Source organism: Daphnia pulicaria, chromosome 6, assembly GCF_021234035.1.
Source record: "Daphnia pulicaria isolate SC F1-1A chromosome 6, SC_F0-13Bv2, whole genome shotgun sequence".
Classification (NCBI taxonomy): Eukaryota; Metazoa; Arthropoda; class Branchiopoda; order Diplostraca; family Daphniidae; genus Daphnia; species Daphnia pulicaria.
The window spans coordinates 18,051,766-18,121,983 of NC_060918.1; the positions used below are offsets into that span (position 1 = coordinate 18,051,766).

A 70,218-nucleotide genomic window follows, 5' to 3' on the forward strand; every position below is an offset into this window, starting at 1 on the left:
AAATATGAAGTTCGGGTTCATTTTTATAGGTCTAAAATGAAAGCCAATAGATAAAAGCTTCTGCTGGCATACTGAACGGAAAAACAGCTTTTTAGCAGTCTAGACTGCCTCGTTTCAAGGTGAGATGTAGCATAGGGTGCATACAATGCGTATTGTTCCGATTTTCACAAAATTTCTTTTTTTCTTGCTCCGGAAAATTCATTCGGTTTTTCAACCAACAGCCTTTTTCTAAAAAAAAATCTGAATTTATCTGACCAGCCACTAGGTGGTTTAGGACAGAAAAATAGCTGTCCGAGTTTTCGCAGATACATCTCTCGGAAAGTGGGTAACGGGTGAAGAAAAATTAATTTTCATTTAGGAAAATCGAAATGTGTTTTCGTAACCCTCGATTTTCCCTTTTATCACGCTAGAAGTACCCTTTTTGCCCAATTTTAAAACTTTATTTAAGTAAAACTTTTAAGTAATAACCAGTGGGAACTATTCTTTATTTCGAAATAAAAACGATTTTTAATAAAAATTCCGTGCCACGACCGAACGTCTGACTCATGTATCCGTAGCTTGTAGCTATAACAACTATACCAACTTTTATAATTTATTATATCCATTTTCCCAATTGTTGAGTCCCCATCATCTATCAGACAATCTAAAAACATTAAACCTACTATAAATTTCCCCAAACTAAAAATACTTTCAATGTCCCATTTTATTTCAAGTCCTTGTCCTTAAATTTCTAAAGTATTTGACAGGTTCTCGTTTTTCGAATGTAAAAACAGGCAAACAATGAAATCTTCGTTTTCCGTCACAAAACCTATTTTATAATCAACAAAACATACTTTTTTATGGCATCTTGGTAACATTCGCCTTCGGCGAATACAAACCTCATTTTAAAAAAATGGCACCTTTCCAATTTCTGGTAGTACAAACATATACATTATACATAATATCGAGACCTTTTCTACTGTAAAACAATGTCACACACTCATTCTGTTAAGGTTCTCGAAACGCACCGAAGCTCAGTGCCAAATGCGTCAACACTCGAATGCGATTGATAATAGCTCGAAACTCGAGTAATAGTTGTTCGATTACCCATACTCGAACCGTTCGAGTTAGTAATTTTGATACAAAAACGCATTTCAGAAGTGAAAGAATTCAGAAAAGAATTAACTTAGATTCTATCAGATTGTTTCATTTCGTGAGCTTTCACTGCTTTTTCGCGACCAATTCAATAGGGGTCATTTTTTTCACGAGAAAAAGAGTTATAAAATAAAAAGAAGTGTGTGGAAATTTAGCTCCTAGGGTAAAACTATAACTGTTAACTTTCTCTGTAAACAAAAACCGACGGTGCAGCTTTCTTATAAGGCGCAAACGTTAACGTACTACGAAAGCGTAGTAACTAAAAAATAGAAACGAAAACAAAATAAAAAAGAGACCAGAAATTAACGAACAAGGGAAAAAAATATAACATTAATTTTTATATTGCCACGGTTTTTATATGTAGAGCTGTTTGGCATCTTTTTTTACATTTGAATAGATCGTGCTGCTGAGCAGTTGAAGTAACTTTTTGCCTGCAAGTAGAGCTTCAGGCATTGCCCCTCGCTTTGTCGGACTTTGCCGGACCCATCCGATCTAGTGATGTCGAGTACTCGTCGTCTCTATTCGATATCGATTACTACCCATTTACCTAAGTGCAACTCAAGTAGATCGAGTATATGTTAAATAATTGAAAAAAAGGTAATTTTTGATGCAACAACAAAATAAAATAAAGAAAAAAAAATTTACATAAAGAAACGAAAATAAAAGTAACTTTAAATACCAATACAAGAATTTCGTCATGCCGCGGCAATAGTATTCAGCAGTTTTAACCTAAAAAATTGCGGGAATTATACTCGGGGCCTGGGAGTTGCCTTGCTGCCTTGCGTAAAAGTGTTTGAAAAGTCTGCTTCCTTGACAAAAGACATCATGTCGTCTGTCCAACGTGACTCGTTTTGTTGCGTTGTGTGGTGTGGAATTTCCCACCCTATATATGTTAATAAGCAGAAAACAACTGTCAAAACAAAATGTGATGACAACCGACTTAAAAACAGAAGTCCCCAGGCCATTAATTTTATCCCAATGGCAACCCCGGGCCCCAAGTATAATTTTCTCAAACCTGGCAACTTTTTAGAAGGGGGTGACGCTGTCAGTTGTTTTTAATAAGGCATTGTCTCTCTTTCATCTATGTCCGTGGTTCCACCAACACGAGTGAAAGTATGAATCATTGGATATTACAATTTTGATTGTGAGGTTAGCCATCAGCCAAACCGACACAAGCCTAAATTCGTGAAAAAGGGGTCTCTGCTTAACATTCGAGTTTTTTTTATTATTTAAGAAACAACGAGGGCAACATTCAAAGTCAAAATAATTTATTATTACTTCGTTAGGCTTGGTGAAGCGTAAGTCTAGGCTGTAGCGGCGGCTGGTCTGGGGTTGATTGAGATCCGGTCCGGCTGGGACGAGTGCTGACTTGGGGCTTGCTGAGTTCGTGTGTTGCCTGGTGTGACGATGAGGGATGACGTCGGGCGGTGCCGGTCGTGACGTCAGGGAGTGATGTCCTTGGTGGCGGCCATCCTGAAGTGGTTGGGGCTACCGCCGGGGCATAAGATAAAATGTGAAATAAGTAATTGAAAAAAAAATTGCAACTTAAAAAAAAAATTTGTGAGCTTGAGGCGCGCTAACTCTGAGGGACTGAGTGGAAAGCTCAGATCGCGCTCGCGTTTGGTGGTGAGTGATGCCCGACTCTTGCAGTGGCTGCAGCTGACTTCCTATTGTCAGTCTCCATGCATGCTCCCAAAACAATTTTATTAAATTTATTCACTTGGTCGGCATAAACGTGATGGCCGATGCCACCAATTACCTGAATGAAGACCTCTTTATTTAAAAATTGAACTGAAAAAAATAAAAACAGACGCTTACATGGAGGTTGACAGTGGATCCATTTCTTCTCTCCTTCACAATCCAGAATCCCGGCTCCCTTACAATCCACGAGTTCGCTCCGTAGATGAAAGTTATCGGAATTCCTGGCTCTAGTGCTGGAAGGCGGTTCTCCATGGGATGTTTGGCACATTGAAAACCACTTCCCATCTATGCATCGAATAATAAATAAAAGTTTTTATTAGAAAAGAAATCTTAATGTTAACACGAACTACTAACTATTGTATGAATGAAGCACGTTTCTCCCGTGAAATTGAAAATATTAATTCAAAGAAAACTTTTTAGCCAATTGTTGAATGAAATTATTTTAATTTTAAACGTTCTTACGTTGGACTTTGTGCGTTGCAACAATAAAGATATTGAGAAATGTTCTCATGAGCATCTTCGACTGCTCCAGAAAATTTCTGAGAGAGGTATTTAGAACTTTTACATGATAGTTTTGGCCCTGTTTAGAAGATAAAAGTTGATTATAAGTAAGATAAACATAAGCTGAATTACACAAGTCTACTAGCTATGTGAACCAACCTAAGCGTTCAGACAATCGGAGAACCGACATGGGGGTAAAAAGTCCTGTGAGAAATTTCTTCTCGTCATTCAGCTTCAACCAAAATGGAATGTTTCCGTTGGTCTTTTCAGTAGGAAACCCCCAATGGTCTACCAGCACAAGGTGTGAAACTCGTTAGGGATGCTGTAGGGCGTAAGCCGAAACGATAACACCTCGCATGCTAGTGAAATACAGTTATTACATTACCATTCGAATTACTGCATCAATATTGCATTATACCTGTGTCCAACAAGAACGAAATCTTTGGATCCCAACACCTTCGTTACCCAAGCCTCAATGGATTTAACCATTTGCCTTTAGGCTTCTACAGCATCACTGCTGAACGTGCAGCAGGAATTATTTGTTTGGCAAATAGTGTTTGAGCGAACTCGACGAATGCAAGATTTCTTGCTTCCTTTTTCTTTTCTGCCAGTTTGTGGACGCATGTCTTATCTGAAATGTTAAAAGAAAATTAGAAAACAATTTTTTTTAAATATTTAAACATTTTCTTACTTTGCCCATATATTGGGTACTGCAGTGTGCATTGGTAACGTCTAGGTGTACCAGTTTGCAGGAATAGAACGACCTCCTTGGTCGTCCACTGGATCCAAAACCTGGAATAATATTGCACCGTATGAAACAATTATAATCTAAAACAAAGATGTAACAATATTTACCCAAAAGATCAATTGCGTAAACTGGCCTGTTTTTAGCAAGTTCATCTAGGTTCAGGACCCATAATCCCAATGCAGAGAGGAATCCATGGATTAACACCACTGGTGTTCCTTTTCCATGTTTGTTAGCCGTTAAGGTTCAAATAAGGTTATCTGCATTATCTTCAACGCATCTCCCAATGTTAACATAGTTAATGTCATACTCAGATATTATGCCTAAAAGACATAAAGATAATTGAATAGTTAAATTGTGAATAACTGTAAAGTGTCATCTTTATCTTGCAGAATTTTATTTTCAAAAACTCTAAGGTTATCCATTGATGAAATCAAAAGATTCTTAGTTGTGAAATCAATCAAAATTGAAGAAAAATCAAGAAGACGAGCATCGACAAAACCTATAAGTTGAATTTGAATTATAATTCAGAACCGTTTCGCTATCTATAGTATAAGGATGGAATCAAATTCAATGTAGTTTCTTGAAAAAATCCCAGTTTTGAAGAAAAAGTTTCATTATTATTCATTGCTACCTGAACTAGCAAAAAATCAAATTTTCAGTTGACAAGAGAAGTTGTGAGTAAATATAGCCCAGTTTTTTCCTACATGTTCCATGTTTGCCAGAGATAAAAGTGGAGATGAAAATCTTTGAGAATGTTTTCACTGACCTGCTGAATAAGATACATGATACGGTAATTTAAAAAATTGCCCATTTTCTAGACTTTTGCGATTTTGAATTATGTGTACATCATAAAGTTAGAGAAATATTTATTAAGTATTGTAATAGAATTCCTTATTGCTCTTCTTACTAAGAAGAGCAATGCTAAGAAGTTTTCTTCTAGACTCCTTTGAGAGGAACCTTTGGGTTATAACGAACGCGAGCAAAAAAAACGGTTCATTGCGAGACGGATCTTTGTCGAATAAAATTGACGACCAGGAAGGATGAGACAATGGCGATGAAACGATTACGGTTGAGAACCCAAAAACCTGGTATTGCTTGGGCAGTCCCATCAGTTCGAGAAGTGAATTGCAATTTTGGCCAAAATGAATTTGAAAAATTATTAGTCAAGAGAAAAATACAATCTGAGGCAGATGGCTCCCATTTAGATCACGAGGGACACAGGTGCGTATAAAAATAATTCGTTTTATCATAAAGCACGCTAATTATTCTTTATTCTCAAGGCAACGCGTCGAGCCTGAACCCAAAATTGTTTATTCCTTGGATCGCAAAAGATCCAAACCAGATTCATTGCTCAGTTGATGACATGTTGAAGCTTTCCGTATTGAAAAATCTTCAATCGTATAGACGCCTGCGTTATTCAAGAGAACGTTGATATTGATTTCATAAATTGGAAACTGACTTTGGCTGATAAAAAAACGCGTTACGTTGGAACAAGCACGGATGCATCGACTGTCGTAAAACGTGATGATGACCAAATGCGTTTAAAACAGAAAATGCGCCCATACTCTATGATGTCTACATGATTAAAAACGATAACGGACTGCCTTTCGTCCATTTCGATTACAAATTGAAGCGTTTAGCCCGAAGTTGAAGGAAAAGAAGACTGGGTGTGTCTCCTGCTGCAATGTATCTACGAGTTAAAACAAGCGCCGAGGGTCTGGAATGACAAGTTAAACCAATTTCTCTTAAAATTCGGACTTACACGATGTGAAGCAGATCCTTGTGTGTATCATCGTCCACAATAAAATGAACTTCTTATTGTCGCCATCTTCATGATGATGGTTTCTCGTTGCGGGCACCAACCAAACTCTCATCCAAAGTGTTATCGACTTCCAATCCCAAGAATTTGATATGCGAAGCCTTCCTGCAACTCGCTTACTTGGACTCTCCATTCATCTTGATCGAAGCAGAAAACAGCTGTTCATCAACCAGTCAAACTTCGTAAAGAAAATCCTTGCCAAGTTCAATATGGATACTTGCAATGCAATTACCACTCCAGCTGACCCCTGCTCCCGTATTTCGGCACAAATGTTACCATCAACCGAAGAGGAGAAGCTAGATATGTCAAATTTGCCATACCGAGAAGCCGTCGGTTGCCTGCTGTATTTGTCCATCACTTGCAGACCTGACATTTCTTTCGTCGTCAGTCAAGTGGCCAAGTTTTGCCAAAACCCTGGACGTGCTCACTGGATTGCGGTAAAACGTGTCTTATCCCATCTAGCTAGAACAGACCAATTCGGTGTCTACTTCGGCCCCTCAACTGCTGAACCACGTCTAGTTGGCTACACGGACGCCGATTATGATGGAGATTTAGACTCACGGTGCTCCACCTCAGGCTTTGCCTTCTTCGTTAGAGGAATCCTTGTATCTTGGTCCAGTAGGAGACAAAATTGCGTGTCGCAATCTACCACAGAAATCAAATCGATCCACAACCCGGAATTTCACCAACGCACGAAGCACATAGACGTCAGATACCACTTTATCCGTCAGCTACAAGAAGACGGAATCATTGATGCAACTTACGTCCCCTCAAAGGAGCAAAAGGCAGATATTTTCACAAAACCACTGCCAAAGTCGGATTTCAAACGAATGCGCAAGGAGCTAGGTGTGGACGGACCTCTTGCCAAAAATAGGACGGACTAAGCGTGAGAAAACATCATTTAATACTTTCTATTTATATTCTCTCCTTTTTTTTCAAACAAAGCTAATATTACGTTTATTGAAAGTCAAGCAGATTCCCGTTGGCTTGAGAGGATATGTTGAAACTAGGCAACCCAATGGAAATCTGCTGTTGCTGAAACCAAGGAAAACAGAAGATGCTGTTTAGTATCATCCTCTCCTTGTCTTCTGGTTCACATGTCATTCTGACTTTGTCTTCTTCTCTCTCCCAGCTTTGACAAGAGTTGTTCTCAGGTTCTATTCTATCCTTACTCTAATTAAGTATATTACTGATATTGAAGAGGACCTGAATCCCCTCTGTTCGCACTGCTAAGTTCCTGTTTCCCTTCACACTGTTTTGTCTCATGGTAAAGCAAATGCAAATGAAAGTTGTGCCATTGTGTGTTGAATAAAGTAACACAGCTGCTCTATATTGTTCTAATTATTTATTTTCATTAAAATCTTCGAATTTTTTATAAGAAAACTTGTGTGTTCCACATACATTATTTCTAATTAGTTTAGTATGGGTATAGTAAAAGAAACATTCCATGTTTATTAGTAGTTAGTTTAGGGTAGGCCTATTTAAGTTTTACAATTACAAAAAAGTAAGGGTATGTTAGGTTAGCTGACTAGTAGTTAGTTTAGTACTTAGTTTAGTAGTTAGTGGTTGTTTCAAAGGGGCGTTTTAATTTGGTGAATATGCCTACAAATGTTCAGTTCTGTTGAATATTTTTCGCCTGTAGGTTGTGTTTTGTGTTCTGCGCTTCTGTGAACGTAATTCAATGTCAAAATTAATTGCTTTCTTCAATTCATCTTCCAGTGCAATAATTAAGGGATATGATATTCCTTTAAAAGAATATTATTGTAAGTTGAGGAAAAATATGTCTAGTGAAAAAATGGTGATAGGATTTGACATGCAATTTTGGACAGCGTTTAAAATTAGTATGGTTTTTTACGTGTTATCTTCGATGGATTTGTAGAAATTTTTTTTAGAAATATGATTCATAGTTAATGAAAAATAAGCTAAATGCAATTTTTGTTCTGGAGACCTAAGTCTGGTATGTAATTCAGTAAAAAAAAGTTATTTAAAATTCATAAGAAAGTAATTAATATCAATGCAGATGTTATGTGAAGATGCGATTGATGGAATAAAGTTTGAGTGTAACAATTCCATCCCTTTTTCGGGCAGCAAACTTAAAAGGAAAATTTGTGGTCGAAAATTCTCTATCCGAAGAAAATCGTGGTTTTTCAAGTAGTATCTTAAAATTGCAGCAATCTTGACTCCCACTTATTATTGGTTGAATTGCTGAAAGCTGTATTTATCGAAAAAGAAATGGAGCATGGTACATATATCGATCATTTACTGATACTTTACTTTACTAATACTTAACTTTTAATTTTACTTATACTGAACTTTACTTAACAATATTCATTATTTACTCATTATTAGCTCATGCCACACCTAGAGATTGGGGAAGTTTTTGTCGTGAGGTAGCCGAGGACATGATGATTGACAATTCAGAGAAAATTGGGGGATATGGTGTAACTATAGAAATAGATGAATCAAAATTTGGACGAAGTAATTTATAAGTTGTCATTTTTTATTATTCTTTTCAAACAAATCTCAATAATATTTATTATTTATTTGCATGGTGAGCAAGTTTCGATTCTTACGTGTCTAAGACTTCGTCATCTTCGAGGCGTATGTGAATTGCAGGTAATATTGTAGAACTAATTTCACGTTATGTGGCTATAAAGCCATCAAAGTTAAAGGTCTGGGAGTTAAAGTTTTATGCCTCTTTAATAGACATTTCATCAAAAACGACCGATCCTATTCTTTGTATGTCCACGAGGCCTGATAGAGTTCGCTTAATTTCCTGAAAGTCTGAAACGCAAATTTGTTTAAACCAAAATGAGTGGACATTCCCCTAAAAAGTATTTTCAAAGTATTGACATGAGGGACTGGAATCATTTTTGACGTCACCAATTGATCATACGCTTTTTTGCTCTTCAAGCGAAGGATAAGGCAATCTAATAGCCAATCGGCATCGTACTGCATACTTTTCTTGTTCATGCATTTAGCCTTCTTCAAACCATGAATATTGTTCTCTTATCCTATAACATTCAATATCAGTAGGGAAATACTTCAGATTTGTAATAAACGAAAATAAATGGTCGGTGCATATTGTGGGTGTATAGTAGTAGATCACATCGTCCAAACAGATGCGCTTCGCATGTTCAAAAGCGCTTGTTGTTGGTTTACACATCGACTACATCGATATTACAAAAAGAAACTCACTTCTGATGGATTGAGAGCCTTTGGATTGTAGGGATTTGCGTCGTTAAGGCCGCCGAATGTTATCACTGTGGGATCAAGCGGTATGCATATGCGTCTATCACAAGAACGTCAAATTAAGATTGGCTGCAATTCACATAACCGTTGAGCGATACTACTTTATAGACAAATTGGTGTGCAACGTTTACAATAAGTTTTATAAATTGTTTTTTAAATTATTTTTTTCAAAGTTCTATATTTTTTTCTAATAGCACTGTAGCTATGATGACACGTTGCGCATCTTGTCCTGGGACAAAAATTTTGCGCCAATTTCTCAGTGACTTAGCAGATGAATAAGAAGAACAAATTACATATAAGAAATGGACAAAGAGAGCAAACTTGAAACGATCACAGAAGAAAAAGAAGAATTCATTGAATCACTCGTTCAATTAATTAGTAATTTAACAAAGCATCACTATATCATACGCTCTCAGAGCGCTTTTTACGCTGAGAGCAAGGCAAACGTCGGCATCGATTCCTGCGTATTTTTAAGTGATTTTTCGGAAAATTTCCCATTTATAATTCAAGAAGCTATTCAGGGCTATTATTGGATGAACGATAGCGCAACTTTACTGCCGTTTATGGCATACATGAAAAATGAAAATGGTTCCGCTTTTAACGTGCCTCTTCACATAATAATTGAACGCATGACAAGCTTGCCGTTCACGCAATTCTGCGACCGGTTCTGACTCAATAGAAATCAATCAATCTTCTATTGAAAAAAGAGATTTACTTCACCGGTGGAGAAGCCAGTCAATTCAAAAACAAAAATAATTTTGCTAATTTGTTTAGCCATGAAGCATATTTCGGTTTGATGGCCGAATGGCGTTGTTGGCGTCATGTCATGGAAAAAATGCAAGTGATTGGGGGCACATTGAAACTTTTAGCAAGATTAGCTAGCCTGCAACGACACAGCAAAAATTTCCCCTCAGCAACTTTTTAATTGGGCAAGGGAGGATGTCGATATAAAGACCCTATATGTGAGTTCGATGCCGTTCCAAATAATTCGGCTTCAATTGAAAGGAAGATGAGCAAGCTTCCGTAGTTCAGGGAACCGGAACCCGTTCTCTTCATTGCTATGTCCAACTTAAATCCTTCCAGCTTAAAGCTTCTCCTCTTTCTGGAATAGAGTCGGACTTTAAAGTATGTGATGTACTGCCTGATCAAAGCACTTTTACATTTGAAACATGTCATGTTAATGATTTTATTGCTTGTATATATGAAGATAACGGTATATGGTATATTGCACAAATCTGTACAGTTAATGAAGTAAACCAAGAATTTAAATTTAAATTCATGTCCCCTGATGGTGAGTCAGGCTTCATGAGAGGGTACAAACTAACGAAAAATTTTCCATGGTGTCCCTCCATACCCGTGTCACTCCTAATTTTTGTTAAATACACAAACCGCATGGCGGATGCATTTTAAGACAAATGTTTTTGCGTTTAATCACTCATATAGTCACCACAGCTGATTCAAACCTCGCGCGCGGTTATTGAAAGTCTCTAGAGACGACCCTATGACAATGAACAGGTTCTCTGTGTAAGAGATAGGGCGAATAATGAAAAATTGAAAATTTGTAATAAATACACGGGAAACGGGTGAGACTCCAAGTTTGTACAGGATATGTGCACACTCAAGATCTATCGATGAGTGAAAAAAAATAAAATCGAAGCTGATTTATTTTCACTGGGTTCATTTTTTTTTTAAAGTTTAAACTTCGGTTACATAACTTTATAATAAAAAAATTTCCAATCCAAATAGATCATTTAAAAAAATTCGCTTTCTTTTCACTACTTTTTAATCCTGTAGCGAAAACTAAAGAGGTCAAAATTGAAATTTTAAGAAAAAAAACATAGTTTAAAATTTAAAAAACCAAACAAATCTTTAAGATTTTTTATTTTAAATTCGGTAAACGGGAAAATGTTTTTCCGTTACAGAGAATATCATACCAACACAATTAATACACTGTAAAAAAAACTAAAACAAGTCGGTGGTGTCGAGCGCTAGAATTAATTCGATTTCAGCGGAATGACCCTATCATCAAGCTTCTTCTTAATTAAATCTCGAAGCTTAAATGGCAAACGTCTTAAGGGCGCGAACAACTGGCACGTAATTTTCTTTGGGTTTGATACTATGCTCCTTGCAATTTGCTTATACCAGTGAACATATTTTTATACAATTGAAATTCACTAGGCACGGTGGCCTCCACTCCGACTCCGTCTCCAATTGCGTCTACTTGTTGCCGTGCAGGTATTTGTACAAGGCCTAGTTCACGGCAGCAATTCTTCATCAATTACTATGATCCGAAGAGTATATCACTTTTTTTAAACAGACGGTGAAGTCTTGTTATCCAAGGACGTTTAATGATTGACCACTATACGTACGTACTTGTGGACCTGGCTTCAGCTGAGACTTTGAGCGATTCATTTTTTCAAACCAATGACGAGACCACACATTACACGAAGCACCTGTGTCCACTTTGAAAGTGAATGGATTGTCATTGACCACAATTTCAACATTCCACTGTGAGTCTGGTCGATCATTCAACGAGTGAATTACGAACTTGTCAAAACTAGCAACGCTTTCGTCGTTGCTGCAAACTTTCTCAAAATAGTTGGGCTTGCCACTTTTTGTGCACTGTTTCCCGTAAGCTGGACAATGACGCATGACTGCAACCGCACAATTTGTGATCTGTACGACACTCTTTCGATGTTCAGACTTGTCTGCTAAGCCACGTCGATCCGACTGGCCATGCCTCGAGGTTAGACTGTTTAAATTTTTTAAAGGGTAATCTGTTAACCGACTCTAATGCCATTTTTTCGGCTATCGATGATGACGTTTCACACGCTGGAATAATTTCAATGGCCTTAACCAACGTTAGTTGAGTGTCGAAAAACTATTTCTCGAGAGTTTTAATGTCTTCTACATCGATAACAATTTGATCACGCAGAACAGAGTATCTTTGCGTATCATATTCACACGTTGAGATGAGGGACTGAAGTTCCAACAAAACGATTCACATGACTCACCATCACGTTGTTGACGAGTGATAAACTTGTAGAGCTCAAAAGTTTTACTTTCCGGGGTTGAAAATGGGCATCAGATTTAGCTAAGACTGGAGCTATCTTGTTTTCATTACCAGCTGGTATCCACGTGAATTTCTCGTATATTCTAAATCCTTCGTGGCATAGCAAAGTGAGCAATACGCCCACTTAAACATCTTCATCGTCTTTGTTTTTCTTTGTGTCCTTTAACTCGTGGTACTCTTATAACCAAGACTAGCAGGCACAGCAACAATAAAGAGAGTCCCTTATACTTCGGGAGCGACCACCTCCTGGTTATCACTACCCTTAACGCCACCACGCCACACCAAAAAGATAAGTGGCCACCCACTCACATGGATCCTCAACACAAAAAAAAGGGTGGCATGGATTCAAGAAATCGCAGCTTTCCTAGAAAAGTAGAAATTCACCACAAGGACGAACACATAAGAGGCGATGATAACCTTCATGGAAGACCTAGAAGCGGCGAACGGAAAAAACTGAAAAAAGGCAACCTAGAAGGAGCAGACAGACTGGACTCCTGTCACAGGAGCCACGAAAACCTTGTTATAACGAGAACTGCGAAGATCCGTTGAAAAATAAGAAAAAAATATTCAAAGTATGGATCAAATCACCCCTTTACGCATGAGCAATGGTCGAATGGAACAAAGCGGAGGCAAAAAAAAGGGAAGAAATTTAGGCAGCCAAGAAACAAGCATAAACCAACTTCGGAGATCAAACGAAAATGTTGTCCTTTGTCAAGAGCATGACAGGAAAATGATTGTTCCTCTCCCTGGACGGGAAACCAATCAAAAATAATGGAATAACCACCAACAACCCTAGCGAAAAGGCCGAAGTAGAATACTATAATCATGCTCTCTCATCGGACAGGCCAAACACCCTAAACAACCCAATAAAAATTGAAGAAATCGAGGGAAAAGGGGCCTACCCAGGTAAAAAAGAAATGCAGTAGGAACGGACCTGATCCACAACAAAATGTTAAAACTATCATCAACCAACAAGAAATCAATCCTACACTTCATAAACGTGCTACTTACAGAGAAAAATTCTCTTCGAAGATGACATGATCCTCATGGAAACGAAAATACCCAACGAAAGCAGAAACGACAAAAACCGTCAATAGACGACGCCCAACACTGGGACAGAGAAAAAGCAGTTTTAAAAAGTTGATTTTAACAAGCGATCCGCCACTCAAAGATACCGTTTGGGGGGTTTTCAACCATTTGTTCTTTTCAACCATCATGTTTTTTTCGATGCTCGGCTCAGAAGCCGAGATATTAACGATTGAAATTTTGGAAAAAATTCCTAAAAATTTCTTCGTTTTTCGGCCTCATCCTATAAGCCACCTAGCGCTCGCGAAAGCAAAATTTCCCCCTCTTTGTCTTTAGGGTCTGTTGGGGTGATCACCCCCTCTCGATAGGTGTAGGCTGACGTTATGAGGGAGACCAAACATGCCAAAAAACTTGTATTTAGGCAATGCACAAAACCGGACAAACGAATTACTCCACTACAAGAATAGAGTGATTACGGTTATACCGACTAAGGACAGGACACAACTACCTCAACTCCTTCAATCATAAAGTGGATAAAAGAGGCGGACCTAGCTGTAGGAAGAGAAGTATCATCTGTAGAAGAGGCCATCAAAAAAGCCAAGTCCGTCCTAATTCACCGCCCAGCACCAGAAATTCACTGCCAAAAAATACCACAGTTGCTAGCTAATCTTAATGTACGAAAACGTGGAAACATTACTTGACTAAACCAGGCTCTAGGAGCAGAAAAACAATATATTATGATAACTGCCGTAAGGAAAACCGTAGTAGCCGTAGTAACGACGGCCGTACATTTTGTCGGCTTCCTGGTCGGCAGAAACTTCAACGGCCGCGGCCGCTTCTTCCCGTTTGCTGGTCTCCTCGGCGGATCGACGTCCTCTCCAATATCCACCGTGTCCACCGAAATATCCGTAGTGACGCCACTCGGCGACGTCCTGATCGGCAGGGGAGACTTGAATGTCCTCATTTTCAGCTTTTGGTTTGTCCTCGGAAGCGGCCAAAGCCAAGAGAAGCAAAGGCAATAAAGGCAATACAACATGTCACATTTAATATAACACAATTGAATATGAATTAGAAAAGTTAACTTACAGTCAATTTCATTTTTGGGCTCGTGAAAGAGATGTTGGTCAATTGGCAAACTGACGCCGATTGCTTTTTTGGCTGCGCTATTTATACGCCATTGTCCAATGCCAAACAAATTGTTAGTTAAGGAGAAATCAATTAAACGCCGCATTAACTTCACAAGCTTAACCTTGAAATCAATTTATTTGCAGTATTTATGTTCAAATGAGCGTATATCATTGCTTCTCGTCACAGATATATGCATTATCAAAGTTATACCAAAATTAGTTATACCTTTTGAAACTCTGTAAATTATTTTAATTTAGTATCAATAAAGATGTCCGGAAACAGATTGGAAATGCTGAACCCCAGAAGGATTGGACTCAATCCGCATGCACGACGTGTTCCGAATGTACCAGATCGATTCGTGTCCGTCAAAAGTCAAACTTACTGTACAATATAGGCTTAGACTTGAATGTTATATAATCTGTAAGGTTATTTGTTCTTTCTTTAAAATGAAATAAAACGACAGGAAAATCAGTCGAGTCGGGGGTTTCGCTCAATTCATTTCCGCAATCCCATTTCCATATGAGAAGTAATACAGCCAAAAATTCCTTTTTAAAAATTACAAATAAGGTGAAGATCAAGTGATTTTCACTCTTCAGATGACGAGTGTTTGAGAGAATGACGACTTCCTCGTTGTCTGTCCGATTCCGCTTGGACAATCGTCATGTTTCGGTCCTTATCCAGACTCAACAGCCCCTATACAACATTTTATAATTGAGGTAGGACAGAAAAATAGTCGGGTCGTTATTGCTGAACTCAACATTGGAACTAATATAAGGATCGACAACAACAACGTACTTGGAAGAGTTCTTTGACTTTGTAGTTGGTTTTGGCCGACGTTTCCATGAAGTGGGAGGACCATTGCCTGGCCTGTTCTTCTCCTTCCTTGGCCGTCAGTTCCCTGGCGTCCGTCTCGTCGCATTTGTTGCCCACCAACATCAGAGGCACATTCTCCATCGAACCCTTTTGGAACCAAATTGAAATAAAAATTGAAATCAACTGTGTTATTCCATCGGCAGATCAAATCAATAAGTCTATAGAGGGAAGAAATGAACGAACTTTGATTTCTAGGATGTTTTCCCAGGTGGGTCTGAGCTCCTCGAGGGATTGCCTGGACGTGACCGAATAGACCATGATGAAGGCGTGGGCCTTTGAAATGTTGAGCCGTAACATGGCCGGGAACTGATAAGAGCCTGTCGTGTCGACGATCTGCAGGTTGCAGACGGAATTCTTGTTGCACGAGACCACCTCCCCGTCGAGTTGATGGGAAACCAAATTCACGTTCTACCGAATAATGCAAAGGAATCTATTAGGAAATGGACAGCATCAATCAAAAGGCCTAAATCGAAACACCACTCGCATGTCACCTCCCACGAATAGAAAAGTCAAACGATTCATTCCTATACAGACCTTAATTCCAAGAATCATTGTGTAACAAACTATTGTGACGTAAGAAGAGTTAAGCAACACTCTTTGTTGAGGAAAAGTGTAGTCTAGCACTTTTGTTCAAGACTTTATTCTAACTAAACCTCTTGTCTGCTGAACACGGACTGTGCAGTTTTCTCTGTTTTCAAAAAGTTGATTCAATCAAAAGTTTGTATATGAAACCTTGTTTAGACGAGTTGGAAAATGACGACTAACCTCATTATTTCTTACCATACTAGCCTCAACCTGGAATACATTTCAGTCACAATGAGGTATTCTCGAAACCATTCTTTATTACGTAACCTAACTGCAATACAAATAAATGACCCCCCGAAATGATTCGACACTTTTTACGTCACCATAGAACTAACAGGAAATCACATTTTAATCGGCATAGGCGGATACAGGTAACTTTTGCGCTTGATTATTTCGCTGTGAACTTATTAGTCCAAATCCCTGGTAGCACGCCTCTATCTATAGGATATACGTCGCCCATCTTTTCAGCCGAGTGAGATAGCTTAACCCGACGTTCCTAGGATTGCCCATGTCTATACTAATGTCGCGCTGTAAGACATCCAAATGGGTACGGCTTACAGCCGTCTTCAAAATACTTAGATTTAAGCAAAAAGAAAAAAAGAAACGTTCCTCGATGGGCGCGAAACCACGTTCTTTGGAGTGGACTCCATTGCTCTACCCACTACACCACTCTCTATTACTTTACAATTGTATTTGGTTCAACCAGTCTAAATTAATATTAGCAGTTAAAATTATGAAAATTTAAAGTCCTTGTCTTCCTCATCTATCCCGTGGACAGATAATTTGGACATCTCACAGACGTCATGTTACGTCTGTCTGTTAAGCGTCTGATTTCTAGTACAAATGGATGTCCGTGATCGTATGAGAAACGTACATCTATGGTACATCTATACGAAGATAGCATAAGGCCGTAGTAAATTGAGTATCCATGTGATATCCAATTTAGGTTGTAGCTAGAACAGATTTGATTTAGACATTAAGACATCTATATGATAGACGATGGATGTCAGTGTGCTACCAGGGTAAATGAGAAGCCAATTAACAAGCTTTTAGACCTCCGGGAGAGAAGTTAATTACATCAAGAATTTCAATTTTCATCCAAGACCTTTTTTTTGCATTAGACTGTACTATTAAAATTTTTTTTTTACTTGGCAATAAACGTCTTCGACGGTTGGAATGTGACGCTCGTTGAAGGTGTCCCTGACGAATCGGAGGACGAGCGACGATTTGCCGGTCGCTGCGCCACCCACTACGACGACCCGGTAATCGTTGGTCTGTTCCACTTCATGCCGGAACCGAAAAAACGGACGATAAATGTTCTGCTTCACCAAATCGTTCAACGAACAAAAATCCATTTCAATGCAGAAGAGCTGAGGATGATGGAGGGAGAAAAAGTTGTGATCAAATGACGTAATGTCAATCAAAGTACTCGTACTCTAAGGAGACGACAACTTGTCGATCGTGCGATTCTCTGAGATGCTAACGAATAATGTCACAGGAAAGAACCCGGTCACTATAAATCCTTATTAAGGAGCAGGAAACTGGAAATGGGTCACGATTACATCAAATGTGCAGTTAATCTCAAACGTCAAAATCCAACGGGAATTTTACAGGAAATATGAAAACCCACAGAAGTGGGTAATATGTTGTACTACTTAAAGGCCATCACTTTTCTATCTAAATCATATCGTCAATTTTCCTATGTTGAAACAATAACGACGCAACGTCCGGATCGTTTCTTTTTGGAATTACCGAAAAGGTGTGAAATTGTCGAATTTTTTCATGAGAAAAGTGTTAAAGAAATTTTTAATTAAACACAGGCTGTTGAAATCGACTTGCATTTTCGATCTCTATGGACTAACGAGGAGGGGTTCCCGGGTCCCGTTATACAATTTTCTAGTTAAGTGTTAAAAAATTAAAATATTTTCGAATTCAATTGTTTACCCACAGACAAGGTTGTGAGGTACAAAGACAAGCCTGAACTGCAGTATTTCCACATATTATAAGCTATTTAATGAACCCTGATTGAGTCAACAAAAAAGGCAAAAGAAAACAGTTCCAGTCAAAACCGCCTAACTCTGGAATAGTCGTACTCCTACTATTTTACTATTCAAAAGCAACGGGAAGGATATCAGATAAATATAAAATATCTTTAAGCCTGGGACAATACGGTTAAGCATACATCCGGGCTTCATCCATCCGCTGACGGAAAAGTTGAATCCAGCAGGCGGGATAGGAAAAAGGGCGTCCTCCTGAATACACTCACACTCAAATGGGTGTAAACGAGGACATTAAACTCGGGTGACATTGGTAGTTTCTCCAATCCAACTGGATACTGTTTATCTAAATAATAAAAATAGAAAAAAAAATGGGTTACGAAAAACAATCACAGAAACAACAAGTAAGGAAAAGTTGAAAATGAGACTGTGCAGAACTAAACCCTAATGGTTAATAAACAGGAAAATTAAAAGTTTCCACGCTCCATGTCATGTCACACACTGCATTTATGCAAGTCTTGCTTCATCATTAAAATATCTTAGCAGGTCTCAGGAATAAAAGCAACGAAAATCATTACTCATGTGATGATACTGTGATTGTCGCTGGTGACAGATCAATACTAGCACAAATAAAACTTGAATATAATTATAATCTTGTGGTTAATATGATGACTGGCCATGGCCTCAAATCTGCACAGGTTACATTGTGCATGGAAACTGCCGTGAATCGACAGCTGGGGCTTACACAATAATGGCTGGTCAGGAACTGACATACACAGACCAATTAAACTTCAAAGAAACAACAACCACATTTCTGTAATTTTGTTTATTAATCTGCTGTTTGTACAGACACGTACAGTGGGTACCGAAAGTATCCCTACGGCTGAGAGGATCAGTAGGGAAAACACGTTTTTCAAAACGCTCCCAAAAATAAGATTCTCGGTGGAATTCAATAAAAAAAATTTCAAAGGTTAATATTAGGGCGGGGGGTCCCGGACATTCAGGCCAGTGACATTCAGGCCAGCGACATTCAGGCCAGTGGCCTGAAAGTCCCCGCCACTGGCCTGAATATCCAGATCCTTTCAGGCCAGTGGCGGCAGTAGGTAAATTTTCATTTTCAAAGTCTTGAGTCTCTACATACCGTGTTTTGGCGTTTTAGAAATATTTTTAGAAGTTGGGAAGGGGTCAGTTTCGTGTCGTCAGAAGAAGTCAGTTTTAGCATAAATTTAGGGAAGTTTTTCTTTACAAGTCCCAACAAAACAATTTTGAGCAGAAAATACCAAAAACAAAAGAAAATCGTTACAAAAACAAAAAAAAAATAGATACAAAGTAACGTTGGGGTTGTTGATTGGAAGAATAGGTAGTAAGCGAGTCTTCAATGTTCAATTCACATGAAGCTTTTAAATTTTATCTGAGACGACATCTTATCTCTGAAAGAGCGAGGGGTTGTCAACTCGATCCGAAGGTGTACGGATCTTAAATCCAAAAATCATTTTTTCAGATTTTTGGGATTTTTTCAGATTTTTTCAGATTTTTTCAGATTTTTTCAGATTGCTATAAAGTCTTATTTTACCAGATGGAACACCCATTGATTGACATGGCTTTACTTTACAGGTAATTGTCCAGCGCTGGACAATTTCTTTGCAAACCTCTGACAAAATTTGGAATGTAACTTTGTGCCCAGGTGAAAGTTTGAACTTGGACGGGCACCGTGAAAAGATAGATCCAAATATTTGTAGTTTTTCTTCTTTAGTCATAATTTCGAGAACATCAGGATCACCAAGTACATCTCGGATGTACTCTTCAATCATGACACTTGACTCATTTACTTTAGCCAACGCACGAATTCCACTAAAATTGAGATCGTTAAGTATTTTTTTAATACTTTCAGGTACAATGACCTTGTTTTCTTTTAACAATTCCCATGTATCGTCATCCTCTCTAGAAATACCAGAATTTATAGAAGTCATTTTTTCCCATCAAAAATTCCTAGCATGGCACTGACAGCAGACAGACCAAGAGACAGACAGAAGCCCAAGGGGAATTATTAACACAGTAAGGGGAATTAGAATCGATAACGAAAAAAATCGATTCTTGTAAAATTTTGTCGATTTATTAAACCAAAATTCTTGGAATTTTGGGATTTTTGGGATTTTTTGATTTTTTTGATTTTTGGGATTTTTTAGGGATTTTTTTGAAAAAATCCGAGGGTGTACGAGGATTTTTTTGAGTTGACAACCCCTCGTGAAAGAGTTCCCGAGTTAAAATTTCTCACTGACATGCGAAATTGAACGTAAATTTGATGAGGATAAAAAAATCCGACAGATAAAGATTTACATTACAGAACCGTCGTGTGTTTGTAAAGTTCAAGTATTTTATAGTAATGGAGGTAATGGTTTAAAAAGTTCATGATACACTTCCTAACTTGCCATTCAACTAAAATTTAAAAAAAACTATTTCAATAAAATTCGCTGCCTTTTTTCTTTAGTGTAGGAGGGTGATTCATTTAAGGCTAGAGTTATTATTATGGCAAAGGGGTTGGCTATATCTTACTGGCCTGAAAGTCCCCTGGCACTGGCCTGAATGTCTCCCGTTCAGGCCAGTGGCCTGAATGTCGCTGGCCTGAACGTCGCTGGCCTGAACGTCACACATCCTAGGGCGGGGTATCATGTGATTTTTTTTTGAATTTTTCAACAACGCGATATGTGTTTTTTATCGCGTTGCGTAAGGTTCCGTACGGCCGAGAGGACTAGTAGGGAATGGGCTTACTTTGGAGGCCTATCATTCGGTATCTACGTAATATTATAGGGTGGGAAAGTTCTTAAAAAAAAGAGCTGCATTAGCTCTATGTTTGGTCATAAGATCACATTTTTCAAGTTTCATTTATAGTAATGAAATCGAAATTGAAAACACGAATTATAAGTTTTCCGTTTATTTCCCCTCGATTCCCCCTCACCAGTGTTGCCATATCTCAAAATCTCTTTCTTCCCTTGAACGGAAGCAACTTGGTCTCAACACGCCGCGGCGGTACTTACCGCCGCCTGACGGGACAACCACCGCGGCGGTACGTACTGCCGCGGCAAATAATTTCCCCAAGATCACAGCGCCACTCGGTGGCGGCAGGCCGGTAGCTTTTCTTAAAGGTAAACAATAAGTATTGTCTGCTAATTGCTAAAGCTTTGACAAATTAAGCAATATTTCGTACGGTCTTATTGAAACTTAAGTAAGTGCTCTGAAAATGGATCAACCTCCTGAAGACCCAGGTATTTTTCTTACATTTTTTCGAAACGTTATCTGTAAGATGTTTTCAAATTCTTCTGTTCAAACAGATTTAAATGAGTCGAAAAAGAAAGATGAAAAGAACGCCAAAAAGATATTGCAGCGGTTGGGTGAGCCTAATAGAGGTTCAAACCTCAGACAACAATCAAATCTTTCATTTTTCAAGCCCAAAGCTTCTCCCTGTTCTAAAACCCACAAGCCAAACTCTAGTTCATGTAGGTAGATGGCATCAAATCAAATAACAACGTACCTAACAAGATGATTTTCCACCTGCGGATGTAGAAGCTGCTGGTCATCCAGCAGCTGCACCGCTGGAAGGCTTGGACTTGTTTCAGAATGTTACGAATCCAACTGAAACTACTGTTGATGTTGATGAGATGAGTAAGTGTTTCCCAAACTTACTCCTTCCTTATTTAATGCATGTTATTTTCTATTACTATTTGTTTCAGGGTAAAAAATAATGGAAAATGTGATGATTGACATTCAAAAAGCAGCAGACATACAAAATGATGCTTTTACTAAAGTGGTAGAAAAGGAAAGGGAACTCAGGAAAGAAAGACTGAAAGGCAAAGAATGGCAGTCAAGAAATGAAGCTCTTCATGGAGCTTGGACAACAGAAATACGGACTATTTTCGTTAATGCCCAACTCAAGAGGAGAAGTCAGTTTCATAGTGTGTGCACTGTGTGCAAGAAAAGTGGCCGAATCCTCGTATGCTGTTATGATTGTAAGCAACATTTATGCTGGGAATGTGATTATGCATTCCATTTTTTCAATCCACTTCATGCCAGAGTTTATAAAACAAGTAAAAACTACTCAACTGAGCAACTATTACCAACCGAGTTTATGAACGAGTTTGGTCAAAAAATTGAGAAAGGTACTGATATTGTTTGGCCATTTTTGAATTCAGCATTTGTTGTGACTACACTATTTCTTATTTATAGACGTTCCTGTAACTTGCTTCCCTCCTTCCAGGTGTTGGAGTTGTAGCTGGACACTTGTGTATTAAATACCGGAACCAACGATGTTATACTGTTATCACAGTTAAAAAGGTATATACGGACCCATTAAGAAATCATGATTTCTGCGTGCACATGTTGTGCACATACATTTATTGTCAATCGAAAGTCTTTACAAATATCTGCATTTTCTTAGGAAGGTTCGATTTAAAGTCTGCCAGTTTCAGCTGCACTTCTTGCGTGTAGGGAGGCCCTCGATGAAGAGTACGTTTATTCAGAATGGCTACCAGGCAAACCAGGAAAGGATAAGGAAGAACCTGCTAATCTCTTTTTTGATGAACATCTTTTGGATACCTGTACGAAATTCAAAACAATACTCCTGGAACATCACAAGAAATGTTTCTGAGAAGTCTTTCTCAAATGTCTACTCAAAATGGCCAGGTAATCTTAAATTTAACTGAACTGATTTAGCAAACAATAACCTTAATATATGATTTTTTATCCTTGTCAGCCAAGTTACATCAATCCAATTCTGTTTTTTAAAGCCTATGATGAGAATAATCTAATGAAGTGCATTCATCTCGTTCAGTTCTTACAATAATAAATCAGTGAACAATTCTTATGGTTTAAATTTTGTCTATTTTTTAACAAGTAATCACACCTTGGTTGTCTCTTAACATGAAAACTGCTTTCATTAAGTGAAAAAGTTATATATTTTGATTTATCAAGTCAGCAATGTTTTAGGAAAGGGTAAAAATATGTAAGACTATCATACTACTTCAGAACTGTGCCTCTGAGGAAGGAATTCTGCTTGTATAAGATGCATATCTTGTAACTTACAAAAGTTGTTTAGAAAGATAAGAACCATTCTTCAAGCGTATAATCTAGCTTGAACTGCCATGCAACAGGAGAAAAGTGTCTGTCGAATGACCATGAGGTGTGCTGACTTGAGCGAAGATGGATGAGGATGGAATAGTCTGGTCTCTTAGCTGTAGGATTATAACTTTCCAATGCCTAATAATTATAAGAAAATACATATATATTACATCTGCTTCTGTTATGTTAATATTTTCAATGTTGACTGGCTTTATCTTTATTGACCTGACTATAAAAGCAGGTTTCAATCAGTCTCAGCAGATTGAAAATTAGCAAAATTTAAAAGTTATCTAATACATTAGAGAATTAAATATTCCTGACCTTGTATAATTACCTGTTACTTTGTATTCTTCCTAATAGTTAACGTTGAACTTACGGTATGCTACAAATCATACTCAAAATGAAAATGAAAACAAAAAAAAATCACATAATAACACTCCAAAAAAATATGTCTTTATTGTTATGGTACGTCAAGTAGGATTTCCCGATTTCCCATCTAGCCATAAACAAAAAAAATGAAAATGAAAGTATCCCTAAACACACCGGAGAGGAGGGAAAATCATCGGCTTAACACGAGCCGAAGTCCGGCTGAGTGTCGACTACCATCCGTAAGGGGAGTACGAGTGTTTTTCTTCACAGGAAAGGCGAAAAAACTTTATCGCAGTTTTCTGCCCGAGGCACATTTTTTACGCGCATAATTTCATTTTTATATTTTTTGAGAGATAATTACACGCCAATTCATTTTCTGAACACAGAATTTTTCTATCTTTAATCGATCACATGCAATTAATTTCGCAAGATTTTACCACCTGGTACGAACTCATGCGCTAAACAGCCCTGACTGTGGGCCCACGGCCGCCGCCATCGTTGAATGAAAGCCGTTGGGGACGGAATTTTTTTTCAGTTTTTTCTTAATAATTATAACTTTAAACATGTTTAGATACAAAAATACGAAGACCAAAACTCGCTAAGAAGAACGGTTTTCAAGATATGACGTAAATTTGGGATTTTTTTTTGTACGGCACTTGCCATTAAAGACCGGCGGGGGGAATGGGGCTTCGTCCCGACTACCTGAGTCCCGACGACCGTACTAGCTTATACACTAATTTATCAGTGTTTATAATATCTTAACGGAAAATTATGTAGATTTATATAAAAATAGACGAGTCAGGATATAGCGTGTAAAAGCAATGCAATGAAAGAGAAATATTGGACAAATCTTTTTTATTGTATTCAAAATTCAAATAAACACGTACGTGACCAGCGAGAATTTCAATTTCAAAACAATACAATTGTGACGCTACACAAAAGTGTGAGGCATGGCCAAGATCGTCTTGACTTAATTGAGCACCAAAATATTTGAAACGCAAGAGTACAGCTTAGTGAAACCCATCAACGAGTGCCATTTTACCCTAAGTAAAATGTGTTTTATTATAAATTTTAAATGGGAAGTTTAATCAATTCAGAACCGACAGAACATGAGCTTTTTTTTCATGACATGAGACTTGGTGCTCTGGCTTCTGTGTGGGCAGGACAAATCTACTCTTATGGCCACTGAAGGAATAATTATGCTCATTGGAGTACATCACGATACCATCTGATGTAAATAGAAATGATACAAATACATTAGTACTTTGAAGTCTGAATGATGAGTCACAATTCAAAACCTATTTAGTTGCACCATTCCCAAGATTCCAGTTATTTTCCTGACAAGGACGTTGTAAAAATGAAATGCTATTCACAACAAACGCTTCAGCTGCAGGATCAGTATACTGAAACAATTTTACCTGAGAAGTAAAAAGAAACAAAGAGAAATTAAATTCTTAAGTTTATCACAAAATAAAACTGCTGTTATATTGTTCCCAAATAAGTGAGGGCAGTCATAAATGTCAACCATAAAATGTCTTTGCAATTTCCAATGCCTACTTTGTCTCGTGTTCTGGTTTAGCAGCTGGAAGGGAATAGACTTTGGGTCTACAGCTTGGTCAAAGCAAACTTCATATTCATTGATCCCTTTGCCACAAAAAATGTAAACTCTGACTTAATTTGCAGTCATGTCAATTCTAAACATAAGAAAGAGATCAGCAAAATCAGCATGAAAGGATTTCTGAAAAGTTTACTTGCCTGCTTCTCCCATGTTCACAACTGGTGGTATACTTCTTGTGCATCAATACAAGAGCAATCAATAATGTTTAACTATTTGAGCCTTCCCTATTTGAATTGAATGAGGCTGAGCCATGTCTTGGCATGCACCTTTCTCTTTGCTGGGACAATCTGTTAAATTTATTAAATACTAAATTTACTATGTTTAACATGACTAGATCCGTGGTGTCATCCATGATTGATAGAGGAAATAAAAATAAAAATTTTGAAGTGATTCACAGTGGAATTTTTGAGATGAGTCAGTGGAATGAGTGGATGCAGTGGATGGAATCAAGAGCCATGACATCACGGCCAATCGCCCAATCGGCCATGCTTTGCTTTCATGCATTTCAACATAAACACAAGCGAAAGTGCTGCCATCTACATTAATATCAGTAAACTGAATACCGCCAATGTTATTATATTACAGAATTATTAATAAATCTTGTTAAAATGGTTGGTTCGAAAGGAATTTTTTCATGATAGAACATTACATAATTTAGTAAATTCTCTTCTGCGTGTTTTTTTGTCCTAAACCTAATTCATAATAATTCAAATTACTTTGTTCTGGGGGCTGGTTGCTGGAAGTTTGTGGCCCGTGATGTTTTGCACTGCAAGCCCTATTAACACCTTATTTCGTCCAAATTTAAAAGATAAAATGATTTCTTAATTGTGTACAAATGCTTCTCAACAACGTAAAAGGTGTTACGTTATAATACATATGATTGATTGATTACGTTATATGTATTACATATTATACATACCGTTATGCGGTATCTTCTGTTCGTCGTGTGTATTGCCCTTGCCCCACATCGCCACCGAGTGGCGCTGTGATCTTGGGGAAATTATTTGCCGCGGCAGTACGTACCGCCGCGGTGGTTGTCCCGTCAGGCGGCGGTAAGTACCGCCGCGGCGTGTTGAGACCAAGTTGAACGGAAGAGGGAGAAAGACAAAGGGTAAATATTTTGGGATATGGCAACACTGGTGAGGGGGAATCGAGGGGAAATAAACGGAAAACTTATAGTTCGTGTTTTCAATTTCGATTTCATTACTATAAATGAAACTTGAAAAATGTGATCTTATGACCACACATAGAGCTAATGCAGCTCTTTTTTTAAGAACTTTCCCACCCTATAATATTACGTAGATACCGAATGACAGGCCTCCAAAGTAAGCCCATTCCCTACTAGTCCTCTCGGCCGTACAGATACTTACGAAACGCGATAAAAAACACATATCGTGTTGTTGAAAAATTCCCCAAAAAAATCACATGATACCCCGCCCTAATATTAACCTTTGAAAAAAAATTATTGAATTCCACCGAGAATTCTATTTTTGGGAGCGTTTTGAAAAACGCGTTTCCCCTACTGATCCTCTCAGCCGTAGGGATACTTTCGGTACCCACTGTACGTTTCCAAAAATATAGTGATCGTTTCATTTTCTTTGTAATCTTTGCCTTATTTTCGAAACTTGAAACAAGCAAGCTTGAAGCTGACGACACTAATATTCTAATTAGATTAAGATATCGATACTTTATTAAATGATTAAAAATCAATCCGTTCAAAAACGATTAAAACGAACAAAGTAGTTTTCTCACCCGCTTTCGCTAAACGGATGGGAATTATTCAAATATTAATTAGTTCGTCTCCCCCTACCACAGACAAAAGATAAAAGTAACAAATTTAATCCATTATTTCTCTATTTGTTTTCCAATCCCAAAGTTTCCGAACAATTTTTAGACGTAAACAAAGAGTCAAAGAGTGTGTATTATTGTTTGCAACAACGTCAAAACGGTGTATTACATTTCACGCAAAAGTAAACCAATGAATAAGTCAAAGCAGTAAGACGCGGTCCAAAAGTCCAAGTGTTGCACCCCAAAAATGTCAAAGAAAAGTATTGGTGAAACCTCCTTGTCGTGAGTTGCAGGTTCTTATTCAGTGACGGTAGGAATAAGAATAAGACGATGGTGAAAAGTGGCCATGGTAATAAGAATGCTGGCGATAAGGATATCCACCGTAGTTGTTTCCACGATGAGATCCCCACCCGGGGTAATAGGTTTCCTGCGTCGCCTGGTCTTGGCTGGCGTCACGACGTCCACGATGGTGCCCGTAGTGGTGACGATAATAAGATGGGCGTGGATAACGACCATAGTAGCCACGATTGTGCCATTCGTTGACATCCTGATCAGCATCACCAATTTTGGCAGCTCCTTCCGTTTTCTTTTCATCGATGGATCGTCGTCCACGCCAGTATCCGTGTCCATAGTAGCCATAAGGGTTGTAATAGTGGCCGTAGTAAGTACGGCGATTCCATTCGGCGACGCTCTGGTCAGGAAGAACTTTGACGTTGGTGCTGAGATCCGCTTCCGGTTGCTCGGCGGCGGCCAGAGCCAACAGAGAGGCCAATAACAGGATCTATAAACCAAGCAGATATCAAGTCAATTCAAGTGAAAATATAATCAAGAAATATTGAAAAAAACTCACCAAGAATTTCATTTTCGATCGCGGAAAATGGATGAGCCTGGCAAGCTGCTGGTCAGTTGAGGAACTGATGCTGCTGGATCGATTCGCTGGACTATTTATACAAAATGCTGCGCCTTGAAACGGAAACTAAACGAAATCAATTGAAAAACCTCACACGATAAACCTTGAAATTGGAGTTGACTGCCATTTGTCGGGACTCTGCCAGAACGAAATGAGAGTCGATGAAAACATTTCGGGTTAACGTGCGTGTAAAAGATTGTCCAGTGAAAATGAAACGAGTATTACTTACATAACAATATTGACGTGGTCTTTGACTCGGCTAAACAAAGTCATTGTCGGCAGTCGCCCTTCACGGATGGTGGTCGTCGTTTCTGCTCATTAAATAAAGACAAGTCGCAGGAGTCACACGACAATTGCCGGCGTTCATTCATCCGTGTCTTGGCAAATAACTCGGTTCCTCCTCCAGCAGCAAGTGTGTAAGACTTGGTAAAGTTTCCCACTAAAACAAATGAAACCGAATGTTTTCTTTTCAGGTGTTTAGTCTTCTAAATAAAGCAATTAAGATGGAATCAGAAGTTGTATCATATACAGGTTGGATAGCCGAATCACTAAAGGCGCCGAGTTCCACGGAATTGTGACGGTGTTCGAATCTGATTGCGATCGATACAAGCGATGATGTGAAATTGTTAGATGAAGGTCTATGCTTACACCAAAAAATATAACCAACTGTACGAACCACTGAGCTTGAATCAAAACCTAATTTTACAAAAATTAAATTAGAAGAAAAAGAAAATAATTTTTCAGGTTAAAAAGTTGGGCCGGGAGAGGTTTGGCAAGTAAAAGATTACACAACAGGGTCAGTCGTGTAATGAAGATTTTCAATAAATGTCATGTACAATGGCGGATGCGATGTTCAGCAGTTCAAATGTTAAGAAATCAATACAGGACGAGCAAAAGTGAGAAACGAGCAAAAGGAGTCCGACAGGAAGAGTCGAATGAAAGTCCTGGGTCAGAGTAAGGGAGGAGAAGAAGATTGAATTAATGAAATGGGATTATGTGTGTGCTCCTGAGTTAAAATAATAATTAAAAAAAAAGATATTTCAGCTAAAATCCTGGTTTTAGCAAGCGAACGATTCAGATTACATGCGCAACTCTAAAATAAATCGAATAAAACCTGTAAATTAATTTTGATTCATTTAGGAAAGATGTAATACAACTCACCCTGAATGGCATTGAGCAATATTTTGCGAGCCCCGAACGAAGTGACGCCGATGCTGAAGAGGTCCTCATCCTTTAAAGTTGTAAACATCGCCATGTCGATTTCATTTCTCAAAAAGAGATCTGTAAAAAAATACAAAATGAGAAATGCAATTATTCAATTAAAAAGAAAAGAATGAAAATTAAATTTCTTACCCGAGTAGTGAGATAAACCGACAGTCCCCAAAAAGTCGGAGAGGTGACGCGACGAGTTCGGGTCGAATCTTGCGGCTGTTAGCGATGCGGGAATGCACGACTCGTTCGAAGCACCTGCCAGGTACAAGCGTGAATAAACAAATTCCAAGACAAATAACTAATTAAAGGAAGAAACTCACAGGGTGAAGAGACGCTTGCGGAAGAGAGGCTGCAATCTGCGGTGCTGATTGGCGATTGCGGATTTCCCACTACGATTCCGTTCAGCTGCAGAGGAGGACTGGTGCTACGCTGGACTTGTACAAATGACAACTCTTGTAACAGTTTCTTTGTAGTCGGAACTAGAAGATACAATTAACAATTAAGATCAATTTTTAAGTTAAATAAATCCATGGGCAAATTTACGGAAGGTATTGTGAACTAAATCTGCACGATGAAACCAAATGGGAGGCAAATTTGGCACGACGGCGTGGCTGACGGGCAGATCTAGGCAGCGTCTCAACATCTCGTACAAATTACCTTATCAAAAAAGCCTTTTTAATCACAATTAATTAAAATGTATTGGCATGACTTACGTGCATTCAATTCGTACGAAGTGAGTCGGACCGTCAGTAGGGAACCCACGGCGGAACGTTCGACGTGAAACAAAACATCCATTTCTTGAGCTTCAGTCAGGAGGCAAGGATTGATACGATCCGACGATAATTGGACCATCAATTGCATCGGCAAAAGTCCCTTCCCAACCAGTAGAAAATTGATCAGAAAAATGTTGCAACAATTTAAGAAAAGATTGAAAACGACTTACAGTGAGAAAAGTACTGGCGGCGTAAACGGAATCGACACTAGGGCCACGGATCCAGATGCAATACTTTTTCGGCAGCTCCTTCAAGTTGGAAATATCCGGGATTCGAATTCCGGTTCCGGTTTCGGCAGCGATTTTGTCAATGTGGTCGTGAATAAGCCACACGTGGTCAAACGACGTTTCGATTTTCATCCCCATCGATTCCTGCCATTAATCGGATTATTTCAAGGAAATAACATTTTCATCTTTTAGTTTTTTTTGGTACCAATTGGGTCTGTGTCATTCGACCGAAAAATGTCACTGCTTCCTTGAGACGTTGAATGCGATGGTGTTGGCCACGGATGTTCACCTGACAGTTGAGACCGTCGATTTTCGGGTAGAAACGCAACAGGACGCCATAAGTGGTGGAGAAGAAACTTTCTAGGGACGTTCGGCCGATGGATGCAATCCGTTCATTGCTGCAATCGATAATAATTTCGACGGGAATATCCATCTAGAATATATACGAGAAGAACATGTTTTCAAGACAATGGCAAATCAAAATGACCGACTGGTGGTGGATGACTCACCCGAATGCGAGTCCGAGCTTGTTCGATGTTGGCCATGGGTCCTCGAATGATGACGTTGTTGCACTTGTACTCTCCGACAATGCGATTACGATCAGGGAAATGAATACGAGTCCCTGACTCGTCCATCACGCGGTTCACATTTTGCCCAGATCTGCCGATGAGATGCGAATGGTAAGGATAACTCACCTCCATCGACAATGTGGCTGCTGGAGTCTGAAATCATTTCAACAATCGTTTCTTTCATCAAGACACACACAATAACAATTTAAGTGATAGGAATTAAATTTTTAACTTACCAAAATGCCGGATGCAGAGCTGCTGAGAGATTCCATGCCGAGGTGTTGAGCCAACGAAAGAACAAGAGCGAGTGAGGTCTCACATACAACGACTCGACGGTGATGTAAGGTCAGACCAGCTGATCGATCAAGGTCAAACGGGGGGGTCTTGAAAGTTAAATGGTCATGAACTTGCCTTCTCACATACGTCTTAACGCCCCTCTTCAACGAGTGTGGAATTGCCCAGTGGCTGTTTTAGATGCCCGACGGCCTTTTCTAAAGTGACGCAACAGTTTAGCGGTGACGACATGTGAACGTTGGCGATTGTTCGGTGTGTGTGTGAACATTTTCATTACGATCGGTAAGTTTACATCTGAGACTAACTTTGATAAGTTTCTTTTAGATTAGATTTCTGTTTTGAACATTATCTTTTAACATGCTAAATCTGAAATGCCAAATCTAATTAATTCTATAGCCTTAAGTAAATTTAACTCCCTTTGGGCCACAGTAAATGATGCTGTTAATGAGCTCTCTAAATTCTATACCTTTTCCAAAGGCATACAATTTAATACGATTTAAATGATTTCATTTCGAATATCAAAGAAATTATTGCTGAAAGAAATTTATTAAAAGAAAATCCAAAGGCAATATGACAAAACACCTTTAGCAGATCCAGTTTCCAGAGTTGAAACAACATTTTGAAGCGTAATATTATGACGGAATTGCCAAGTGAAATTTCAAATTCCAGTTAGGTCAACAATGGGAGGTAATAAAACATTATCGATAGCCATACATATAGAACCCACTACTCGTATAGATTTGAATGTTATCTCTAATGCCACGAATAGCCACGCCAGTATTTGCCATATCCGTAGTTGCGATAACCGTAGGGATTGTAGTAGCCGTAATAGCCACGACGGCGGTGCTCGTTAGCGTCTTGGTCGACGACGGGATTATTAGCTTCCGCTTCCGGTTGCTGGATGTCTTCATCAGCGGATGAGCGTCGGCCACGCCAATGTTTGCCGTATCTGTAGGGGTTGTAGTAGCCGTAGGGATTGTAATAGTGGCCAAAGTAACGGCGACTGTGCCAGTCATCGACGTCCAGATCGGCTGGAGCTTCGATGTTGGTGTTGAGATCCGCATCATCCGGTTTATTCTCGTCAACGGCAGCGGCCACAGCCATCAAACAAACCAACACAATCTGAATAGGTGAACAGAAATAATTAACTTTTTAAAAATTTGTTTTTAAAAAATAATCTAGAATTAAATTGGACTCACCACGAATTTCATTTTAGTTCGCTTACAAGTGGAGGAGCTTATTGGCAAAGCTGCTGGTCAGTTGAGGAACTGTTGCTGCTGGACTGTTTATAGCTCGACTATTTATACTTGCACAAGGTGCCACGCCTCGAAACCGGAAGTACTATTATGGCTGTAAGAAGAAGAATCACACGATAAAATTTTTTGCTTCTTCTTCTCATGATGGGTTTAGCCTTTTTTCCAACCACAAAATCGAGTCGGTCAAAACAACCAAAGTGAAGAAAGTTCGTCTAGTACATGACTGGGAAAAGTGGTCAGCGGGAGGTGTAATTTTCGGGAATTAAAAAACAAAAGCAGCGAGTCCCATCAATGATGTCCTTCATGGATAAATAGTCTCCTTGGCTGGTATCTAAATGTTTTTGTGTTTTGATATGACCGGAAAATTGCCGTGTATGTTTAGACTGTGGTTTATCTGTTGACAAATGTGTACTACGCCTGCTGCCATAAAACATGATTGATGGTTGAGTGATGGCAGTAAAAAGCCAACTGACACAGGCAAGCGTCAATTCATTTTGGGCTGTTATATTATTATTCCATTACTACTTCGGTTATTTTCGCATTTATAATTTGAAGGAGGATCCATTTAGCAGACGAGTCAAAACATACTTTCGAGCAATGTGGGCAAATTAGGCGAGTTACTGCAATTATCCAAGAGCTAAACAATCGAGTCTAATATCGTGCAGCGCATATGACCTTCACCGGGCGCTGTTGTTGCGCAGTTGTGTCTAGGCGTTCCCATAACCGTTTCATCCGTTAAATATGAGGAAAAGTTGGAGCCAACAGCCAATTTTTTCTTTTCCCAGCAGAGAACCGTCACGACACTCTGTTGATGTATTGATTGCAGTCACGAATATACAACGAAATGGATCGAAGGGTGTGGGATACATAGCTAGAACTGTACGTGTAACTATACGTAGGGCATTTGTCATCAGAATTATCGTTTTATTATTGACCTTTATTGATAAAGCAGATAGCGTAGAGAGTAGCGAATAATCTAACTTGAAATAAAGTGGAGAAAGGCTATAAGGCACAGTCCAATCTTACAAGCATTCGACGATGAGAATCTTTTGACAGCTGTGACTGCTGTGCGCTATGTCTGTTGACAGTTTTCGGTCGAGATTCGACCCTGGCATCATTCTGTCAATATTTAAAGGATGAATTTGGTCGATAGTCAAAGGAGGGATCCTGTCCAGATTGGGCGGAGAAATCCTGTCGATACTCGACGGATGGAATCGGTCGGCGCTCGACAGAATTCTTGGCGACGAGCGGAGATTCGCCCAATAATCATCGGATGACTGAGGCGATTCGGGTACACGATGCCAATTAGTTTCCGTGTGCATCTTTCCAGCAGGGGGCCGATCGGTGAAAACAGACGCGCCGTTTATTCCCGCCGCAATGCCGAAGCAAACTAATAAGGAAATCTACAGCACATATAAACACGAGGAAATAAAAAGAGAAATTCAATTATTATTCCTGGTCAAGATCAAATTAAACTCACCACAATTGTCATGATTGAGCTAGCGCGATGTGAGTGTCCCGAGTCAACCAACCTGCGAAAAAGTGATGCTGATTGAGTCCATCTCGACTGCTTTTATATGCGCCGCCTATAAATTTCCATTAGCCGTTAGGCGACCTTGGACAGTTTGCAAATTATTGTCAGTGTGTCGCATCGCTCAAATCTCGTCGTGTCTGTCATAAAAACAAAAAAAGTCGCCAAAATGTTTGATTTTAAAAATTGCCCAAAGAATTATATGCTACTGCCAACATCGGCCAACATGTTTTGCGCAATCCCAAATTTGAACAGGATGCAATCAAGGTTCTATTTTACAACATCCCCACCGGCTACACTTTGGATCTCATGGGATGCGAGTATTGTTTTCCATAGCACTATTGTATTACATTTCTCACGTTGATTTAATAACCAAAATTGATTAAGATCGTATAGTATTGATTCCAAGGTTTATGAGGATTTTAAAAAAATTGTAAAATTAAGTTGATGGTGGACTAATAAGCTAAATAATAAAGTAACAATCGCTGGCAACATTCGACTTGCAATTGCTGTCAAACAAAATTCGTGATTTTTGCAATGCTATTAGAAAATGGCGTTGCTGAATAAAAATAGCCATGATGAAATCACATCTCATCTCGGTAACGTCAAATCAAAAATTTAACAAAGTAAAAGAAAACAAAAACAAAGAATAAAAACTAACCAGTTTTCACTTTTCAGGGACGTCATACATTTTTTTCAGTTCCGATTGTCCATTTCCGGGGAGGTACCGGAATTGAACGCGTTTCGGACAGTCCCATAACAAAATTTATTTTTTCTTTTCTTTTTCGTGTTGTAGCTTTGTAACTCTTCCTACACTCTCCTCTTATCATTTTTTAGTTTAATAAACACCGTATAGACAAGAATTGCGGAGAAACGAAACGAGTTGTTTATTAATCGTATGAAAGTGTACAAAATGGTTGTTGTCTTGTTTTCAATCAATATTTGTGGGGCAAAAATGTTACCAGTGTTTGCCGTACCCGCCGTAGTAACTACGATAACCGTACGGGTAGCTGCCATAATAACCTCGGCCGTTCCATTCGTTGGCGTCCTGATCGGCGCTGGCCATTTGAATCTTTTCTTCTTCAGCAGAACGACGTCCACGCCAATGTCCGTAACTGCCGTAAGGAAAACCGTAGTAGCCGTAGTAACGACGGCCGTACATTTCGTCGGCTTCCTGGTCGGCAGAAACTTCAACGGCCGCGGCCACTTCTTCCCGTTTGCTGGTCTCCTCGGCGGATCGACGTCCTCTCCAATATCCGCCGTGTCCACCGAAATATCCGAAGTGACGCCACTCGGCGACGTCCTGATCGGCAGGGGAGACTTGAATGTCCTCATTTTCAGCTTTTGGTTTGTCCTCGGAAGCGGCCAAAGCCAAGAGACAAGCAAAGACAATCTGAAGGCAATACAACATGTCACATTTAATATAACAAAATTGAATATGAATTAGAAAAGTTAACTTACAGTCAATTTCATTTTTGGGCTCGTGAAAGAGATTTGTTTTAGCAAACAAGTTAGTCAGTTGGCAAACTGATGCCGATTGCTTCTTTGGCTGCGCTATTTATACGCCATCGTCCAATGCCAAACAAATTGTTAGTTAAGGAGAAACCAATTAAACGCCGCATTAACCTCAAACCTTTAGCTTTTACTGGCTATTTAGCTATTAACACTTTTCTGTTCAATGCTAAATCGCTAATAGAAAATATCGAGCCATATTAAAGAACTGATGCCGATCGGCCATGAAATGTTAAATCGGTGTTAAATATATTACGATTCCTTTTAGTCAAGCAAATCAAAAGCCAAGCAGGTTAAGACGACGAACTTGTGAACACAATAAAAGCCAATAACTCTTTTATGTTTTATCCAACCACGTATAATATTTAACGTGCATTGATTGTGTATTACATCCAATTAAGATTACAGCTCGGATATTCTACTGTCTATACATCTTCTGTCTATAGCCTATACACACAGCAATAACCGTTTAATACATGTTTGGGTTTTTACTCAATCCATAGCGGTCTACGTCTCATTATCACACACAATAAATAATATAAACTACCTATAATTATATCTTTGTTTAATTGTGTCAGAAACAGAGTATAGTGAGTTTTGTGTCGGAGCGGTAACGAACTAATAAATGCTATGCTGTTGCCATCATATATGGTGGCCAGCACTATCATTTTCCTTTGTAAGACTTTTATGCAATGCTGGTCATCTGCTGATGCCTTTTCCAATAATGAGAAAGAATCCCTTCAGTCAGGAACGCCAACACGGACACTAGAGATCCAACCGCCAAAACAAGAAATGCTCCCGTCAAGTTCATCAGCGTCAATCGTACCAGCGGCTTTTTGTCGCTCTTATTGGCGTTGCTATTGCCCTTGTCGTTATTCCAACAAGGCCGAGTGTTGGGCTCCAACCGAGTCAACCACGAAGATATGAGTCCATTTTCAAGAAGTTCCAAAGTCCTGTTTTTTAAAAAATATTGAATTTCTCAGCACAGCACACTCACAATAATAATGAAAGATGAATATCATCAGACCCTTGATTGAATTTCTCCAAGTGAGGACTGTTTTTGGCTAGTCCCCAACCGAGACCCAATCCGTCCTGCATTGTTGCGGCTATAGTCAATTGGCACTGCCCAGTTTTCTTGTAGTCCCTTTGGATTTCAGCTTTTAAAACCACCGAACCCTTTTTTTAGATATATAATAAATAAATCAATTCGACCTTGATCAAGAAAACTGATGAAACCACTAGACATACGTGCAAGTAGACGTGCCGATGGGGTGTGGTTTTGATCATGTCGACGCATTGCTGTGTCGAGTTGCATCTCGAGTGGGGATAGGATCGCAGTTTGTCGCCCATCGCCTTGAACAATCCCTTCTCGGCGGACTGATGTGAAACAATCCATCAAAGGTATAATAGCAAATCATTGGAATTTATGGATAGCTAATAATACTTACTGAAAATACAATGTCTGCACCTAAACCCTTATTCAGGATCAAGTGGATGTTGGGATCGGCTAGGACATCGTCGACAGAGTTAATGAGCGGACGAGCGTGTCGGGTAGCGGTGACGTAAGAGATCAAAATGCCGTTGTAGACGTTGAGAAGGACAAAGGTCAGTAGGCACCAGGCCCCCACCACTAGCCGGATGGTTGTCAATGTGCTGGAAATGTATCCACCTTATTATATCAAACGAAATGTCAATTATAATTAATTAGAAATATTGTGCTGAACTATTTACAAAACACTTGTGCTGTTTTACCTTGATTCAATAGCGTCCCCGCTACATACATGTAAATGCTCTCAGAGGTGCGGATAGGAGATACGATTGACATCTTTTCTTCGTCATCAGCAGCGGAGAATTTCATCTCCTTATTGAGAATGAGGCAATTGAAGTACAGCAATGCGATGATGACGGAGGCGGCAGATACAAATAACATCACCCACACCTATTTTGAATATAATAATTAAATCAACAAAGTGAAACTTATTCTGCTGCTGGCCTGCTAGTATGAATAATAATAATATTAAATCAAAAAAGATGACGAACCCATAACTGAAATGGTTTAATCACGGCATCGACGTTCATTTGCGAAACTTCAGGGGTTGGAATCAGAAAGGCAATCGGCGTGTAGAACCATTGCTGGACAAGTTCCAGACGGCGTGAACGGTCCGGTGTCGCGTTGATGATGGCGAGAATCCCGTCACATTCCTATATATATTATAGTACACGCATATCCAGCAAAATATAATAATAAACAAGAAAACACGATTGGAAAAGTTAATGTGATTGAATATGATGGACATATAGTACCCCTCTAACTACGTAGCTGATGAGCCCTGGATTGTTTGGTCCAGCAGGTTCAAGGGTTTGAATCGGACGTGGAGGGCCGTTGATGTCCAAGATAGAGTAACTGTTGTATAGTAAAAAAATCTATTGACAGGGAGACCATCAATGTTTAATTATTTACTTGTATTACTTGAATTTATGTCGAAGAGACAACCAGTCCAGTACCAATGCTGAAGCACCTTCCAACCTGACCAAGTGGCCAGTCGCATTCCGCTGAATTTTTAATGCTGTGGGGAACTTTCGACACACAATTAAATAGCAGTTGGATTTCTTCTAGAGAAAGTTGGAGTTAGATTTCTTATTTTTTGAAATATTTACCTCAGATGCGGCGAATAAGAGTTGGATTTTGTTGTGCGGAGTCGCCCTGATGGCCACTGCAGGTGGGGTAGAATATTCCAACGATAAGAAAGGTTGACAAAGAAAATAAACGCTAATTAACACACGCATCACCCAAGTCTGGGTTCCCATATTTTCCAAAACGCCAACGACTGCAATACAACAAGAGGTTACGGTTGCCCAACTGATATGGGATCCTTTCCCAGCCAAAGTCGCAAGTGTAAGAGCAATTCTGGAACAATCACCCTTTGACTTTATATATTGGCAATTCAATACAACTGTGATTGTCACACAGATGTTGGCATCGACGAGCATCGATGAGTTCAAGGAGTTGCACTGCCACAGGAAGGCAGATCTCATAAATTAATAAGCTCTCCATTTAAAAAATTCAAGGGTCGACCATGGATTCATTTTGTTCAAAGGACAATGTCAATTCAGCAATCGGGTCACCGAAAAGGGATGACCGGGGACGACGAAGGAACCTGGAAGACATGAAGTTGCCAGCCATTTTTGTGCTCTGTCTCCCTGACGACACGTTGACAGATCTGTCAGTTCTGGCCAAGTCAAATCACACCCAAATCTCGGCAGCCGTCCATCAACTTCGATCGCCAGTTATTCTATTGATGCATAAGGATCAATACGAATTGTATCAAAGATACCAATCCTGTCCTGTCTGTAAACGAACGTTTTGGAGAAAGTAGTTACAGATTAAATGTGGTCTCTTCCCCATACCCCATTTACAATACAATTAACAATAAAAATATGACTTGTATAATAATGAGTCTGAATTAATTAACATGAAGAAAGATTCACTCAATTTTGACTAGTTAATATGTAAATCTCATGGACTACTCTAATTAAGGACGGGCCTCTTCAGCATTTCCTATGTCGGCCATGTAAACATTTTTCCGGGAGAATCGGAATTAAAATTAAAAAATAAGTAGTGAATGATCTAATGTTCCTATACCTAAAATTTTTACTATACCTAAGATTTTGTTAAATTGCAGGGGTTATTTGCAATATTTTTGAAAAACCTGTTTTCTGATTTTTTTATGTAAAAAAAAAAAAAAAATTACATAACAAAATCAGAAATTAAATTCTGATTACTTTTTGTTTGAAGTGTTTTTCAAAAATATTGCAAATAACCCCTGCAATTTAACAAAATCATCTGCGGGTAGTCAGCTGTTCCACGCAAGCTTATGGGGCATGGCCTACTCTAGTAACGGCCTATAGGCTGGCTATCCCTGTGTTGCCGAATGATTCCCAGCCCCTACCCCTTCCCATCCCCTACTTTTCATATTCAGAGGGCCAAAAGTTATCTTGAGATGTTCCACTTTCCAAACCATCTTTCCACCGTTTGGATGCCTGTGCGTCTGACTTGCATTGGACCATGGTCAGAATCAGTAGGAAATATGCGATTGATAACTTAGTGGTTAAAAGCTGTGGACTCCCACAAGAGAAATATGAGTTTCAAATCTATGTAAATCATAATAAATTTTTCATAATTTTTCCTTGTTTTTTCTTTACTTTTAAAGGGAATTAGATGGAATGCCTAGATTCTGTAAAAAATGCGAGTTTTTTCACATTTTTTAAAACAAAATCTGAATTTGTTTTCTGTGGCAAGGACTTAGAAAAAAAAAACAAATTCAGATTTTCTTTTCTTTTCGGCTCTCGATGCTGCGGCACCACTGGTGGAGTGAGCTGAGAAAATGGGATCGACTCCAGCTTCCGTCAGAATGGATTTTATCCATCGACCGACTGCTGTCGATCCCGTTACTGGTTTAAAAGGCCTGATAGTGGCCATCAACAGTAACTGACTATTAGTGTCATTACGCGCCGCGTCTGTCAGGTAGATATAGTAGCCTAAACATGAAACCGGACACAACTTTGGCTCCGCCAAATATTTTTGCAGAGTAAGGGAATGTAGGGCACCGTCATGTTGTGCTTTCCTCGGCTTGGATAAGCTGGAGGTGACTTTTCAGAAAACTGGGAAGGAGTACCTGTTGATGATTCTTCCCTGAACGACTCATGGCTGTCATTTAAACCAGAAGACTGCCCAGTACCTCCAGGTTGGTTTTGGATTCAATCAAGTGATGTTCCTGAGGTACTGTGTGTTGTTATTACTTATTAGTTGTTTTATGGTTGTCTAATTAAATATTATCACCAGGTTTCAATTTGTGTTAAATTACACTTACAATCACATCAAGCCTACATTAGGGATTCCTTCCAGCTAGTCATTAGCGAAGTTGTTGGTGATGGCCTCAATCTCCCCCCCCCCCATAGGGCTCTTTGGGATCTGTTTTCTTTAGCCGTTTTATCTGGCAACGCAGCATGGCCGGGCAGTTTCTTAGTGCGAGAAAGAGGAGAAGAGGGAGAATGGGACGAGTGGGAGGGAGGAGGGCGTCCTCAAAAAGTAACCAACAAAAACACCGAAAAATGTCCAAAATGGTTTCGTAATTTATAAAGAATGAATGATAAAATAAATAACATTGATACATTCCGATAAATATCAAGTAGTTTTATTTATAATGTTAAATATAAGCGAAAAACCTTGCTTTCCCCATATCTCCCCGTGGAAAGTTATGACTGACCAGGACAGCCAGCGCACCAAGCGGATGCCCCAATTTTATTTTCAAGAATTAGCAGACGAAACGTCTAGCAGACTACAGTTCGTAGACCTCTTATTTAAAGATCATGACGGGGAGAAGAGGGAGAATGGTACGAATGGGAGGGAGGAGGGCGTACGAAAAAAAGGGGACCGACGTTTCCTCTTCTCCCCCATTCGTCCCATCTTCTCCAGGTATTTTTTTAGAAATCGGTAACGATTTCTTCAATTTGACAACCAGCCAACAATTTGGTTTCCAGTTGTTATTTCCTTCCTAAAAACATGGGCATAGTAAATTGTAGTTCGTTTGGACATAAAAACAAAAAATACAGAATATTGAAGTAAAAGTACTGGTAATTTAAGCACGATATAATAGGAAAGGAACACTCTCGCGCTATCCCATTCTCTTCGAAGAAACGGCGGTTGTTTAGTAAAGGGTCCCAGGATTACCTGCCAGGTTCGCTAGTGTTAGGGGCCGATCGCCTCTCGGGGGTACAGTAAAAATATGAGTTTTTGGTTCATAATCTATAAAATTACGAATAAATGTTTCCAGAAATTGATTAAGTTTAAGCTTTATTTAGTTCCCTATCCTTAAATACCCAATTCATCTAGATTAGGCAATTTTTTAAATGTTAAATTCGGGATTGAAATTCGTATTTTTTTGAATATTGCGCCTAAAAAACAAATCAAATGTATTTTTTATTACTTATTTTTGTTTATTATATTTTAAAATATTAAAAATGAATTTTAAAATATTAAAAACGAGTTTGAAAATTCATCTTTAATATTTTAAATGAATAAATGGGAAATAAAATATTTTATCATGGGAAACCACATCTCAATAAACAAACCACCGCTCACATGAAGTCATTTTTGGGCTGCATGAGATTAATTGGATAATAAGGAAACTGTCTGGTCCTTCACGAAATGGTCTTTTTCGATCAACTGGTTCGTAAAAACAACGACGCATGGGGATGGCACAACAGAATAAATGAAAGAGCGATGGAAAAATTAAATTTGTGTGAACTGGTGCCTAAGCTTAATATGAAAGGGCAACTAATACTTCTGGGAAACTGGTCCTTCAAATCGGTCAAAGAACCTTAGCTTAACTGAATTAATTATCTCTTCCCGTTGCAGTGTCAAAATTCTTACGAAACGCCGGCCCAAGCACCCACCAAATTCTCGGTTCGTCTACCGAACTAAACGAGTCAATTCAACTCGTTTGAAAAAGTTGTAAAGGGTGGGGAAACAAGATTTGCCCCTGCTAGCACGCTTACATCTCAACAACGTATTCCTGCTATCAATTTTCGCTGATTGGATATACATTTGGCCATCCATGGTACTAGTACAGTCAATCTGTCAAAAAAACGCATCAAATCTGAAACTACACTGAAATTTCAATTTTCTTATACCAAAAAAAAAAAGATAATTTTAAAGAGAATGTGTAGTTTAAAAGCTCTCGAGAAATTCTGTGGGGAAGATATTTAAATTAATAAAAAACGATAGGATGAAAAAACCAATTTTTATTTAATTTATTGTGTAAACATTTCTAGTTTTTAATGAAAACTAATAAATGAGCTTTGTTAATAAACTAATTTCCTACATTATTAAGTTAGTTATAACTCATACAGTACCCACCAAACTATTAGGTACACCCCCCTTTTTTCAGTGCATTGTTATGGCACTACGTGTCTTAGAAAAAGTGCAAATACTACCCGAACGGCTTGGGCTAGATTTTTTTTCTTTTTTTCCATGAGTAGATCTAATGACGATCTACATTTTTTACACACACAAAATTGTTGTAGGATTAACCCCCATGGCGCTACGGTATCGTTCAGTTTATTAGGTACACCCGTTTTCCCCCCATATGCGCCGTGTTAAATACGGCGTTTTCAAAAATTTACAAAAAATACTAAAAGTAAAGCTAAATTTTTTTTTGTGCCAAAAGAAGCACAATTCTTCACTCTATACGAATATAAAGAATGATTTACAATAAAATCAACTCAGAGAACCCTTCCCTATACCCTAAAGTTTTCCACTTCAAAATTTGTTGAAATTTCTAATGCCTATGGGGGCGACAGTGCAAGTGTGTAGTAAAAAGTACAAATTTTGAAGTGGAAAACTTTAGGGTGCATCAACAGGTATTGATGGTGTCCCTGACATACTCAACTCACTTTTTGAAAGACAAAGTTCGACAGCTACTTCTATATTACAATTCAAATTTCAGAATTGTAATCGACCGCGCGCTCTCCAAGGTATTTGGCGATGAGGAAATTGCGGAAAATGTCGGAAATTTTTTCGCAAAATAAAACCATACTCATTAACAAGCCATCTCCCACTCAACCGCACCGAAATACCCCCTTTTTCCGGAGGTCGTTTTGGGATCGTAATCCGGAAAAGGACTCTAAAAATCCGGACTAGGTTTATTCTGCTCAGAATCGCAGGGCGATTCTAACGGAATAAAGTCTGGATTTTTATCTTTTTTTGTTAACGAGATAATCATGGTTGTAAATCGTGAAATATCACGAAAACCTAGTCTCCCCCTCCGTCTACACTCTCGTCCTTTTTCGGGCAACATATTTGTAGATGGTGTACAAATTCGTCTTTACACATCTTTTGTATACGTATGTATATTCTGTTTAGAAAAAAAAACGATTTTTATGCCTCCTGTATAAGTATGCAAATTAGGTTTTTTCGAGTTTTACACTCTTTTAGCGAAAGGAAGAGACCCAGAAATCTTTTTTTTGACCGCGTTTCTCTCCCATCCCTATACCCCATAATCTCAAGTTCTTTCTTGAAAACCAGCGCGATGGAAATCCATAATGGCGGCTAAAAACGAAAAAAATTTCCAAGTCCCATCGCCGAAATTCAATGGGGCTAGATGAACACTCGATAAGTTGTTGGCTTAATATATTGTTAGCAAGCTCTTTCATTCAACAATCAATTTCAGCAATCAATTCCCAACTATATGTCAATAGCTGGTGGCAAAGCGGATAAATACTGGCTTGTTAATCTGAGGTTACGGGTTCGACTCCCGAAAAAAGCATATATAAATGTGAGAGCCTTTGAATGAGTCTAAGAAAGCAATGAATTACGAAATGTGAAGAAGGAAAATATCAAATGATGAGATTAAATGGAAGTGAAAGTAAATAGAAAGAAATAAAATAAAACAAAAAATTTTCTTTTTCATTCTTAAAAGTGGGGGATGGTAGAGAAAAATGGTAATAGCGCGAATTTGATAAAACAAAGACGTTATGACCTTGTGCCAGGGTATACAAAGGATGTAAAAAAGAAATATGTACACCTTATGTATACCCAGGTTTACAAGCTGGTACCCACTTTCATTTAACACCAAGTATGTACACCCTTTGTACACCCAAAAAGGGCGAGAGTGTACATCGCTTTTCGCCGTATATTCAACCTTAAAAAAATAACTAATTTATAAAAAATGTAGCCCGTTCATCCCTCTTTCCGAATCCAAGAGGATTTTTTGAAGTATTTTAAGATGTCCAAGATATCACTATTTTCGTGATACCCCCATTTCGACACATTTTTCAGGCATTTTATTCGGTGTTGCCGATTGCCGTATATGTGACTTCGCCCCCACTTCTTCGCTTTTTCCATTGTTTCCTATGTATCAAGTCCCATCTGTATCGATATACAAGTCTTTGATACATAGGAAATAGGGAAAAAGCGAAGGAGTGGACAGAAAAGGGGGCGAAAAGCAAATTAATAATAATTTTAACGTAAAAATCAATACCCGGCTGTTTCCACACATCCAACTTTGTTGTACAAAAGCTCGAGTTTCGTCAGGAATATACCAGCATGATATGCTACTGCTAATGAACAACATTAAACAAAGTCGAAAGCAGCATTACAGTCATTCCATGAAAAAAATACAATGCCGCATTCGTTTGTGTGATTTGTGTCGATAATCCAGTGCCTTGATGTTTGATGTCTGTGGTAAAAAGAAAATTATAATAAGTTAAGACTAAACAAGAACTCACCGACCCACAAAAACAAAGAAAGCGTCAAATCGCTAAGAAAGCGATGAATGGATTATGGATTGCGTGTCGGGAATGTGGGTTCCAGTCAATGCCATTATCAGAACACCAGGGAACATTGACCGTATCACACCGAACTTTCCGTATTTCTCTCTCAAAATGTAAAAATAAAATATTTTTATAATCAAAGAAATAAGTAATCACAAAATTCATAACCCCATGTGTTGAATTTGTAAATTGCAAACGGCACTAGAAAGCCTTTTTGGTATCTTCATAACTTTTCGGAGTCTATTGCGTTCTTCAGGATCGTTCAAAGAATTCACCAACTTCTCGGCTGTTACAAACAAACCAAGCAAGCAAACAAATTAAAAATCTAGTGTAAAATTAAAGTACATTAAAATTAGTTAAAATAAAAATAACATTAAAATTGGTAGTATATAATGTGCAAAAAAACAAAAAAAAGAGTCGTTCAACTCCATTTTTCTATTACTTGTACTGAGAGACTGTAAAACTAATTTTTTTCATTGTTGAATCGAATTTGACAACACATTTCAGTTACATTTCAGTTTATTTTAAATAATAATAGCAAAGTTACTAGCACATGCTGATACAAATACAGAACCAAAAATGACAATAAACATTACATAAGTTACCTGCGATGAAACTGGAGACGACAAAGGTTATCCATATTTCCTTTTTTTGATCTTTAAACAGAGACAAATGAAATACTTGAATATTAATATCAGAAAGGGCTAACTATTCCAGTTAAACTAAAAACACAGAACAAAACAAACATTGAATTGAAAACACTTCCACTTCAAAACCAGAAACCATGAACTATTCCGATCGAGCGGCAAGTGCAGCGCCATCAAATTTTCCTATCCGACATTAGAACAAAGTCCACTGTTTTTAATGAAAACTTATATTTTAGCGCTTTTTATAATTTCTAATATAATATTGACATTGACTATTTGAGAAATAAATCCGTTTATTTATAAACAATTGAATTGTTGATAGAAATGAATTGTTGTCGGAAATTAAAAAAGAAAGAATGAGTACGAAAATAAATTATACACCAGTCGATTTGCCACTATAATAATTATTAATTTTTGCCAAAAAAAATCGAAAATAATTTTCATTACTCAGTAACCATCGAATAAGAATTATAACACCTTCCACTCTTCGGTTTTGTTAAATATAGATTTATTATGTGAGGTATTAATCACGCGTCTAGTGTTGTTGATTACGCAATTTTTCCAACATCTTCACAAAAGACGAAGACGAAGACGAAGAGAAGTTTCAGAATCTCAATATAAGTTATCGAACCATTCCTTTAGATGTCAATAATTGACGAACACTGACCACAAAAGTCAGCCAGATTTACAAACGAAACTTTTACACTTTAGACTGAAAAAATGCATGGCGGAATTTAAAGTCTACGAGAAATAAATTGCAATTAGTTGTTGTGTTAATTGTAATTTGAAACATGTGTTATTACCTGGTTAGTTATTTGTGGCATTTGTGCTATGTTGTGCAGGGACAGGCTGTTGTTTGGATGGATGTTATTGATGACAGTTCTTAATTGTTAAAGCTTACCGATAAAATAGTTGACAATATATTCTATGTTAAAACCTATGTAGACTGAGTGGTGGAGGACCGACAAATAATATAATTTAAATGTTATTTCAATTATTAATTGTGGAATTGAAAAACTTACGGTTACAGCAGTTGATCTAGTTCAGACAACTCCAGGATTTTCTCCCTGTTTCCTTATACCAGTTCTAAGATTACTTATTGGCAGTACTGTAGAATCAACAAGGATACCATTTACTCCAACATTACTTTACAGAAACGACACTATACTATTTGCCTTAACGAACGTAAGCAACATTGGGGTATCGTAATTGAGTCCCAATTTAAAATATTTAAAACCAAGTCCTGGTTAGTCCAATTATTTTTTATCTAGGGACAAAAATAACAAATATTGTGGAACGTAGTTCATTCTGACTGGTAGTGGATTCTGCTCTAGCTGATATTGCTCTTGAACAGCAGAATATTCTTATTTGATGTCGACGACATTAGCAGTTGCCATTGTTGTGTACAAAAAAATAGTTATTATTGCAAATAAAATTGAAAATGAACAAAACTGTAAGGAAGTACCTTTCATTATTTTTATGAGTTCTTCGGTGATTCTTCCTTGAGAAGAGAAAATCACAACCAAAATGCCTGCAGGATATCAGTGCATCACATTTCCCTACGTTTTAAGACATGAAGCAGGCACGGAAATCTTCATTATTATAAGAAATACTAGAAGATATTTTAGTTATTTCATGATTATACTGAAATATTTCTTTAAGCAAAATCAAATTTTTACTTCTCCGTTTCTTTTGACATAGCTGAAGCTTTCGAATAAAATCATTTTTCACGACTTCTGACAACATCTTAAACAAGGTAGACAGAAATTAACATTTAGAAAATTCATTCTAGAGTGATTAAAACTAATTGTATTATGAAATATAAAAAAACTAATTCTTGACATACCGATTTATGAAGCAATAGTGTGTACCTCCCCCCCCAAAAAAAAATCATTTTTTTATTCCTTTGGCTTTAGAGGGAGATATGGGTAATACATGATACAAGAAATCATTTCCAAAAGTCTTAGATTTTTAAAATGAAATTATCATTCCGTGCGTGCTATTTTAATTTTTGAATAAAAATTTATTTTTAAAATTTATATTTTGGTATGATATACGATTTAGAACAAATAAATCCTATTGGTGCTTTGCCGGTTAATAGTTTTACATGGAAAAAATATTTTAACAAAGTTTGAGCCCCTTGCGTTGTTATTTTATTCACGCACAATCAGTCTCAAGAGAAACATTACGTTTTTTCGAGAAGGTACGTTCTGTATTTCATATTTCCATTACAACGTTTGTATGGCTTCTTTACTCATATTCTTGACACTAAAACGTGAACGGACTTGTGCAATTAACTGAGGAAGGGACTTTTTTCTATCTCTTCTATCATAGAGCTGTCTCGATAGTCACCAATTAACTTGATCTCTACGCAATCGTTAACTGTTATAAGAGAGTCGAAAAATTCTTTAGGCGCATTTTGGTTCAAAAATTCAGCTGAAGTGAAGTACAAGTGTGTATCTTGGCGGGAATTTGGATTTTTAATTCATTACAGCTCAATTTTTAAATTCATGTTTCCCTACTAATTTTTTTACTTCAGCTGAATAGATGTCTGGACCTCTATTCACCTCCCCCAATTCACTATTCACCTATCGATTTGTGCACCTCCCATTTTTATATATGTTGCATACAAAAAGCAGACGGAATAAAAAAATACTATTATTTTTAAAACCTCATGAGTGTGTTTTGAGTTCGTTCGTTCATATAGTTATTTTTTGTTACTTTTTCCGCAGTAGTGTTTGAAAAATGACTTTAGAACCTGTCTCAGAAAATATAGAACTCATTTGGACTCAAATTTAAATTTGGAAAAAAATAATAACACGACCAAAGTTATTACTGATGAGAACTCCAAACCCATTTAGAATGGCAAAAAAGATAGAGAGCAATTACAGCTGGATCACGTTGTAAAATTGCTTTTCCTTGGTATGTCTATCACATATTACCACTTAGATTCTGTAAGTTATTAATTTTCTTTCCTTTTTTGTTTTTTCAACAAACCTTGTTAAAGAAAATTACTTCATTTTGAGTGCAAAGGGCCTCAAAGTTTTACCGGTCTGGGAGTCTATTGGTAATAAGCTGCAAGAAGCAGTTTACAAATTTTCAAATAGTTAAGACCGTGCCAACAAACTAAAAGTGAAATGAAATAGCCTTGTGGTTAAGCGCATAGTATGCAAAACTGATTTCGTTAACAAGGTCTGGTGCTGAAGTACTCAAGAAAAAACCAAGCTATTTGAATGAAATGGAACTAATGATTGGTAAATCTTAAATGTTATAGCAACCATCTGCATATAACACAGAACACAAATTGTTCGTCAAAATATGAAACTCTCTTGTCATTCAAGTTCTTTTTCTTTTGTCCATACTCAAGTGATATTGGATACAAAAAAAATAAAAAATACAATCTTGAACAATACAAATTTAAAAAATGTTACCTGGTCTCTATTCTTCTTTTAATTTGAAAAGTAATAATTAATTTGTCAGTAGCAAGATTTTGTCAAAAAGCGATTTAAAGTAGTCTGCTTTAAAGGGGAGGGGTCAGGACTGAAAAAAAGGCATTTTGGCGTTTTTCCATGTTTTAAAATGCAATTAAGCTGAATTTGAGGTGAATTGCATTTCACCTAAATTCAATTAAGCAAAACCCATTTTTGCCTTAATTTATTTTACTTTAGGTAAATAAAAGCTGAATTGGGCCAAAATGAAACAAATTTTGAAGTAGGTATATTTTAAAGTAATAAAAGGCCAACGAATGGTGAAACGATTTTATACAATACACAATAGTAATCTCTAGGAAACACATTGTTTTTCAAGCGGTTTTCAATCCACTCTTTACCTTTCTTTCATCTTTGTCCAAAACCCAAAATCTTCGGTAATATGCGGTTGGAAACTATTCTAATCTTCTTTAATTCTTTAAGCTTGTACAGTATCTTGCACAGAAACTCAGACGGACGGACAATTTTTCTGTCCAAAACCACCTAGTGGCTGGTCAGATAAATTCAAGTCTTTGTTTTTAGAAAAAAGGCTGTAGGCTAACGAAGATGATTTATTTTCCAGATTAAGAAAAAAATAAAACTTTTTGAAAGAAGAAAAGCGGCCTTTTTAGCATTTTAGACGGCCTCGTTTCAAGGTGAGATGTAGTCTTGAGCGCTTACGATGCGTATTTTTCCAGAAATTTAATACCAATGGAGGAGAATGGACGAGCAGCAATTTTGCCAAACGGCTCAACAAAAAAGGAATAATGCACGAAACAAGCGCGCCCAACTACCGAACGGGACGGCGAATGTGAACGCGGCATCCGCACCATTACTGAAAAAACGCGGACGTGCATTCACGACAGAACCTACCTAGACAACGACGTGACAAAAGACAAGAAAAATCTTGTGGCGGAAGGCCACATCCCTACTTTCTTGTGGGCAGAGGCGGCATCCTACACGGCGTACAGTTAACAGCATCCCCTGTCACACCATACGAGTCATGGCATCGTCGACGGCCCTACGTGTCAAACCTCCGCTTCTTCGACTCCATCGCTTACGTCCATGTACCAAAGGAAGAACGAAGTAAGCTAGATAAAAAAATTTCGAGACGCATCTTCGTATTTTACAAAACCACGTCGAAAGCCTGGAAGGGAGGGGGGGATCCAGAAAGCCGAACCGTAAAACAAAGCATCCACGCGACGTTCGACGAACACCAACGCCTCACCGACGTTATCGAAGACGCGCCAAACGATCCTACCCAAAGCAACCGCCCAATTACTACCAATATGCCAACTAATGGCACAACGACAACAATCGACAACCTAATTAACAGCGAATGTGAATACAGAGCCCAGTAATCCAAATCAACCAGATAACCACACCGGAACAGATTCAAATCAAATTTGCCTTCCCCGTCGCTCGCTGCGCAGCATAATTCCTTAGAAGCAATGGGATTCGAGCGCGGCTATATGCCAGATAACGGCAACGATTCCTACGAGCCATACCAGTACGAAGACGCCATCAACTGCCCTGAAGTGGACAAGTAGCACGTGGCCTTCAAAGACGAATACGAGACAGGGTAACTGACACCCTGCCCCCGGGAGAAAACCAATTGAATCAAGATTGACTTTCACCATCAAACCGACAGCCAACGGAATTCCCAAGCCCGTCTAGTAGCCAAGGGCTTCAGCCAAAGACCACAGTCCTAGACTATAACGAGACATATGCATTAGTCGTCACATGAATTAGTCGTCACCATACGACTACTATTGTCTACTGTCGCACCAAGAAAAATGAAGATGGTCCAACTGGACGTGAAGATCGCATTCTTGTACGGCAATCTCACCGAAGAAATATACATGGAGCCAACCGAGATATTTATCACCCCGGGTCGTGAGAATGGAATTTGCCACCTGAAAAAGACAATATACGGCCTCAAACAAGCATCAAGATTATGGGGTGAATGATTCAGTTGTTTCCTACATTAGAACGACTTCACACCGACCTACCGAGCCGCAGACCCGTACCTATTCGTCTGTAACAAAGGGGACAAAGCGACGTACATTGCTATCTGGGTCGACAACGGCATTATCGCCAGCGACAGCCAACCTTCGATCGACGATCTACTATCCGTGATGGGTACTGAATTCGAAATCTTCTCATCTGCACTTGGCAGTTTCGTGGGCATGATCATCCACAGAGACCGAATGCAGTGCAAAATATACCTGTCACAGCCAGACTACACCGAGAAGATCATAAAACTTCCCAAATGGCAACAGCTCGGGGGGGGGGGAGGTGGAGTTGGTTAAAGCCGGAATGACCTTCCCATACAGAGAGGCAATAGGGATCCTCCTCTACCTGGCCCTGATGACAAGGACAAACATTTCATTTGCCGTCGGACAGGCCGACCGATTCATAGAAAACTTCGAATCATCACACAGCAAGGCCATCAGGCAAACAATATTGTAATTAAAAGGCACACACAACTATGGCATCTGCTTCAATTGATCAGAACCGAGCCAAGTAATTGGCTTCAGCGATGCCAACTACACGGGGTGCGGGTGGCCTAGACGCTCGCAGATCAACAACAGGAAGTGTCTTCATGTACAGTGGTGGGCCCGTCGCGTGCTGCAGTCACCACCAGCCCTGCGTAGCAACATCAACAACCGAAGTCAAGTACGTAAAGGCCAGCGACATGAGCAAAATCGGTTTGGTTCAGCAGAATTCTCTCAGACATGCAACAACGGCCCCATTACCATCATGTGTGACAAGCAAAGCGCAATCCAGCTGACGAGAAACCCAAACTAGAGACAAAACACATAGCCATGCGCTATCAGCGGTGAGCGGTGAGATCAAAATAAATTACGTCGAATCAGCGAGAAAATTTGCCGATATTTTCACGAAGCCGCTCACTGGACCGCGTTTTGCCAATCTCCACCACGCCCTTGGTGTGGTTCCGGTCTCGACATAGCTACGCCTTCATGTTTTAAACTAAACAATTTATTCAGTATCCCTCTAGGCATACGAGTATGATATGTGTTCCTCGGCGTCCGACCATGATCCCACAGCCATTTACATATTGTACCCATAGTGAGTTTAAGGGTGAGTGTTGGGGATGGGCACAACGCCACTCTGGGTAGCAATAGCTGGATACTGTTTACACTCTCTCATCTGTCATCTGTTGTATCGCCATTCCATGTGAACAATATAGCAGATTCCCGATTGATATCAAACATTCATCAAGGATAGTTAGTGTCATCATACAACATATACCACGGTATTAATATCAGGGAATACAATGTTCATAGTACGTCGCACATAGAGATTCTTATATGTATAGATGCATATATGTCAATCACGTGAACCTGCTTGTCCCGCCATGTGACTCCCCGCATACAGTGGATGCCCATAAAGATATGTAAGCCCACAACACTGTGCCTCATAAGAGTTAGAATGACACTCATGCTATTTCTTTCATATACAACAATTTCCGGAGCGTTATTGACATAAAATATCGATATTACTTGACAGAAGAATATCTTGAGCGTTAGGTGGGCACCAAGACATGTATATCTTACGAGTCCAGAATTCTTACCAAAAACACGATTCCCCATTGTTTTAACTTGGTAGTTTGCATGTGAAAATATGTGGTTTGTTTAATGCGCTTACGAACTCTTAGATATAGCCCGAGAGCAATATTTAATGACATTCACGGGTTGAAGACGGAAGAGTGGATGTGTAAACCATGAAAAGGAAAAGGAACGATATCATCTGAAAGTTTTTGAGCCTCATAAAAAACTACTCCAGGTATTTCTTGTCTTTTCTCAAACGTTTTATAATTTCAACTTATACCATTCATGGAATTTAGGAATTGCTGCCAATGATGTAAATTTTAAGCGTTGATTTGGGATGGCATTGCCGGATGGAAAATAGCAAGGTCATCATCCGCCAAACCATCTTCCAATCTCCCATCTTTTGAATTAAAATTGACAGAAAAAGTTAATCACTTATCTACTCTGCCTTGGGGAAAAGCTGTTGATTCTCCGTGCACTTCACTGCCAGTATATACCGGCGATTTTTTGGGGGTAGAGTATTTATAAAATGAAAAAGGAACCCTGTCAGCATTTGACTATATAGACAGCAAGATAAAATGAAGAGGTGGAGGTAGCGGATAAAAAGAAACCCTCTGATATTAACTGCTGCTCTTCTAGAATGGAGGAGCATCCTAAGTTGGATTTGGTGCGTGCTTTATTCACACACACCAGCAGTGATTGCAATGCAGTTTCTGGTGTGTCCGACACCAAGAAAGATAACAGTCATTTAACAAAAGGCAATTGAAGGCATGAAAAATTTCATCAATTAGTAGCTGTTCTCTTGGAAAGTGAAGGAATGTCCATGTCGAAGCCAAAGTCGAAAATCAGTTGGTCTTATCAAGATCTCACTGAAATTTTAAACCTAGTCACGGTCGTTTCGCAAGATCAAAAAGTTGCCATGTAAGGTGCTTTATTTCAGCTGACTCCCCTCTCTTTCGTCTTCCAAAAGTCTTTTTTCAAGTTTCTTGGCTAAAAAGATCCAAAATAGCTGAAGCTACCGCCACATGGTATTTTTCTGCTTTCCGGACATAAGAACGGTGACGACTGGAAAATTTGAATGTAGAGTAATGGTAGTAATGATTTCAAAGGGCAAAGATTCGATCCCTACGTCCAACTTATTAATGTTTCCTGCATATTTTATTCATCAGGTGAACGAAGTTCAGGCCCAGTTATTCAGGCCCACGTCTTTCAGGCCAACTTTTATTGGGCCTAACGTGGAATGTTAAAAAATAGGGCAACTCGGCCAAATACAGAAAAAATTGTTTTGTATTATAATGAAAATGTAGTGACAAAAATATGAAGAGACTATAGGACGGAGGCAGTTAAAATGAATCAATCGAAATTGCAGTAGTCTGGTTCCAATCTTTGGTCATCGACATTAAAAAAAAATAAAATTAGCACAATGCACTTTGGAAAGTTTTCAAGCAACACCATAGTAGAAATTTTCATTTCATTATCGTTGTAAGATACCCACAGATAAAAAATGGAGTTGACTGAGAAGACGAAGCAGCTTGATCCCTGTTGATAGGACTGGAATGAATTCTTCTTCCACCAGGAGGACGTCCTCTTTTTTTAGGCTTGTTGTCAGGCATTTCTTCATAGTTTCACTCACCAAATTGGTCTGGGGCCTTTTGGTTCCTCTTTGCATCCGACTAACATATTAAAAAATTTTATCAGTGCACCATTACAATAATTTCACTACTTATTTTTCTACTTATCATATCTATCACAAACTCGCTACACCAGTAATACATGAGGAAAAGTTTAGTCAGAACTCAAAGTAAAACGCACGAAAAGAAAGTAAAAGACACAATTTCGGTGTCTGATCTCTGTTAAGAATTAAGGAAGAATAACCGCCGAAATATTGGACAAGGCATTTAATATGCCTTGTCCAATATTGCTTCGACTTCCTCTTACTCATCAGAAATGCAGGTGTATCAGGTGGTGTATCATGCCCCATGTCCAATAATAAACTCATGTATTTAAAATAGCCACGTCCAGTTAAGCGTTTTCTACACTTCCTTTTTAAAACAATAGCATACTACAAAAAATTGGTGTTACTACTCCACAGTTTCTTCAGAGTAATGTTTGTTTCCAGATTTTTAAGAAATGTCAATAAAACCATTTTCATCTGAAATCAATATTGTAAATGCATTTATATATTTTTTAAATATCGTGGGGCTCTGAAGAGAAATTCTTCGTTTTGCTGTGTGTTGACGCCATTGTCTCTTATTTCTGAGTTTTGGCTTGCCTTCATCATCATTCCTTAATTGTGAAGTCTCTTTTACGGTTGCTTTTGGGTAAAAGACTTCACTGCTGATCGGCTTCATTCATTTCGTGCAATTGTAACATTTCTCGATGTCTTCTTTGTTCCAACACCCTTCAGGCTGTCTTCAGACATTCCAGATTAGACAATTCCAATCCAGGAATTATTTACTATTAAAGCTAATTAAGCACTATTAAACTTAAACTTCCTATTTGGCACAATTTACTATCTTAGCCTGTATCAAATCATCTGCTTGTTGAGTTTGACTCAACGTCACCTTCCTCCTTCTCCATGCCTATGGTCATAGATAATTTTTTCGATGGAATCAATCGATTATTTAATTAAGAGCACATACTACATGAAGGTAGCTTTATTCCTTGTAAAAGATGTTGGATCTGCTCAAATCGTGCCTGATATTTTAATCTGGCAAAAAAAAGTTATTTAGAGACTATGATTTAGAGTGGTTAACTAAACAGCAATGTTTACCAAAGACGCCAGGTGGTTTCTTTAATTTAATATATAGCTAGACCAGCCTGCTCCATTAAAATGGTGCTTTGGATAACTCGGCTTCTAATGACGTTGTACTTTTTAATAATCTGCTTTTTCCTTGATACGTAAGGATCTTTTTTACAAGTGTCGATGAAGTTGAATGCCCTTTGTACAAATTGACTCGATAACGTGGCTCTTACAAGACTGCAAGACAAAACACCAGCTGAAACTAAGCATATTTGAATCATTGCCTCTTGTCCTACGTGGCCACTCTGATAATTCGTTTACCAAAACTTCATCGAGCTGGATTTATCGTCCGGAAGTAAACCATTGATTTTTTTTTATATTCTGACAAAGATTCATGCAACTATGTTTTCTGATTGCATTTTCTTCAAGCACAATCTTTCTGGTTTCAATAAGGCTAAAGTCAGGCGATGTACTTTGTCCCATCCTTCGATGTTTATCTTTGTTGCTTCGGCCCTGGTCATCGTAACAGTGATTGCTCCCTCACCGAACGTTGTAATCAAGCCAACTGCGATAACAAGCACCAAACGTTACTGCACATTGATCACAAAGCAGCGGAGAGAAAATTCCGTCGCTTTTCCAGATCAACGTCTCCCGAAATTGTAGGAAGTTGCACCTTATTACCTACCGTCCCACTGAAAGTCAAATTCAATGGAAAGAAAAGTATGCTCTTCACGCTTCTGTACCATTGAAGTTAAATATCTGTCATAAAATCGACACCCGCAAAATATTTTGGTCTTTAAGGTCCATTTAGGAGAGTAACTAGAAAAGACTGCGGACGGAAGGAGTAAACCGGTCGAAAGAAACATAATAAAATTTGACATTGGTTCAATTGACGGCCGTTATTCCTTTAATATTGTCAACATGAACGTCTTGAAGTCATTCAAATACCGCAATCGCTCAATTGATCTCACTAATCTCACTTTCTCCACCTCTCGCACGTGCCTATCCATTCATTGAAGGAAGAAGACGTCGTCATCATTATCGGGCAGGATCATCCGGCAGCCATTGAAATTTTCGAAACGCGCAAGGATCCTTTCCTTCAACGGACCCCTGAGCGTACTCAACTGACTTTGGATGGTGCATAGAAGAACAGGTTGCGAGAAATGGCAACGGCAAGAGAGACTGTTTTCACCTCAGCCTGGCGGATGGCAGATGCGACCAACTTATTGAAAATTCATCGAGATCGATACGTTTGGAACCAAACCCAACGTTTCAATATCGGTGAGCCAAGGTGAGAAATGATCCTGCAATATCTTTGAAGAAACGACGAGACACAACGGCAAAAGATATGAGTCTGGCCTCCTATGAAAAACGGACAATCCGAAAATGCCAAATAATTCATTTTCTTCCCAGCGACGTTTAATCAACCTTGAAGGTATATTTTCTAAAGACGCAAACTTAGCTGAAACTTACAAGAACGTCATTTACACGTTTGTAAGCCTGAAGCATGAAAGGGAACTATCCAAGGAGGAGATCGATACTGGACCAGCCGGACGGCTGCACGTGGTATAATCCCCCATCCGATTTTCAACCCGAACAAGCCGGGCTAGTGCCGTGTTGTGTTCGATGTATCTGAAAAATGCCACGGGATATGCCTTAACTATGTTCTTCTAAAAGTCCTAGACCTTTTAACTAGCCTTGTTGGAATACTCCTCCGCTTCCGGCAGTATGCTTTACCGGTTGTAACTGACGTGGAGAAAATGTTATCCCCCAGTGTTAGTGCAACATTTCGACGGGTCAACCTTCCGTTTTCTCTGGTGGGATCCTGGGTAAAAAATCACACCAGACGTCTATCAAATGGACGTATATTTCTTTGTTACATCCTCATCACCAGCGGTGTGTTCGAACGCTCTACGACAAGCAGCAAGAGAACGCCGGTGATGAAAATATATTGAAGGAAATCACTGAATATTTCTATGAAGACAATTGGCTGGACTCATTCCCAACAACCACGGAGGCCATCTCCACCAATTATTGGTGGCCCGAAACGTTGAAGAAGGGTGGCATTCCACTCTCCCAATGGGCGACGTCGAACAAAACCGTCCGCTAATCGCTACATAGAAAACAACTGGAGGGCACAACCTCATCATCAACCTGGCCCTCGACGCTAAACCGATTGAAAGGACACTTAGTCTTAGATGGTACTTAAGTCCTTCGTGTTAGAAACAACTGTACGAACCGAAGTCTAGACAAAGCGCGAATGAAAGCTATCTTTAGCATATCTGCTTTGTTTCCTGGTTCCCATTGTGTTCAAGACAAAATTTCTGATGCAGAACATCTGGCGACAAAAAGTGGACTGAGACACCGAGCTAGATCAAGATTTAATCAACCGCTGGATTCATTGGGCGAATTAACTTCCATCGCTTAACGGTTTAGTCTTAAGCCACTGCATTTCTCCAAACAACAACAACACGACATCGATTGAGCTTCATGTTTTTTGTGGGGCCGTTAGTTACATCTGATGCGTCTATTCGGATAGAAAGGCCAACACTCGTTTCTTAATAGCAAAATCCCGGATAGCTACATTACAATTCATGACTATTCCTCGTCTTGGATTGAACACAGCTGTGTTAGCAGTTCGTCTAGCAATCCAGGTTTTAAGAAGAACACGACATCGTCTTCGGATCTACCATTAATTGGTTTTACTCAACCATGGCATTGGGCTAGATCAATTCCCGCACCTGCCGCTTCAATTGATACGTCGGAAATCACATCGCAGATATTTTAGAGTGTGTCACCAAGTCAATGGAATTATGTTCCCAGTGCCGACAATACAGACGACGATGCTTGTCGTGGGTTACATCCAACTGATTTCACCATTCATCATATATGGTTCGCCGGGCCGAAATTTCTCAAAGGAGCGAAAGATTGGCCAAGGTTGCTGCTACTGACTTTAATAGGCGAAATAATCAAGAAATTTGTGAACTAACATGGGTCGGCCTCATGCAAACAGAACGCGATCCAATCGACAAGCTGATCGACAACAAATCTCTAATATGCATCATCATTAATTCAATTGGTAACGTGTTTCGCTTCAGCCTCAACGCTCGAATACTACACGAACGACTACACAAAAGAAAATAGGCGGACTGTTGGACGACGAGATCGACTAGGCTCGCTCATTCCTCTTACGTCGTGTCAAAATTGTGAATCAAACCGAACTAAACGATTTACGGACCGACTGGCAGATTGACCAGAACTCGAGCCTCATCAAATTGTCGTCCTATCCATCTGAACCATCGTGGCCTCCAATGTGTTGGTGGTCGAATCGACGAGGTTCCTTTGCCTATTGATGTACGTCACCCTATCATCCTGCCCTGACCGGAACGTGTCACGGAGCTGATCTCTTTTATGATGCATCGTGAGCGAGCCCATTTATCACCCGACAATTTACACCATGAAGCCCAAAAAAAATATTGTTCCTAAAGGAAGAATTACGGCACATCGAGTGCGCAACCTGTGGTATCGGTGTAAAAGGACTAAAGCTTAAGGCATGACACCGAAGAGGGCAGTGGTACCAGTATCCCGGCTGAAAATTGGCTACATGACATTAACGAACACTGGTGTGGATTATTTCGGTCCGATCGAGGTTATAATTTTCGGCAGACCATTAAACTCTGTGGCTGTATTTTCACTTGCCTGACTTTTCGCTGTGTCAAAAATGGCATATTCGTTAGACACCAGCTCCTTTATCTCCGCCTTGGATCGTTTTCAAAACCGTCGAGGCGTGCCAGTTCCTTACCATAGTGAGAATGGTACGAACTTTGTCGGAGCCCAACGTTCGTTAGCTGAATGACTGCAGAATATGAACCAAAACCCGACTCTTTAACATCATGGTCGCTAGCCATAAAAATTTGTATTCAATCCACCGGCCGCTCCACATTTTGGAGCTGTATAGTTAGCGTATTCCAGGATCGCACTTTTGGCCGTTCTGGGTAAAAAATGGCTAAAAAATGAGATCCTGGTCGCCGCGCTCACACTCGTTGAATATATCCTCAACAGCAGAAAGCTAACACCGTTAAGCTAAGATCAATCTGATTCCGGAATGCCTAACAACTCGTTCCGGCACGTTTCCGTTATCAAAGTTGAGCAAAAGACTCATTTCTCTTCGTTGAACTTTTTATTTCATTGTCTCATTAATTTGAAACTGGAAGTACTTAAATTTGTCCACACGAGTGTCTCGCATGCAACCAGCGTTTTATTCAAAGTCCCCCCCCCTCCTTTGTTTAAACTGTGTTCATCTTAAGTTGAGTGAATAAACTTCAGTTTTGTGTCGTAAAACGACTCCGTCTTTGACGGTAAAGTGGATAACAGGCAACAATTACTGAAATTAATATTTGATTGAAGCAACTTTCCATTTAAAGGACAGATATTGCTGCAAACTAGATGGTGATAGCAAATATCGTCATTTTTTTACAGAATGGGAAAATCTTCTTGTAAGAATTGATTCCTGGCATTTCATGCGGAGGATCACAAAGACGTGCAGCAACAAAAGACATCCCTAGTATGGGTCATTTATCCAAAAAGTGTCATCAGCAATTTTTGAATGGGACCTAGGTGATGATGAAATGTTACGTACGGCCAAGAAAGGTGAACTGAAACAATGAGCTTGTCGAAGCCATCCACTGTCACTGTCAATAAAGCAATCCATCAATAAAATATGAATTGACGAGATATTAAAGATGACGAACAAGAGGAGCAATAGAATCAATTTGGCTTATAGAAAGTATCTTTTGAACTCTGACTATCGTTTGAGCGCTTCTATTTGTGTAAAATTTAAAGAATCGAAAAATTGAAAGCGACATTAGAGTCGTAAATTTTATGTGCAGTGGAACCCTGGGCAACAGTTCGACTGCTCCTTGGAGTTATATCAAAGAATTGCACTCTGATAAGTGTATATTATAAGAAAACCTGCCGCCTATCTTACCGATTTCGAGCAATATAGGAATTCGAGAAAAAAGCCTTGGGCTTCCCGATGTAACTTTTGACGCATTGCCCAGGTAAAATTTGTTTAAACTAATTGACAATTTAGCCGATGAAATAATGAGTGTATCGATTAACAATCACTAAATTGGAAAATTACAAGTTATTTTTAAACTAGGCAATTATTAGAAAAATTATTTGGCCATTAATGGATTGTTTAAAGTTCAAGTCCATTATTATAAATAAAAATTCAAGGATTCTTTAGGAATGTCTACCAAGGCAGTGTTCCTAATTCAGGCCCAGAATCCAAAAAAGTTAGCTGGGCTATATTCCAGAGATATAACGAGATCAAACTTAATGTGCTTGAATGCACCCTTCTGATGGAGGATACGGGAGTAACTTTGTTCCTGATAATGACATGTCTCTCTAAATACGGTAAAATTTATTACTTCTAACTTATTATCCTGCCTACTAATTGTGTGTTCTTAAAATAATACTTTAGGTACAAGAGCAGCATTCGAGAGGAAGAGGTTCAAACTTTTCTGTGGGGAAATGAATTAGTATCCTTGATTTTGATTATACACAACAGCTTTTGCCAGCAACTGTTCGTCCAACGCTAGACATTCTGATCTATTCATCTACCGTCTGTGATTGCTGACAACAAAATGTGATTTAACCCAGTTTTCATCGTACTTCACGAACTGATCTGTATGAGCTAATAAGGTACGAATTATAGTGGAATAATCCATCTAGTTCGCTAAGTTTTCAATTAATTAGAGTCTAGCGGACGCTCATTTAGTGTTATCTTTCAGATAGCCAGTCTCAAGTCTATATCACGGTATGGTATTCTGCATCATAGTCGAACTAATCTCAGAAAATGTTTTTTTTTAAAGACTATAACTAATCAGAAAGTCTGCTTCTCTTTTCGCTTTCTCGAATGCTGGAAAGGCTCCCATGACACCTACGTCCTTCAATGGGTAGGGTAACAACTTTTCGCCAGCGAGTTTCACAACTTAAAAAGTCGTGATATCCAACCTCCCCACTAGTTCCGATTTCAGAGCCACACACCTGCTGATTGGTAATTTTGTCGGAAAACGCTATTCCTGTAGAAGATGTGAGCCTTAAAATTTGATTTTCCAAATAGTACACCTAAAGTAGATCTTATTTCAAAGGGACTCTACAATCAATCCAGAAATGTCATTGTTGTTGACATAAAAGATCAGTTCTATTTGGTCAAGAAGTACTTGTAGAATGTCACATTGCAAGGACCATTCATTTCGTATAACACACGATGCAGACACGGGAATTCGAATGCAATTCTGTTTTTGCTATGATGTGGTCAAGAATGTTAGGTAATAGTCAGACAGCCCTATGAAATAATGTTCAAAAATTCCACACAAACGAGTGACTTAGACTTCTTAGTTCTACTATCTTCTTCTTCTTCTTGACTTTTCACCTTCTGCGTCATCTTTACTGGTTCAAGGCAGAGAGCAATGGGGTACAGAGTAGCAGAGTTTAATGGATCGGAGATACAATATGCTTTCAATATTTTGAATGGTGAAAACAAACGGACGGTTATCCGAAATGGAAAAATTCTGCGAACATGTAAATGCGGAGGTTATCCAAAATAACTCAATTCTGAAAAAGTTGGACGAGGAAAGAATAGCCCACAGTGAGACAAGGGCTTATTTGAAAACTGTTAAGGAACAACCGTGTAACGATGCAGATCAACATTCCCTCGAAATATCCAAGATAGAAAGTGAGATGACAGTGGTTTGCGAAGCAAACTTATTCCTTGATTCGCAAGTTAATAAATTGAAAGTAAACACTGATAAGGCCGAGCATAAAGTAAAATCAATCGAACGACAATTGAAATGTGAAATAACAGCGCATTTAGAGACTAAAGATGAAATTGCATTTCTACAAGCCAGAGTTAAAGAACTGGAGAGCCAATTATTGGAAAAGATAACTAATCTAGACGCGATTCGAGAGGAATATCTTGACAATTAACGACAATTGGAATTTTCAGCAGAAGAAATTGCAAACTCGTACAGAGAAGCACAGGAAATCTTAAGGAGAAAATCAATCTGGAAAATCAGTTAGCTGCTACACATAATCCACCATCCAAGCAGGAAAACCTCCCTAATTTTTGGAAATTATCACTAAGATCTCGTACTGCTAACAAAACATGTCCAAGTCCGCTTGTTCCCCTTTACGCCAAGAAATTGCGTTACGAGTACAAATAGAAGTTTTTTTTCGAAGAGAGACAAAAAAGTTACGAAGAAAAAGGAAGAGCAATTGGTCCTTTCACATTACAATGTATTGATGGTCTGTCGGTTATGTTTGTGTTAAATGAATAAGAATATAGGTCATGTATTACTTTGTATTACAAAAAATAAAAGTAAAGATTACTGAAGTACCGAGTGGCAGAGTACAATGGACAGAGAGCAATGCACGAATAAATAGAGAATTCGGAAGGAAAGATAAAGAGTATGGACAACACTTCAAATGTCAAAGATAACACATACATAGATGTCAGGAGGCACGCCTGATCAAAAACGAAACTATTGCATAAAAAAGGACAGGTGCTTGAAATGCCTAAACAAAGCACATAACTATTTTTTGTCATATAATTGCTTCAAATTTCAAATGTGGACACAAAGAAAATAGTGCAGCAGTATGTCCAGACGTCAAAGAGCAAGTAATGAACGAGGAGCATGGGATAAAAGTTTTCTTTTTAATTAAGGTTCGATGTTTAAAACAAAAAATTACCTGAAAAACAAGTAACATTTAATAGGAAAAAATAACAAATAGAAAAAGCAAAATTCCATCTGAAATTATTTCTGTAGAGTTGCACTGTTGCCAGACTAATATTTTCAATCTTTTTTATTTTTTATTAATTTAAAAAGTTTGGATTTAGCCCTAATTCGTGCGAAAGCTTGTTTTCCATATTTGTTACACCAAGTGATGCCATACAAAACAAAAGTTTTTATGAACAATGAGTAAATGCCGAACTTTCGATTCGAAGGTAAACTTTCACTGTAAAAAAAAAGGTCAAGAAACATATTGTCAGTCAATATGGGATTTTGTGCCCAAAATTTTGTAAAACTAGTTTCTACGGATCACTTACGCCATGTTTCGAGCATAAGCTTTATAAACATTATGCTAAGCAAAATCATTTGGCAATTAAAAGGGCGAAGTTTCACGTACTCTCCATTAATTTTTGGCCGAAGTTTCACTCTCATGATGGCCAAAAGATTTTGCTTGGCATAATCAGAAAAATACAGACAGATTGTGAGTAATCTACCTGCTCAATTTCAACATTTTAGAATTGTGTGGGAGAAACACAAAGAATCTGAGTAGACCGTGGAACTGCTGAAATTGCGACTATTGGCTGAAAAACGAAAAGTAACCTGGAGGCAGTGAAAAGAAAAGTTAAGAGTCCAATTTTAACAAACCTTATGAAGTATTTATCGCTACTTAACACCGCATAGGAAACTATCGTGACGATCGTCAAAATTCGAACAACAAGTGGCAAAATCAACTGCAACAAAACAACTGGAAAAAAAGGGAAAATGTATTGTGTGAATTTCACAACACCTCTACACACTCGTCCTAAGAATGCAAAAATCATCACAGAAAAACAAAACCGAAGACTTATTATCATGCTAATGTCAGCATCCTCAAGTCAAGAGAACAAGAAGCTCATTATAGTTTCCATGCTACTGAAGATTCAATGGAAACTACAGAAGTGTGAATGGTATGCTGACTCTGGGGCCACACGTGAAATGTACGGCACTGAAAAGATATCTAGCAGATTGAAAAATGTAACCAACAGCTGGACTGCGGAATGAGTATGAGAAAAATGTCCTTATGTCAAAGGGATTGGAGATGTGTACTTCAAGACCCACGTTGGTGAAAAATCCTCTACAGGAATTCTGAAGAATGTATTTTATGTGCCGAATCTTGGTGTAAATAGGATCTTGTGTCTATAGGAGCAGCTACTGAAAAAGACAATATAAAAATTCTTCTTCTTGGGAATGAGGTCCTTTCCCTGAAAAATGGAAGACTAACAATTAAAGTGGAGAAAGCTGCAAATGGTTTAAATAGACTGGACATATCAACGATCCCGGAACCTGAATTCAACGCTCTAATTGTTAGTCAGAATACTACACTCACTACCTGGCATGAACGACTTCGACATATTGCATCAAAAACTGTACAAACTCATCATCCAGGAATATTGTAGAAGAACTAAATCTAGACAACACGCCAACCTCAATTCTCTGCATCTGTTGTATGCATGGCAAGATGCATAGGAGACCCTTTCCAAAACTCATTCATGCAGATTTGTGATGTTCAATGCAAATATTACCACCAAGTGACATGGGAGACTTTATGACATGCAAAGCCGATAACCTTGTAACACAGAATTATACTTCCTACACACAAAAGACGAAACTAATTCAAAATTCAAAAGTTTTACTTCCAAATTGCTTAGCAAATTTAATCATGGTGTAGAAATTTTTCAAATAGATTGTGAAGGAGAATGGATCAGCAAGGACTTTCAGCTCTTGCTACAGAACGAAGGATTAGTGCATCAGACTACTGCCACCTATACTCTGGAACAAAACGGGGCGGCGGAGCGCTACAGAAGGACTGTAATGGAATCCGCAAGCTGTATGCTCGATGCAATGTCAGTCCCATTATTCCTTTGGGCGAAAACCATATACCACGCTAACTATGTGCTTAATCGCACATTCACGAAAGTAAAAGATGTAACGTCGTAAAGGAATACTTCAATGTCAAACATGATGTTTCTAACCTTTTTATCTTCCTCTCCTCGAATAAACATCCCATCGAATGACTTGCAGCAAGACAACGGTTTGTCAAATAAAGGAGAAATAGCAACCAAAATTAAAAATCAACGTCTATTGAAGTAGAAAACATTACCCCAGAAGAAGAACTGATTCCAGTATCAACAATCACTAAGTTTATCACTGCAGAAAATATTCTCAGCGAATGAGACGACTAAAATGCCACCGAATTTACCCATCTTAAGCAGATCAACTAGAGGAAGAATTCCAAAATTACTCATTATAGTATAGCATCTGTAATTGATCCGATTGACACACCATATTAACAAACCGTTTATCAAGATGATACATCGTACGAAGATGCAATACTCTGGTGTGAGAAGATGGATTAGGAAATTCAAGCCCTGACTACAAAGAAGAAATGAGTACTATTAGCTCCCCTATATTCAGGTCGTAAAATGAAAGGTATGTTCGTCTACAAATACAAACCTGGGTACGAAAGATTTCCTCCCAGAAGAAAAATACTGCTAGTGGATACTGACTAGGGATATTTGCAACGACCCGGTGTCGACTATAATGAAACATTTGCCCCAGAAGTAAAAATGGAAATCTTCCAAGTTGCAATGACCTTTGCACTGAAATTCGAACTTCAAATATCGAAATATTGAAATATAGTCCCTTGATATTTGGGTAGCATTCCTGAATTGGGATATGCAAGAAGAGTTCTGCATGGAACAACCTCAAGGCTATGTAGATGCTGAAAAGCCAAATTGCAAGTTTCTCCTTAAAATAGAAAATTTGTAGCATTATGATAGCAAATGGTATTTAAAAGAATTTGTGGCTCGAATGATTTGGTTTCCAATAGCCAGTTTGAATAGTCTGGTGATCACGGCCGTGTGTCACTACTTATGAAAATTACTTTATTACCACAAAAAAAAAATTGTGTTATTACAATATAACCACAAAATAAATTGTGTGGTATTTTGTAGTAGTGTTATGTTCTAGGGAGGGACTTTGTAGTTTTGTGGTATGTTGTAGCATTTTGTGGTTATTAAAGAAGCTATACCACAGAACTCCTTGACAAATTCGAATGGCCAGCTGTAATCTGAAATCCACATCCATCGATCCAAACATTCATCTCTCAAAAAATATTGAAATGAAAGAAATAGATATGCTATCAGATCCACTACTGAACCGTTACAGAGAAATAATTGGAGGAATCATGTAACTAGCAGTCTCCACCAGGCCAGATTTGGAACAATCGCTAATTGTAGGCTACTTTCTAGATTTTCCGACAATCCCCAAAGCAACATTTGTCAGCAGTTACATCATTTACTTCCATACTTAAAGAATACTGTTTCGATGGGGGTCAATCAGACAACATGTTGGGTTACGTAGATGCAAATTTTGCTGGCGATCTATATGACCGTAAATCCCCTTTGAACTATGTATTCATAATGGGCGGAGGATAAATGGTTTGGTCGTCAAGACTCTAGCGCAGCATTTCCCAATCAACCACAGAGGTGGAATTCATAATACTGCATGAAGCAACCAGGGGTGAATGATGAAAGATGAAGCAAGCGGTGTGGTTGAGTCGCATCCTCAAAGATATTGATTCCAAGAACACTAAACGTATCCCAGTACGGTTTGACAATCAGGGGCCTATTCTACTGGTCCATAATCCAGAAAATCACAAAGGGACTAAACATATAGAAGTTAGTGTCTATATGTCAGAAAAACAACAAAAGATCAGCAGGCCGACGGTGTAATAATAGGATTACCTCAACTTAGATTTGAGTAACTTTGGTCACAATTAGGAGTTAACGAATTTGTAGGCAACTAGATGCCTTCCGGCAAAACATCTGTTTCTTAGTTTGCTAAACATAAAAAATAAGTTACAAGTTTGTTGTAAGAGTTAAGCATTTATTAATACTTAACATTGTATATTGTAATGGATAACATTCTAGGTTTTGACAGGAGTAGACATAGGTTCACATTTAGAACAAGTAAAAATCCTATAATGAAAGAAAATTATATTCAGAGTGAAGGAAAATTTCGGGAATTCATGAAATTTGAAAAATTGTTGGTATTTGTTCACGATCAAGAACATGATTACGATAATTATTGAGTGGAAGAGGTAAGAAAATATGTATTGATAATATATTGACACATTTGAAAAATGTCCGTTGACTTCATCGTTAAAAATCAACTGCTAAAAATGCTAAAAAGAGGCAAAGAATCTAGAAAAAGAGCATATCAAACTTTTATTTTTTATATCTGAAGCAAATTGGGCGTCTTGGGTACAGCAGCGTCACACTATTTTCAAAAAAAAACTTTTCGCCAATTTTTATTCACTATTCCTTTGATTTAACAAGATTTTTTTTTTAAATTGGGAACAACTATTTCTACTTCGGGAACAACTAAAATTATAATTTAAAAATTTGTTTGACTTCAACTGTGATTTTAAAGCACCTAATATCTTGAGTCTAAATCGGAGATCCCGTCATTATTAACTCATTACTAACTGATACCGTAGGTTTTGCAACTTCCTGACGATAGAATCCTGAAAAGGTGGACTCAAAGGCCCAATGCGCTCAGTATTGATTGGAGTCTGCCACGCTGACGCCGACGCTGCCGCGCACCTTGTTGAGTGCGCCGAAAATATTGATGTATCTCCGGCTTCTTCTAGCCGTTTCTTAATCCACCTAGCTACCGTTGACCCACTAACGGGTTTGTGAGGTTTCACCAAGCAAATGAGCAGGCGGTGCTTGTTAACTTCACTTCTCATGGTATATTTTGAATGAACATAGAAGCCTTTACAGTGGACCGCATCAATTGATTGATCCTCCATTTTTCTTACAGACAGTGACCTAAGCGGCATGTTAGAATAATCTCTGTCACAGTTTTCTATTAATTCTCAATTTTATATTGTGCATCATTTTCACTACTACAACTTATCGACTTACTTTAGTTTCGTATAAATCAAAGTCATATATTCTTAGTGCACAAATTCACCCTTAATACAATTGTTTATTCATCAAATGTTCATTCTATAACATCAAACCCGAATATCTGAAGAGAGTAAAATTGTTATCCAAATCCAAAATAAATACAAAGTTTTTCACAATTCTCTATTACCATCCACTATTTTTAAATAATTTACTAACAAATTTGCTAATAAAATACCTAGATCACAAAATACCATACCCTTACAAAAATTCTAGACAGCTGAAGGCTGCTTACAGAAAAACACGTTTAATGAAAAATAAAACACCAAATCTGCCAAAACTGCCATTTTTCTCTATGACTTTTTTAATGCAGAAAGCTTAATAAATCAATTCGTGTGATGTTTGTTACATGAAGACACATGCTAGCAGTAGCCATTTATAAACCTTACCAATAAAGACGGATATTAAAGTTACTTTCATAACCCGTGATTCGCGTACTCTTTTATTAAATGGCAATCCATTAAAAGAAACTATTCGTGAGTTTCATGTATAGGGAACTGACTAGATTTTTCGTTTGAAGCTTACACTCAATGAACTAAAGATCTAATTTCTGTGGATGTTGGAAAACTAGCAGAGACTCAGCGATTGGTTTACTGTGGCAAAGTTATTCAAGATGCAAAAAAACTTAATTAATATGGTAAATAAATTATGCTCTTTCCTTGCTCAAAAGAAATCATTGGCATGTGTAAATTTTTTTTTTATTATCAAATCTGATTGGAAAAGTTATTCGTTGAGAGAACCTCCAACATTTGGTAGTCATCCTTCGTCAGAACAACAAAGAACTCAAGAATCTAGAGATGGAAACATTCACTACCTCTTAACAAGCAATCCACCACTCAAGTGCACCAAATCCATGGACCCCACTTTTTTTCCCATTCCGCTATAGGACCTAAAAATCTGAAATAATTCAGGCATATCCAGTTTTCTACTCCGGATTCACCTGTTTTGGCAGAATTTAAATATTCTCTGCCGTTCGGGAGATATTTAATGTTAAAGTTTGGGTTTTTTCAAATTTTAACAATTTTGGGGGGTCTTTGGTATCGCTTTATAGGTAAATGCTAACCTTAAAAAAAAATTCTCCCAAAAGTTTGCTCGTCCATCTCTCAATACGAATCCAAAAAGAATTTATATTCTGGATTAGATTGGCCGAGTTATTCCCAATCTAGTAAAATGTAATTTTGACCAGTTTCCCACCCAGCCTAGTCACCATTTTTTATATCTCTCCCTCGCGTTCCTGGCGAATGACAGCCGAAGCTTACGAGTTCTCTGCACCTCGGGCTTCATATTGCCGGCCACTAGACTATATGAAAGGGCCTACAGTATGTCCCCCGGTCTAAAGTGAAGCCCAGGAAAGCGTAGCTTCGGCTGTCATCCGCCAGGAACGTGACCAGGAACGGCTGCCATTGGGCAGGAACCAGAGATTCGGCAGCTCTATGGATCGCAAGTAACAAGATTCTTATTTTATATTTTATGTTTATATTAATGAAATAAAAGTATACAAATGGTAGGTCAAATTCGCACTGCTTTTTTACTACTTTTTCACTACCTAATTAGTAATTAAATGGTAGGATTATTGAAGAATAAATTTAAAAATTTACACGCAATAAAAATTCTTGTTTAAATGAAGATCAGAATTCTTCAAATATATGAAGCATTACAATGAAATATCAAAAAAACAATCTTAGTTGTTGGTGGCAAGTAATACAACAGATAATATCATGAATGAAGGTGAATAATACCAGCAATATAGTGCTACCATTGACTTTATCGACAACAGCTGGGTGTTAAAGTCAGCCACTGTCGGGAGTATCCTCACAGGATGAACATTGAATACAAAAGAATGAAAAAAATAGAAAACAAGTGTTTAGAATACGAGGGTACTTTGTTTTGAAAGCTTCGATAGAACTATTCTCCAAAGCAATTACTTTCTCTTCTGAGAAAGACTAAAACTTATTGGATTCTCCAACGTTCCAACGCTGGAGATAAATGGGAACTTCCATTCCAGTAAAAGCTGACACCGAGCAATGTAGGAAGGGTCACCATAGTGAAAAAGGCGTAGAATGATATTAACTTGCATTTTTTATTACTGATGGATGGTATTCACAAAACATATGGTTAAAGGCTATTACAATTCAGAGAATTGGAACGAGTAAAAACTGACACTAACAATGTAGGAGGTGTCTCAACACACTTCGTTACCTATCACCAAAAATTATGAGTTTATTCAAAGAGGCGTAGAATGAATTTGACTTGCATCAACTTACTGATGGACAGTTTTCACACAAAATGTGGTCAAAGGCTAATACACATAAATGGGTTTACTGCTGATGGCACACTTAAGGCGGTAACGTGGTATGCATAGCAAGTAATCCTGAATAATGAAAAGACTCAAATTAAATGAGACAACACAATAAAATTCACTGTAAAATTAAGAATTAACGTCTCCTTTAAATTAATCCGTAAAGTGCCTTTAATTAAGTGTTCTTGACACATGCAAGCAATCAATGTTTTTCACAGTTTTGGGATTCAGCAAACACCCCTACCCCCAACTCCACACCATAAAATTGTAATAGTCCTTCGGTATACATACACATATATACCCTCAGAGATAATTTCATTTTATTTTTTTTTTTTAAT

The 70,218-nt window shown here is 38.4% G+C and overlaps 8 protein-coding genes and 4 long non-coding RNA genes across 17 annotated transcripts; 2 read left to right on the forward strand and 10 right to left on the reverse strand.

Moving 5' to 3' along the window:
• The first annotated feature begins 6,112 nt into the window (after positions 1–6,112).
• Positions 6,113–6,787, forward strand: LOC124342142 (secreted RxLR effector protein 161-like). The gene has a single exon (XM_046795111.1). The coding sequence runs from the start codon at positions 6,113–6,115 to the stop codon at positions 6,785–6,787; it is 675 nt and encodes a 224-aa protein (XP_046651067.1).
• Positions 6,788–13,600: 6,813 nt separating this feature from the next.
• Positions 13,601–17,341, reverse strand: LOC124344315 (GTP-binding protein Di-Ras2-like). 3 transcript variants are annotated; one of them, XM_046797818.1, is made up of 6 exons: positions 16,989–17,341; positions 15,439–15,663; positions 15,178–15,342; positions 14,341–15,075; positions 14,044–14,237; positions 13,602–13,891 (listed from the first exon to the last, which is right to left on the reverse strand). In XM_046797818.1, exons 1-4 carry the CDS (start codon positions 17,193–17,195, stop codon positions 14,968–14,970), a joined length of 705 nt encoding a protein of 234 aa, XP_046653774.1. In that variant the 5' UTR covers positions 17,196–17,341; the 3' UTR covers positions 13,602–13,891; positions 14,044–14,237; positions 14,341–14,967. The 3 variants fall into 3 exon arrangements, with proteins under 3 accessions (XP_046653772.1, XP_046653774.1, XP_046653773.1); XM_046797817.1 differs by having other exon boundaries at positions 13,952–14,237; XM_046797816.1 differs by having other exon boundaries at positions 13,601–14,237.
• Positions 17,342–20,845: 3,504 nt separating this feature from the next.
• Positions 20,846–22,691, forward strand: LOC124344314. Of its 3 annotated transcripts, XR_006919671.1 has the most exons (8): positions 20,846–20,980; positions 21,062–21,100; positions 21,167–21,331; positions 21,399–21,497; positions 21,566–21,991; positions 22,059–22,166; positions 22,270–22,514; positions 22,585–22,691. It is a non-coding gene; the product is annotated as an uncharacterized LOC124344314 (long non-coding RNA). The 3 variants fall into 3 exon arrangements; XR_006919669.1 differs by having other exon boundaries at positions 21,167–21,497; XR_006919670.1 differs by having other exon boundaries at positions 20,980–21,100; positions 21,167–21,497.
• A 76-nt stretch (positions 22,692–22,767) lies between these two features.
• On the reverse strand, positions 22,768–23,418 carry LOC124341971. Its single transcript, XR_006918692.1, has 2 exons — positions 23,284–23,418; positions 22,768–23,087 (listed from the first exon to the last, which is right to left on the reverse strand). It is a non-coding gene; the product is annotated as an uncharacterized LOC124341971 (long non-coding RNA).
• A 769-nt stretch (positions 23,419–24,187) lies between these two features.
• On the reverse strand, positions 24,188–25,011 carry LOC124341703. 2 transcript variants are annotated; one of them, XR_006918573.1, is made up of 3 exons: positions 24,876–25,011; positions 24,617–24,736; positions 24,188–24,546 (listed from the first exon to the last, which is right to left on the reverse strand). It is a non-coding gene; the product is annotated as an uncharacterized LOC124341703 (long non-coding RNA). The 2 variants fall into 2 exon arrangements; XR_006918574.1 differs by having other exon boundaries at positions 24,844–25,011.
• A 1,815-nt stretch (positions 25,012–26,826) lies between these two features.
• LOC124344395 lies at positions 26,827–27,652 on the reverse strand. Its single transcript, XM_046797932.1, has 2 exons — positions 27,575–27,652; positions 26,827–27,505 (listed from the first exon to the last, which is right to left on the reverse strand). The coding sequence occupies exons 1-2, from the start codon at positions 27,584–27,586 to the stop codon at positions 27,026–27,028; spliced, it is 492 nt and encodes a 163-aa protein (XP_046653888.1). The 5' UTR covers positions 27,587–27,652; the 3' UTR covers positions 26,827–27,025.
• Positions 27,653–28,483: 831 nt separating this feature from the next.
• Positions 28,484–30,763, reverse strand: LOC124344600 (protein bicaudal C homolog 1-like). Its single transcript, XM_046798203.1, has 10 exons — positions 30,652–30,763; positions 30,356–30,568; positions 30,052–30,279; positions 29,790–29,990; positions 29,560–29,719; positions 29,390–29,503; positions 29,167–29,325; positions 28,988–29,101; positions 28,796–28,915; positions 28,484–28,727 (listed from the first exon to the last, which is right to left on the reverse strand). The coding sequence occupies exons 1-10, from the start codon at positions 30,685–30,687 to the stop codon at positions 28,714–28,716; spliced, it is 1,359 nt and encodes a 452-aa protein (XP_046654159.1). The 5' UTR covers positions 30,688–30,763; the 3' UTR covers positions 28,484–28,713.
• Positions 30,764–31,236: 473 nt separating this feature from the next.
• On the reverse strand, positions 31,237–32,017 carry LOC124344375. Its single transcript, XM_046797920.1, has 2 exons — positions 31,909–32,017; positions 31,237–31,831 (listed from the first exon to the last, which is right to left on the reverse strand). The coding sequence occupies exons 1-2, from the start codon at positions 31,918–31,920 to the stop codon at positions 31,463–31,465; spliced, it is 381 nt and encodes a 126-aa protein (XP_046653876.1). The 5' UTR covers positions 31,921–32,017; the 3' UTR covers positions 31,237–31,462.
• A 702-nt stretch (positions 32,018–32,719) lies between these two features.
• LOC124344577 lies at positions 32,720–33,506 on the reverse strand. Its single transcript, XM_046798167.1, has 2 exons — positions 33,446–33,506; positions 32,720–33,368 (listed from the first exon to the last, which is right to left on the reverse strand). The coding sequence occupies exons 1-2, from the start codon at positions 33,455–33,457 to the stop codon at positions 32,988–32,990; spliced, it is 393 nt and encodes a 130-aa protein (XP_046654123.1). The 5' UTR covers positions 33,458–33,506; the 3' UTR covers positions 32,720–32,987.
• An 859-nt stretch (positions 33,507–34,365) lies between these two features.
• Positions 34,366–35,021, reverse strand: LOC124344563. The gene is made up of 2 exons (XM_046798133.1): positions 34,958–35,021; positions 34,366–34,889 (listed from the first exon to the last, which is right to left on the reverse strand). The coding sequence occupies exons 1-2, from the start codon at positions 34,967–34,969 to the stop codon at positions 34,455–34,457; spliced, it is 447 nt and encodes a 148-aa protein (XP_046654089.1). The 5' UTR covers positions 34,970–35,021; the 3' UTR covers positions 34,366–34,454.
• Positions 35,022–35,372: 351 nt separating this feature from the next.
• On the reverse strand, positions 35,373–38,682 carry LOC124344295 (ionotropic receptor 93a-like). The gene is made up of 10 exons (XM_046797796.1): positions 38,670–38,682; positions 37,667–37,722; positions 37,479–37,585; positions 37,313–37,412; positions 37,049–37,210; positions 36,761–36,947; positions 36,457–36,677; positions 36,257–36,385; positions 36,036–36,184; positions 35,373–35,961 (listed from the first exon to the last, which is right to left on the reverse strand). The coding sequence occupies exons 5-10, from the start codon at positions 37,085–37,087 to the stop codon at positions 35,694–35,696; spliced, it is 993 nt and encodes a 330-aa protein (XP_046653752.1). The 5' UTR covers positions 37,088–37,210; positions 37,313–37,412; positions 37,479–37,585; positions 37,667–37,722; positions 38,670–38,682; the 3' UTR covers positions 35,373–35,693.
• Positions 38,683–45,447: 6,765 nt separating this feature from the next.
• Positions 45,448–46,273, reverse strand: LOC124342304. Its single transcript, XR_006918765.1, has 3 exons — positions 46,011–46,273; positions 45,792–45,934; positions 45,448–45,729 (listed from the first exon to the last, which is right to left on the reverse strand). It is a non-coding gene; the product is annotated as an uncharacterized LOC124342304 (long non-coding RNA).
• Positions 46,274–70,218: the final 23,945 nt, after the last annotated feature.

Bases quoted from the DNA above. Each gene is read 5' to 3' on its own strand.
- LOC124342142 (XM_046795111.1), top strand. From the start codon at position 6,113: ATGGATACTTGCAATGCAATTACCACTCCAGCTGACCCCTGCTCCCGT.
- LOC124344600 (XM_046798203.1), bottom strand. From the start codon at position 30,687: ATGGAATCTCTCAGCAGCTCTGCATCCGGCATTTTG. The intron at 29,720-29,789 runs GTAAGTCGTTTT...CTGGTTGGGAAG, and splicing joins CCGCCAGTACTTTTCTCACT to GGACTTTTGCCGATGCAATT. The intron at 29,504-29,559 runs GTAAGTCATGCC...TTTTTTGATAAG, and splicing joins TTCGTACGAATTGAATGCAC to GTAATTTGTACGAGATGTTG.
- LOC124344315 (XM_046797816.1), bottom strand. From the start codon at position 17,195: ATGGATTTTTGTTCGTTGAACGATTTGGTGAAGCAGAACATTTATCGT. The intron at 15,664-16,988 runs GTAAAAAAAAAA...ATTATTCGGTAG, and splicing joins TCGAAGACGTTTATTGCCAA to AACGTGAATTTGGTTTCCCA. The intron at 15,076-15,177 runs GTACGTTGTTGT...AATGTTGTATAG, and splicing joins AAGTCAAAGAACTCTTCCAA to GGGCTGTTGAGTCTGGATAA.
- LOC124344295 (XM_046797796.1), bottom strand. From the start codon at position 37,087: ATGAACGTCGATGCCGTGATTAAACCATTTCAGTTATGG. The intron at 36,386-36,456 runs GTAAGTATTATT...GTTTCACATCAG, and splicing joins GTGCAGACATTGTATTTTCA to TCCGCCGAGAAGGGATTGTT. The intron at 36,185-36,256 runs GTATGTCTAGTG...ATCTAAAAAAAG, and splicing joins ATCGGCACGTCTACTTGCAC to GGTTCGGTGGTTTTAAAAGC.